Consider the following 72089-nt stretch of genomic DNA (forward strand, 5'->3'; position numbering starts at 1 on the left):
TGAATTTACAAGTATAAGTTTGTGTTTTGATTATATAAAAATGTATAAAAGTTTGTGTATGATTATAATTAGAATGTGTGTGTAGTTTGTTTTTGTATGTGTAGATGTTGTATTTCATTTATAAGTATATGATTGTGTTTAGTTTCCTAAAGATAAAATATAATCATGCTTAAATCTAATTAATTATTAAATTTGAAGGAATCAAACACCGAAATATTAAGATCATATCTTTCGGTATTTAAGGGTAAAACCGAAAGATATGGTCAATTCTTTCGGTATTGGCCCATTCGTAGCACTTTGAGAATTTCTAGGTAATTAAGACCAAAGCCGAAAGAAATGGGTACATCTTTGTCTTTACCTTTAAATACCAAAAGATATACTCCAAATTTTTCAATAATGGCCTTCTTCACTAATTTCTTCTTCCTTTTTTATATGGGGTTTTAGTTTCTAAGTATATGGATCTCGTTTAATTATTTAAGCATATCAATTATATGTCAATATTCCAAGTTTAGGGATTGTGATTGAATTTATAAGTATAAGTTTGTGTTTTGATTATATAAAAATGTATAAAGGTTTGTGTTTGATTATAATTAGAATGTGTGTGTATAGTTTGTTTTCGTATGTGTAGATGTTGTATTTCATTTCTAAGTATAGGATTGTGTTTAGTTTCTTAAGGATAAAATATAATCATTCTTAAATCTGATTAATTATTAAATTTGAAGGAATCATATACCAAAAGATTAAGATCATATATTTCAGTATTTACTAGTAAAGCTGAATGATATGGTTAAATCTTTCGGTATTGACCACTTCCTAGCACTTTTAAGAATTTCTGGGTAATTAAGACCAAAGCCGAAAGATATATGTAAAATTGTTGATCGTTAGTTAAGAGGTAATACCGAAAGATTTACTATATCATTCGATATTGACCCTTTAAATCACTATTTTGGCAGAAACCCTCCCCTGCACTCTCTCTCTCTCTTTCGTCTCTGTCGAAACTCCGCGACCACCATTCTTCAGTCGATCTTCTAGTCGTTCTTCCGCCGCCATTCTTTCGTCGCTGCCCAGCTGCAGATCTAAGTCGCCGTCGTCGTCGTCGTCACTCATTCGTTAAAGGAAGGAACTCCAGTTGAAAGATCTGTTAGATCTCTTCCTCCAGCTGCGAACGTCTCCTCCTGGTATTCTCCTTCTTCACTCTCTATTGATATGAAATTTAGGGTTACTTTATGGTTAATTGATATATTAATAAATTCATTACAAATATCGGGCTTAAGTATGAGAAGATAAATGCATGTAAAAGCAATTGTATGTTATTTTGGAAGAACGACAAAAATTTGGAGTCTTACAAAGTTTGTGGGCTTTCTAGATGTAAAGTCGATCAAACAAGTGGGGCAATTCGGAAGAAGAAAAATAGAAATTTATGTCCACTAAGGTGTTAAGATATTTTCCTTTAATACCAAGACTGTAGAGGCTATACATGTGCTCTAAGACCGCTCTAATGATGAGATGGAACAAGAAAATAAGAGTTAAAGGTGATATGTTAAGACATACGGCTGATTCATACACCTATAAAACGTTTGATGAGAGGTATAAGGACTTCACGCCGGACTCCCGTAGCGTGAGACTTGGTTTATCAAGCGATCATATAGTATTTAGTCAATTATTATAATTCCGTATAACGTGTCAACCACTCTTTACATGGATTCTAGCAATTTCATTCTATCTATGTTAATTCCAGGCCTAAAGAGTCCGGGAGATGCAATTGACATATTTCTTCCGCCATTGATTGAAGAGTTGTCTAAACTGTGGAATATTGATGTGAGAACATTCGATGCACACATCTCGCAATCCTTTAACATGCGAGCAACATTGTTATGGACCATTAACGACTTCCTAGTGTATTCGAACTAGTTCGGGTGGAGTACAAAAGGGAAAATCGCTTGTCTGTGTTGTAATCATGACACTATATCTCTTCGATTGGTTAATGGGCAGAAACAATATTACATGGGTCACAGACGCTTCTTTCCACCAAACCATAAATACATGAGGGATAAAGAGTTGTTTGATGGTCGAATAGATTATAGAGAGCCCTCGAAAATGTTAACGAGGAAAAAAATTAACGAGCAAGCACGAGACCTATAATTACCAAGATATAACCTGAAACATGGGGAGACAATTTGAACAAACTTAGAATTTTCTTCTATTTGCCTTATTGGATATCACTATTATTGAGACATAATTTGGATGTGATGCATATTGAGAAAAATATTTGTGATAACGTGTTAGGAACAGTGATGAATGTGAAAGAGAAGACAAAAGATAGTCCTAAAGCCTGGAAAAATTTACAACTCTTGAACATAAAATAGTAGTTACATCTTATAAATGTCGGAGGAGTAGTTCATTATCCAGAAGCGTCGTTCACTTTGTCCTCTGAGAATAAACAACGTCTTTGTAAATTCCTAAAAGATTTTAAGTTGCCTGATGACTTTTGCTCAAACATTGAAGGTTGTGTAAATTTGGAAGAGAAGAATATTAAGGGATTTAAGAGTCATAATTGTCACATTTTATTATAATACAATATTCCTTTAGCAACACATGAATTGATTACAGATATTGTGTATGATGTTATAGTGAATTTGTTCTGGTTCTTTCGTTTGTTGTGTTCCAAAGTGTTAACTATTATTCCGAAAGATTTCAATAAATCTTTTGGTATAGGCTTTTCCGAAAAATTTGTTGATATCTATCGATATTTTACCCTAAATAAAGATTAAATAGCATTTTTGTATTTTACATATCCAAACTGTTATCATCCAAATTAGAATAAATACGATCTATGGTAAAATGTCATTAAATAGTTTATGCCGATAGATCTAATCATATCTATCGGAAAAATATTTACTGAAAGATATGTATAAATCTTTCGATAAAGCCTATTGAAAGTTTTCAAATTTGTCAGCTAAGGCTCCAATACCTTTACCAACAAGAGTTTTACCGACAGATGCCGACAGTCTTAACACTTGTCGGTAAAGGGCCTTTACCGATAGATATGGAGCATTTACTAACATAATAAACTTTCGGTAAAAGCCTCATTTTTACTAGTAAATGCGGTGTCAGAAAAATCTCTACCAAAAATTATGAGCGATAGTGAAATTTTTCTTTACACGTGGGTTGGTAATCAACGCTGAAAAAATTTATGTCATGTGCACAAATTAAGGGAGGATATCTATAAGAGAGATTTCAAATGAAAGATTAGCTTCAAAAACTTTTTATTGATGAAAAGAGAGACAACTTTAGATCTAACAATTTAATTCTCTTTGCTACTAAGAATGAGATGTACACAGGCTCGAAAAAACATTTTAAAATAATTGGTGAATATGAGCAGCAAACAATTTACCAAAAACTGAAAGTATTATTCAGATTATAAAAATTCAAGAAGAAAAAGTCAATCCGACTAAATAAGATATTGGACCGAACAAAATATAACATCAACACAAATTAGAGTAGTGTAAAAAAAAGAGGCACCCTGCCCTATCGATGCTAAAATTAAGTATTGAACACTAAATAATTAGTGTTTTAGATAATGAATAAAAAGTATATGAATAAAAGAAAAAGTTCAAATTGTAGGTAAATAATCGAGTCGAGCTCGAGTTCAAATTTATAAACTCGTTCGAGCTCGAGTTCGAGTCGAGCTAATAAATACTTAATCGAGTCGAGCTCGAGCTCCAACAAGCTTGAGCTCGGCTTGGCTCATTTGCAGCCCTACCCTAGAGGTTAATGAGTTAGTATATAAATGTGTTTTAAAATAATTTTTCATCGGGATTTTAAGACATTATATAAATCAGAAATTAACATTATTGTAATTCCAAAATAAAAATAAAAAATCACATTATTGTCTCACAACTTTATTTTTTTTCTTCACTTTTTTAAATTGTCTTAAAAACATTCTTAGAATGCATGGGTTCATTTTCATCACTAATCTTGCTCACTTGATTAGTGATATCTCAATAACAAGTGTATCCCATTGTTTATTTATCCATTTCCTTTCACAAACAAGTCATGGCAAACTCAATTTCATTATCATTATCAAAATCAGAACCACAACTCCACCATTTTCTTATGGAGCAAAAGTTACCTCAATTTGTTTTTTTGAAACATTCTTTAATTTTCAACTCCACCATTTTCTTATGGAGCAAAAGTTACCTCTAGAATCACAACCAACAAAAACAAACGAATGAATTTGCTAACTTATCGAGTTACATACATAACTTATTCATTCACCGTAAATAATTTCAAACATCATAATACATAACACATGACTTATACATTAAAGGATATATGTTTAAATACACATGACAGGTACATGAAAATTAAAGTTTACAACACGAGACATTTGGACAAGGTGAGGAATATCCTTCAATATTCCAACATTACATTATTAATTATGGATATAACCGTGACCCCATGGACCATCTGAGTCTGGATGAGCCAATTCTTGTCCCTTAATTACTTCACCAGCACCATGATCATGATCATGAGGGACAGGAAACTTTCTTGCAGCCGTGGCTAGAGAAAGGAACAAGATAACCATCAAAACAGACTGCAGCAAGATCATCAAAGCCAAACTCTTCATCTTCATGATCTTGGGCATTTATTAATTAATTAATTGATTAATCAATTGTTGGAAGTGGAGAAATTAGCCAAGGAAATTGCTTCTTATTTATAGCCTGGTCACTCACCATCATGATATTATATATTGAGATAATTGTAGAAATATCGTATAGATGCCACTAGTGTCTAGCTAGCTAGTGTTGTCTCCATTAATACAGAATATTATAAATTAATATATAAACCCATTTCAATACAATAATACAACTCAGTATATTAGGTGCCAATATTAGTCAAACTTTTCAGCTGGCCATTTGTCATTTGTGCTAGCTTCTAGATAGTGTTGTGACTTCATTTTATTTTTATGGTGGAATAGCCATTCAAGAAATCATGTAGCAAAGTTAACAATTAGATGGACAGATAAAATAATTTGTTTAAATCAAATATTAAATTCATCTATAATTCATTTATGAACATAACAAAAAATATCTATATCCAATTAGAACAAAGTAAAACCATGATTTTAATTGTAAATTTTGTTCTAATAATGTTCTATTTTTTTTAAAAAGATAAATTACTTTTTATTAATTCATTTGAGAGTAAAAATATGCTTCAAAATGTGACAATTAATCCAATGTTCTCGTTAATAACTTAAAGTACACTTAAAAAAAATGGTTTTTAACGAGTGCAAAATCTCTTGGTGAAAATTTAATTGTCGTCGGTGATCGTTTTCACCGAGGGCGACAAAAACTCTCAGAAGGTGTCGGTAATTCGATTGTCGGTGAAGAAAAAATTAATATCATCGAAAACATTTGGAGCCGTCGGAGATAATATTATTACCGAAAGCACTAATCACTCTCGGTGATAATAAAATTCTTTTGTCGAGTACAGAATCCATGTTCTCGGTGATAATCTGAATCTACAATTTTTATATTAATATAAAATTAATATATTTGATAAGTTGGAACTAGTTTTTGAATAAATAAATAGGTAAGAGAACAAATCAGACATAAAAACAAACTACATTGACGTTGACGAACATGACATGAGTGGAGAAATAGCTAACAACGACAAAGACCAATTAGGAAAATGGGAATGGAAGAAAAATAGGGGAAAAGATGATTTATGATTTTTTAAATATTTTATTTATTATATATATATATATATATATATATATATATATATATATATATATATATATATATATATATTAAAAACTCTTTAAATTAATATTTGGTAAATTAATAAACTCTCTAAAATAATTAATTTGTCTGGTCCCGATTCAGGCTAATGTAAAAAATTAAAAAATTCGATAAAATAATAAGATAATATTTTTTCGAGAATCTCTTTATAATTTTCGGTCTGATTCTTTTAAAGTTCAAGTATATTTGGAGCTCATCTCTAACTTTTCTTATTGCATTTAATAGCTTCGGTGTTGTATTTTTGTATTGTATTATAAAGTTGAGAAGAGTGTTCGACGACATAAGTTATTCCTTTCGCGTAATAGGCTCCAATGACACCGTATCATCTTCGTCGTCATCCTCTATATTGTTCTCAATGATGATAGTTCTCACAATAGACTAATTTATTTATTTTTGTTTAGTTCTCAATATATAATTACTTATTTTATACGGATATATAAATTATACGATGAATCAGTTAAAAACTTTTTAAATAAATCGATAAATTAATAATTTTGTAAATAAATAAATTGTTCCCGACATTATTAATTTAAAGAGTTTCATATAATAATAATAATAATAATAATAATAATAATAATAATAATAATAATAATAATAATAATAATAATAATAATAATAATACATGGTCACCTTAATTATTTCAACTTTAGTTATTTTTACTTGTATTTTATTTATTTAATATTCAATCGGTTTGAACACTTTCAGTACTATATCGACAAAACTGAATTGTTGGATTCAGTTTAATAAAATAAAACTGTAATATTAATTTGCTTGGTTCAGTTTAAATAATTGGTTGGTTTTTAAATGACTTTATAATATACTAGCATTTAGCCCGTGCATTTGCACGATTAATAATATAAAAAACCGTGAAAAAAAATTACGAATAACATTTTTAATTTTATTTTTAATCGTTTTAAGTTTATGAGTGGGTCAATCTAAAATTCGACCCAAGTATCCATTTACTCAACATCATTATATATATATATATATATATATATATATATATATATATATATATATATATATATATATATATATATTAGTTAGTTAAAAAATTGAATTTATATTAATGTTAAAACGTCCCGCGTTCATCAAATTTGGTGTTGAATTTAAAATATAAAATCTTAGTAGTTTAGTTGGTAAAATGTTGTACTTGTTTTTGTTAGGTTGCAAGTTCGAAACATACCTCTAGCATTTTTAATTTTATTTTTAATCGTTTTAAATTTAAAGGCGGGTCAACCCACAATCCGACCCAAGTATCCAAATTAACCACAGCTCTCGACCCGGTAATCCGGACACTTTAAAAATTAAGCATCATTATATATATATATATATTAGTTAGTTAAAAAAATTGAATTTATATTAATGTTAAAACGTCCCGCGTTTATCAAATTTGATGTTGAATTTAAAATATAAAGTCTTAGTAGCTTAGTTGGTAAAATGTTGTACTTGTTTTTGTTAGGTTGCAAGTTCGAAACATACCTCTGACATTTTTTATTTTATTTTTAACCTTTTTTAAATTTAAAGGCGGGTCAACCCACAATCCGACCCAAGTATCCAAATTAACCACAGTTCTCGACTCGGCAATCCGGACACTTTAAAAATTAAGCATCATTATATATATATATATATATATATTAGTTAGTTAAAAAATTGAATTTATATTAATGTTAAAACGTCCCGCGTTCATCAAATTTGGTGTTGAAATTAAAATATAAAGTCTTAGTAGCCTAGTAGGTAAAATGTTGTACTTGTTTTTGTTAGGTTGTAAGTTCGAAACATACCTCTAGTATTTTTAATTTTATTTTTAACCGTTTTAAATTTAAAGGCGGGTCAACCCACAATCCGACCCAAGTATCCAAATTAACCACAGCTCTCGACCCGGCAATTCGGACACTTTAAAAATTAAGCATCATTATATATATATATATATATATATATATATATATATATATATATATATATATTAGTTAGTTAAAAAATTGAACTTATATTAATATTAAAACGTCCCGCGTTTATCAAATTTGGTGTTGAATTTAAAATATAAAGTCTTTGTAGCCTAGTTGGTTAAAGAGTTATACTTGTTTTGTTAGGTTGCAAATTCGAAACATACCTCTAGCATTTTTAATTTTATTTTTAACCGTTTTAAATTTAAAGGCGGGTCAACCCACAATCCGACCCAAGTATCCAAATTAACCACAGCTCTCGACCTGACAATCCGGACACTTTAAAAATTAAGCATCATTATATATATATAGATTAGTTAGTTAAAAAGTTGAACTTATATTAATATTAAAACGTCTCGCGTTTATCAAATTTGGTGTTGAATTTAAAATATAAATTCTTTGTAGCCTAGTTGGTTAAAGAGTTGTACTTGTTTTTGTTTTGTTAGGTTGCAAGTTCGAAACATACCTCTAGCATTTTTAATTTTATTTTTTACCGTTTTAAATTTAAAGGCGGGTCAACTCACAATCCGACCCAAGTATCCAAATTAACCACAGCTCTTGACCCGACAATCCGGACACTTTAAAAATTAAGCATCATTATATATATATATATATATATATATAGATTTGTCTGTTTCAACTTTCTTTTTTTTTCTAAATGATTTCTTTTCTAATTTCAATTTTTTATATTTTATTTTAAATTATTATTTTTAATAATAATTTATTTATTTATTTTACTATAAAACAAATTCAACAAATATTATAATATACCTTCTAAATCTTTTCTATTTTTTATTTATTTTTTAAAAAGGTCTATACATATTAAAAATAAAAACAAAATAAAATCATTAAGTGCAACGACAAATCATAATGTGAAAATAAAAATAAAATAATAATAATAATACTTAAAATGTTATCGAGTTCGTAAATTTTCGAAATAAACGATTAATTCCGCGACGAACTCTTCTTACTTTATAAACGAATCTCAGAAAATATTATAATAATAATATTATGAATAATACGCGTCTAAGGAATAATTTATTTTTTATAAAATCTTAATATGTAATCATTTGTAGAAAAAAAAAATAAATGGAATAAAATTATTTTTAAAAAAAGTTAAAGAAAAACTGAATTAAATAAAACTAAAAAATTAATTAAGAGAATTTTTTTTTATAAAATCTGAAATTAAAAATAATATATTAATAAATTAAAAAATATGATATATATTATAGTTGACAACTATTATTTTTAACATATCAGCAGCATATTATTAAACTGACGATATTTAATTTTAAAATTAATAATTAATATATTGTAAACATTATTTTATCTATAAAAAGTAAATTAATAAGACATTAGACAATTTAAGAATTAAATTAAAATAAAATAAAAGATTATTATTATCCCTATCCTTTTTACTTGATCTTGTATATATTTCAAGATCTTCTTTTCACCCGCACAACTTTATCAATGCAAAATTAACTTAAAAAACAATTTAATTATATAAAAACATGTAAATTTACATTTATTAATGTTTGTTGAATTTAAAGCAAAACATTTATTTCTTCACTGTTACTAATTTAACCTCACAAATACTTTTATTTTTATCATCTTACTTCTAAAATCAGTTAGTTTATGCATACTAGAAAGAGAATAGATAATTATAAAAGTGTAATATATTTGAACTAAAAAAAATCATTATTAATATGGTGTTAATATTTTTACATGCTCTTTACACTATTAATTGTAATCAACAGAGGTTATTAAATTTTCTCGAAGGAGGGAGCATTTACGAGTGATTGAGATATTTATTTTTTCTTCTTTAACACTATGTCAAACTTATAAACTCATTCTCAAACTCAAAATACAGAAATATAATATAATAATTCATTTTCAAACTCAAACAAATATGCTAAGAATATTTCATTTTACATAAACTTTTTAATTTTTCAATAGATACTTATATATTTATTAACTTTACAAATTAAACCCTAATATTTTTTCTAAACTCACACTCATTAAAGAAAATTATGATAAAATTAATTATAAATCAAAAATTTATACACATAAAAAGCCAAATTACACTGCACCGAAAAAATAATTACACTACACGAACAAAAAAAATTACATTAATACAAACATTATTAAAAAAATAAATTAAATATCATTAAATAAATGCAAATTACACTAAACGAGAACATTATTAAAAAAACAAACATTGTTAAAAAAGTACTTCGTACACACAAAATAGACCATGTATCAATTTTCAGAATTGGTATACTCCTCCCACAAATGATCAATTAATGCATTACAAAGTGCAATGTGAGCTTCTTTATTTCTTATTTTTTTGTTCTGATATATGAAATCTTTAGATCGAGTATTTTCATTTATCATCAACATCTAACAAAAGCACTTTTGTTTCAATTTCAATAGGTGCATTAAGGTCACGTTCATCCTCACTAATTATGTTATGCAAAATTATACATGTAGTCATTATATCACGCAACACTTTTTTCTCTAATATCGTACTGGTCCTACTACAATTGTAAAACATGATTGAATAACTCTAAATGCACGTTCAACTTCCTTTCTATATGCTTCCTATTTCATTATAAAATATATTTTTCTTCGGACCACATGGCTCATTAATTGTTTGCGAAATGATACACCATTTTGGAAATATGTTATTAGTTAAATAGCCCATATCATATTTTTTTCTTGGATTACATAATGAGCTGAAGGAAAAATACTTTGAGCTAGATTCGAGAACATATAAGATGACTCTAACACGTTTATATCGTTGTTGGTTCCTAGAAAATCGAAATACGCATTCCATATCCATATATTATAATTTGCTACAACTTCAAGAATGATCATAGACTTTCCACTACGGCATGTATATTTCCCGGTCCACGTGGTAGGACAATTTTTTCACATCCAATGCATGCAATCTAAACTGCCTAATATTTTAGGAAATCCATATTTCTTGTCAATATAGAGAAGTCTAGAAATATCATTTGTTGTTGGCCTTCTAAGATAACGTTCGCTAAATATTTCAACCACAACTCGACAAAATCTTTTCATGTTTTCAATTGCATTAGACTCTCCAATTTTAATATACTCGTTTGTGACATTTGTTGAAACATCATATGTCAACATACAAAAATCTAGAAAGAGAGAGAAAAGCTCTAGAAATTTTTAAGGAAGCGCGATCGGCACAGGCGGCATAACCAAGGGCGAATCCAGGAATTATTTTTTCTCTGAGTTGTAAAGATTATAGATATTACATTAATACGGATAATAAATGAATATATTAATCGAACCGTTCCACGAATACCCTTACTAAAATAAAATAAAGAAACGAAATTTAAAATGTGATGAGAATACTATATTTAAAAAACAAATTTATACATTTAAAATTATATAGTTGAAGAAAAATTAAGTTAAGAAAACGTGAAAAGTGAAATTAATTATGTTTAAAAAAAATGAAGACTAACTACATAAATAAAGAAAATATAAAGGTCTAATTTAGTGGATTTCAGCCTACTTGTGTGAAAATATAGGGAAAAACATTAAAATAAGAATAAAAACACAAATAGTAAAATCGTTAACTATATAAAAAAAATGAAATTAATTATGTTTTACAAAAATGAAATTAAACAATTTTAATAAAATAAATAATATATCAATTTTATTATTTAAATAGTCTTTTTTTTATTAGGATAAGGGTTGATCACATTATCTTCATTAAGACAAACATTTGTTTGTAATATATATATATATATATATATATATATATATATATATATATATATATATATATTTTAAAAGCTTACACTAGGCTACAACCCAGCCCGCTACGTAGCTCCGTCATTGGGCACAACACGGCATGACGGCACGATAGGCACATTTATAACAAGATCGGCATAGGCGACACGATATTGTCTTGAGTCGGAAGTCATAAAATCGGCGTCGAAATCAGCATTGATTAAAGGAAACGCGGCCGGTACAGGCGACACGACACGATCGGCACATGCGGCACAATAGGCAAGGGGGCACGGTCCGATCTGCACGGACGTCACGATATTGTCTAGCGCCTTGTCTTTGTCTGTTGTTTCTAGTTTCTTTTGGTTATTTTTTGGAAATCTATTGGTTACCGTCTGCTGTGCAGTTTTCTTCTTAATAAGGCTGGTCTGGGTTGGGTGGTTTTTGTTGGCTCCTTTATTGACATCTGTTGTTGTAGATTAATGTTGTTGATTTCTGCTACAGGTCTGAATTGTCTGAATTCCGGAAGAAAATTGAAATACCATGGATATTTATACCTTATTTTAAGATGAGTTAACTGTTTACTTTAAGGAAAAATACAAAGAGAATTCAAAACTATATATTATTTTAATCGCAAATTTATCAAAGGAATCTTTATGCCAATGATATATGGGAAGAGTCTAATCAGCATATCAAAATTTGAAAAAAATATTAACTCTTAAGGAAAGCGTAGACTTTGCGATAAATATAAAAATATTCTTTGAGGATAGATTTCCGGGTATAATCAAAGGCTAAGCCACGATGAGCCTACGCTCGACCAGCCTCCTCAACCGACCTAAAAGCACACAAGGAAAAATAAAGGGAGTGTGCTAAAATTGGCTGAAAGGGCTGCCACTTCTTCTAGTTGTCCGACCGGTCACAACATTGCTGATGCAAATGACACAACCTTCAATCCAACTGTAGCATCGACTAGTCACATGACTAGTCTATCAACCGGTTGTGCCCGTCTTCCGACTCATCTCCCAACCGACCATGACGCCCCTCCCTTGACCGGTCATGTAGCCTCCACCCCGACCGGCCTGGTTGTTATCAACCAAACCAGCAATGCTACTCCTTCAACGGGCCATGTGGCTTTCACTCTAACCGGTCACGATGTTGTTTTTCTAGTCGGGCTCACTTTAGCCACTACGGCATGTCATGACATCCCCACCTCAACCGTTCAAATCCCCGATAAGTTGTGGATCATGATACGAAATGAAATCGCAAATTTGGCGGGCATTCAGAACCAAATTCTCAAGTCCCTCACCCAGTTCCAAAGACATGAACCTGTCTTGACCAATGAAAGGAGCGAGCAAATCATTTGAAAATTCAAAATTCGATTCAAGCAAGATTGGAACTCATTCGACAAAGTCGAATACGAGGAAATCGTTTTGTGGTCAGTTAATGTCATGAGGGAGTTCTACAAGTGCCCCAAAACCTATGCCTACACTACACAAACAAATGCAAATTGAACATGGAAAACCAACAAGGTTTGGAGAAAAAATGGGAAAACTAATGGAGGCAAGATCAATGTGAATCCAAGCCTAAAAATTAAAATGCTCGAACACCCGCTTCAAATTGATCTCCCCTAGAAATTGAAGAGGGATACGTTAACGATTGGAAGCGAGTTATCGTCAGTCACTTCATGGGCACCCACAAGGCCCCATTCCGAGTAATCAAGGCCGTCCTTTTCTGATAATGGAGCGAAAAGGGACTCAAAAAAATCAAACTCAACGACTTTGGTTGTTTCTTCCTCACTTTTGGCACGGAGCACGAAACCCAAGTCATTGTCGGCTCAGATTTCACCTTCATGTTCAGCTTATGTTTCAAGCTTGCCAATTGGAATGAAGAAAGGGACATCAATAGAAAATCACCACAATCCGAACAAGTGTGGGTGAGACTGAGAAACATTCCACCACACCTTTGTAATGCCAAAGTACTTGCATACCTCACCGAACTCATTGAAAAGTCGATTAAGCTCGATCCCGACTTTGACTCGTTTAAACGGGTCACGTTTGCCCGCATTTGCATTGAGATTGACTCAACGAGTACAAAATTGGAAAAATTTGAGCTAAGATGCCGGAATGGAAACATGGTCACCATTGAGGTCATGTACGAGCAGCCAGAAAAAAGGACAGGGAAAAGAAAAAGAAGCTCGTGGCCACCCCTGAACAAGAGAATGTCAAGGTGGTCAAGAAATCATATATCAAAATCCTCAAAGCAAATGAAGTCACAACGAACACATGAATGAGAATCAAACTGATCCCAATCCCACCGAGCCTGAAACTGAGGCTCTTTTCCCACTAATTAGGTTCGAAAAGCCCAGCGTTGACATGGATGATAGCAAAAGACAAAGCATCTTGAAAACCATGAGCTCTGAAACCAAATAAAGTCGCAACGTTGTCAAAGAAACCACCTTAAGGGACACAACTCATACGCTCAAATCCAAACTCAAGCCCAAAAGGAAAAAAAGGATAAGAGAAGCTAGCGAAGACGAAGAAACTGGAACTTTATCCAGAAATATATCCTCAAAAGACCTAAGGGTGACAAGAAAGAAGGAAAAATAAAATAAGGGCAAAGACAAGAGAGACGAGTCCGGGGAAATCAACACATATCGTCTTGTTTTAGTTGATTGATTAATAGTTTCATTCCTTATTCACTTTTGTACTTAATTTTATTTCATGTATGTGTGTTTCATAGGCCAACTATGGATTCCTCATAGCCATCGTGTGTTGACTTTGAACAAATTGGTGTAAGCTCAATTTTAGCTCTTGTAATCCTGTTACCCTTTGCGGGTCTTTTTAATTAATGGCGTAAGCCATTTCTCAAAAAAAACATACAAAAATCTGATGTTGTTTTTTGTATTGGAGATAATCCAAGTTTACTTGTATTTTCTGATCGTTGTTGGAAGTACCGATCATGATCTTTGAATGTGTCAACAATTTGAAGGAACAACGAGCGAGACATTCGATATCTTCAACGAAACATGGTCACGTTGTATAATGAATTATCTAAAAAGTAATTATTATACAATCTACGATCAGCAATCTCTCGATCACGATTGATAACAATATGTCTAGGAATGGAACCACCATGTAATACTTGATGGTTTTGTTGTTGAAGAATTTATTGGATGATCACGTTGTTATTAATTGATAAACGTGATAAACTTTATAGCGTGTAGTCATTTCATGTCAGATTAGTTGATAATTGTCATAAATTTTGTAGTGTGTAGTTATTTCGTGCTAGATATATTGATAATTGTGATAAATTTTGTAGTGTGTAGTCATTTCGTATTAGATGTGTTGATAATTGTGATCAACTTTGTAGTGTGTAGTCATTTCATGTTAGATGTGTTGATAATTGTGACAAAAAAATTAATGTGTAGTCATTTTCGTATTAGATGTGTTGAGATTTTGATTATAAATAAACATATGTTGACAAAATATAATTCACCACATCCCACCATTTTAATTGTGACGAATACACATATACCTTCAACTTTTGTTAAATATGTTTATCCGATCAGCTTCCTACAACCACGATGAAGATATCCTCTTATGTCGGGTTTATATAGAACTTTCTAAAGATCCAATTATTGGAGTGTACTAATCAAGTAACAAATTAAGGTCTCGTATAGAATAAGTTTTCAACATTAAAGAGGAGAGGCAGACAACTAATGAGCACTAGTGGAAAATGCATCATTAGCTACGGCATAAATCATCGCTAAAAGTCATAATATCGTTGCTTATAAATATCAGAGACAGTGAATAAAATCGTCACCATTCGTCGTTGAAAATGTCGTCCCTAATAGACAATGAATTTTAGCGACAATTTAGTGTTGGCGCTGATAGTTAACAATATCAGCAACGGCGGATCATTCATTGTCGCTGATATTTAATTTAATTTTCAAAATTATTATTTAAACAAGTTGTAATTAATTATTTGAACTCGACATATTCTCAAAACTAAAGTGTTTATCACGAAAGATTTTAAATTCAAAGTAGGTTGAAAGTTCAATCACGTGTGGGACATTATTAAAAATTTCGAAAAACTTAAAGATTGTTCCACAAGTAGCAGAAGAAAACAATCTTGCAACTATCCCTATTTTGAGTTATAAAATTCAACTCCTAAGTATGTCGGGCTAGCATCCCCTAGTATCTCCTCATTTTCTATAAACTTAGACAATTCAGACATCGGTTCTCAATCAGAAAGACCTATTTTTTAGTTTTTAGTTTTTTATCAATATTATTTATTATTATAAATTTATGAATATGATATATAAAAAATATTAATAAAAATTTATAAGATAAAAACAAAAAATTAAACATATAAATAAATTATATACAAAACTAAATATAAAAATTCAGTTAAATTAAAAGGTCATTACTTATTCTACTCCATCGAAAAATGTTCTAGGTTACAAATAGGTCTTCAAGCTCAAACATAAAGTTGACGGACTCTCGATCGATACAAAGTTCGCTTTGTTGCCAAAGGCTATCATCCCGGGCCTTGACTTCGGGGAGACATTTAGCCCAGTTGTAAAACCTGTCACAATCTGCATCGTTCTTGCTCTTGCGGTTAAAGAATCAATATAAAATTTTGAAATAAATTATATAAAAAGTTAAATATTTAAATCAAAACATTTATAAACTTGAATGGTTTTTTTATAATTTTGTTAGATGTGGGGTTTAATGAACCTTAACAACGCAAATATTAGAGGGAAAAGATGATGATATTTGCATTTTGGATTTGGCTACGCAGAGTGTTGGAGTTGAAAAGGGTTATGGATTTAGGTTTGCAATAGAGTTGGAGATGGTCTAAGCGTGACCAAAGTTTTAGAATTAGATATTTAATTTCAAAACATTTGTGGGTAACTTTTTTAGTTAAAGTGTAAAGTATCTTATCTAATAAACTAAAAAATTTATGTTTAATTTCTGTTAATTATAAGTGTAGAAATGAAGACTGAAAATGGTTCCTGATAAACTTAAGATTACGTTTCCATCCTCACATTTAAATTTTATTTTATTTTACCTAATTTGATGTTATTTCATTCCCTATAATAAATAAGTGGATGCCTAATTTGATGTTTTAATTAACCACTCTTTAACTACCTTTTGACCATTAATCAGCTTGTTCTAGTTGTGCCTCCAAGTCCAAGTCTCATAATTCATATAATTCAAGTCCTAGATCTATGGTATATTCATTATTAAGTTGGTTTAGCCATTTGTGTAATAATTTAGCCATTTTCTTATCTTTATTCTTAAAGTAGTTTAGCCATTTGTGTAATAATTTGTATGGTGTGAATGGTTTTTCAATTTTTTTTTTGTATAAATTATAAGTTAGTTTTTAAGCTTTTATTAGTTTTATGTGTGTGAATGGTTTTAACTTTCATTTTTTTTAACAATAATTTATGGGTTTTATGTGATGGTAGACTATAATAGGTGAATGGTTTTTCAATTTTTTTTGGTATGAATTATAAGTTAGTTTTTAAGCTTTTATTAGTTTTATGTGCGTGAATGGTTTTAAAAAAAAATATGTGTGAATGGTTTTAACTTTTATTTTTTTAACAATAATTGATGGGTTTTATGTGATTGCAGACTATAATATTTGTTAATTTTTGTTATTGTAAATATTTTTTATCGTTCTACTTAAACAACGTATATTGTTTTTTAACACGTAAACAGATTATTTTATATATAAATCTGAAATTTATATTTAAAATATATATTATTTGAATATGATATTGCAAAGATTAAACATTCTAATTATTCTTTTAATAAACCATTTGGAATTTGGAACTCATTTAATTAAATGTGTCCCATGAGTTCTAATACATTGTATTCATCTATAATTAGGATATCATGCTATTCTCACATGTAACATTCAATATTTCATTGTTCTTCCTAATTAATTTCCTCAGCCTACTTTTGATTTTCATGTTGGCATTATATTCATTTAGAATTTTCCATTTATTTTTTGAATTTTAGCAAGTTAATAAGACTCATTCACCTTAAAACGTTTTTAATAGAAATTGAAAAGGTAAAAATTTTATTTGAGTTAGATTCATTCAATTCATTGACACTCACTTCCCATAAACATTGGGTCACCAAAAAATGTATGATTACCTGTGAGTAATGGAAGATTGATATTTATTATACAAAGATTCAAAGATTCTTAAATGAGATAATTATACTAGTACATAACACAAAAACACCTTAAATGTCTTATAGAACACCAAATCGTGCGTAGAACTATAATGTCTGCATTTTTAATAGATAGAATAGAGTATACTGAAATTAAGTGGACATTGCATACTTCAAAGTCCATTCCCTTGCAATCTGATCATATTTGCGTCTGTTGCGACGATAAAGGGTAGCAATTTTATTCACATCGTGTTCAGGGTCTGGTTGCAAAAGAAATGAACAAATGGACAGCATCAATTTCTCTATAGTTAGAGTTGGAGACCAGTTTTCACCCAATATGTCCACGTCTATCACTCCATTCTTGTCTATGTATGGATGGTAAACCTATTTCATCCACCACTAATTGTCATCAATTTAAGATTCAATATTAATTCTATAAAGAAAGAAAGAAATAATTACCTTTGTTCTGAACCTTACAGTTGGGGGTTCGAAAGGGTATTCAAGAGGCATCTTTAAGGAAAGATGGAAGATACCTCCTTCAAAAGGGGTGTTTATAGCTCCATATATTATGCCTTTCCAAAAGAAAAGATTATGATCATCATCTTCTTCTTCAGGATTTTGAAGGCTATAGCTGATCGGACTTGGGGGGTCCTCTGTATCATTCTTTCCCAGCTCTTGTTTAAGTCTCCGGGTAGCAGAAAGGTAACTTCGGATGTCCTTAGAAAGTACTGGTAATTGGGTTTTTGTTGGGTTTATCATGTCGGGTCCTGATGGTTGTATTCTTGAATTTGAACATGAGAAACAACCAAATAAGAAACGGGAAAATATCGGCATTGGAGAGTTCTAAATCAATCCTAGCTTATCATAGAGAGACAGTGATCAGAAGAATTAATTAATACATGTTTTGATTGAGGAAGAGGAGAAATAAGTTCGATTCAATATGGAGTTTGTGTCATGATCACAAACAAAGAAAGATAGATAAGGACAAATAATCTGACTCATGTGTTCTTCTTATTATTCTTATTATTATTTATTTGTTTCTAAAGTAGTGGTAAATTTGTTGAAAACAGCTATTGATTTTACTACATTTGTTTATATATACATTGTACAAATTTTTACACTTTTTTCTATCTTATCTTTAATGGCAAATTATATTGAGAGAAGTATGAGATCTATCTTCTTCTTTTAGCTATTTTTAAATATGGGCTTAAGAGAATACTTATTGCTCAAATTCTTAATTATTCTTATTTGGAAGGTCTTAAATATTCAATTCAAACTAAACACGGGTCACAAAATTAAAAAATGTTGACTTTGGTTGTCCCAAATATTGGATAACTTTGAATTAATTTTCAAACTCTTCACATAAAAGACTCCAATTCATTATAATATGAAGGTTCAAACTCATTGCAAACATTGGTCATTATAAATTTTATTTTTTTTAATAACTTTTTTTTATTGAGACTGAGTGTGAAACCAAAGAAAGAAACGTTCTTGAACAGTTTGTAAAAAAAAATAATGAAAAAAGAAAAAATCAAAAACCAAAAACCAAAAATATAATAAATTTAGATTCCAGAAAGCTAGAGATAGTCTCATTGGGTGATTGATGCGAAAGTTTAAAGAAGAAAATATTAAATCATATCGATTCCAAAACTCTTTCTTTGAAAATTTCTCGTATTTTGTTTTTTCCATAATATCTACCACATTCATTGTTAATAACATCTTTCCAGCATCTTAAAATATGTTGTTCTCAAAAGATCCATAATAACCTATGAATGATTGATTGCGTTCCGAAGAAGTGCATAAATGGAGGAACCCATAGGACAATAAAGGAGAATATGATGGACCGTTTCTTCAGTTTGAAGACAAAGACTACATCTTTTAGCAAGGGAATATTTTTTTTCTTTTAAGCTTGTTAAGAGTAAGAATACCTCTATGAACAGCCTCCCATATAAAAAAAAAAGTAAGAAATTTTGGTTTAGGTCTTCCAAGGATAATGCTCATCAACTTTCTTATAGTTATAAATGTAACTTACTGAAAATTATGAAATCATTTCAAGGCGAAACTGCCTATAGACTCTTAGAGATTGTGGCAATAATAAGGAGCGAAATAAGCATAGACAAATTTGCAGCCTCAAGAGTGGAGAGTATGTGGTTGAAAGTGAGTGACCAAACGATTTGTCCACTGATGAACCTTAACAATTGTGGCCCCCTTTTTGTTAGAATCTTCGTGTAGAGATCCGGGGAAAACAATAGAAAGGTGCCGCCAAAATGGTCAGTCCAGGAACGAATCTTTTTGCCATTTCCAACAAAGAAGTGAAGGAGGGTACACAGTTTTGCGATATGACCCCAAAATACTATAACGATTAACTCTTATCAAATGTTATCATCCAAGGAGTGAGTGATTAAAAGATCTAATGTCTATGGAAGACACATGAGCAGCTAGAATTCCTCCAAACGAAACTCATAATCGAAAGTTCTAAATCATTCTACCATTACTGAGCTACAGTCTCCAAATCATTCTATTACATTCTTCTTTAAAGATTTGTTAGAAAACAATGAAATGATGATCCATTTCAAGTTCCCAACACCCATATCTTCTTCACATTCCCCTTTTCCTCTAGAAATCCAATAAATTTAAATTCTAAACTCATGTATGTCTAAACAAAGGAAAACCCTAAACCTCAATTTAGTTACATATCTTCTCCTTCTCCAGTTATAGGTTCTTTTCCTTTCCCATCCATAGCCAAATCAAGAACTCTAGTAGAAGAACCTCGAAAACACTCTTCACCTTCCATTGGCACACCAGAAATCTGATTATAATCACTCATAGCATCCATATACGCTTCTTCTTCTTCATCATCATCTGAGTTGCTGCTTCCATCACCCGAAATATTCTCCATCTCTGGTTGAACATCTTCAACCATATTAACAGGTTGAATCTGAACAGGATTTCTAATCATACCCTGCCCAGAAATTAACCTCATTCTATACTCATCCATCTCCAATCTGTACCGTTCTTTATCCTCCATTGCCTTTTCTTGATACACCTGCAAATTCAACATAACATTAACAAAACCAAAAACCAAATGGGTACTTCAATTTCCAAACTTACAGTTTTCTCTGATTCATTCGTTGTCATCCATAGCTCCCCAATCATCCTACTGATATCTCTATCCATTCTAGGGTAAAGAGGTTTTAATCTAGCATGTTGCTCTTTGAAAAAGAAATTATACCCACTTCTATTTGGCTTTGGACGAGATGGGTCTCTCTTTCTTATCTCAGATTTCCTCCTCCTCCGCCTCCTTCTTCCCAAAACTCCGGCAGAAGGAGGATCATCGTTGTTTTGAATATGGGTTTCAACAGTTTGATATAATACTCCCTTTAACTTCTCCGATCCAATCGTAATAGTGACTAGATAACCATTTTCAAATTTCCCATCTATCACTCCTATTACAGAGGAACCCGCATATAATACTGCAAGAAGATGAAGAAATCAGTAAACAAAAAACAAAATCGAAACAGAATTGATTGATGAACTTGACCACCTTCTGAAGATGGCAATGAAGGTATTTCCATAGGAATTGGTGAAACATGATCTACATACATACATACAGAAAAGATGAAGTGAAACCAGTGTTTGAAATTGAATCAAAAGAGTAATAATGAAAGCAAACAAACCAGCAGAGGAGGATGGAGACCAAAACTTGGCGTTAAACAAGTAGATTTGTTCATAATGAAGAAGCAAAGATGCATAATACTTTCTCAAAACAAAAGATGCGTTTGTAGCTGTTGATGGGAAGTTGAATGTTGCTGTTATCTCCCTCCATCTTCTCTCCTTCACAATCTGAACCATTTTGTTGTTTATGAACAGCATTTATTTACTATTATAGAGAGAGAAGAAGATAGATTATTACCTTATGAAAACCTCCACGAGAGGTAACTTGGACAAAAAGACGATGTAAATCCAGGTCTCTCCCACCTATAACTGGGATCCTATAAGAAGAAAAAGCCAAAAAAAATCACAAATCACAATGAAATGAATGAGAATAGTATATTATGATTATGATTATTACATGAACTTGGTCCCTAAGGAAGCATGGAGCTTCTCCAATGTCTCCATGAATAGGCATGGATTGACTGTGATAACCTCAAATTTAGCTAGTGGAGGAGGGTATGGATGACATTTCACAATGGCAGCAACAGAAGAAGATGAAGAAGCCATTTCTGTTCTCTGCAACAAATGAAATTAAAATTCAATTTGAAATTGTATATATGAAAAGAAACCACATTTAACATTTGATGCTTTATTATACTATAATATAGAAATGACTGAACCAATAAGATGAATATAGTACAATATAGCCATGAATTCTCAGGCAGGCAGAGACTAGACAGCAGCAAGCAGAAGAAGAAGAACCAGTATAAGAGCTTGTTTGGAAATGGGCTAAAGACAAAATCAGGTTTTCAGAGAAATACACAGCATAACTCATTCAATTCCAAACAAGCCTGGTTTTCTTTTTGTACAGATGATGCTAGAGAGAGAGATCTCAAACAAACTGATCTTTTTTGTTTAAATTTTAAAATATTTTTAAAAATTTATATTGAATTATTATTAAAAAAAAACTGATAAAATACTAACTAGCTCGCTCTAGAGGGTATCTGCTTGCAGGTCTATTATATATATAGCTGCTGCCTAGAAGGCTAGAATAAAAGATAGTACATTTTTATTTTATTTTTTTCTGACATTCTAAAGATACCAACAATTAATTAATTAATTAATTAATTAATGATCTTTCAAAACTCATCAGGAACCGGACACTAACTGTCAATGGGGGCTCACACACACTGTTCTTTTTTTTTCATTTATTAGAAGGTTTCAAGATGGTACATTAATGAAATTTCTTATTTATTATGAATTCCAAACGAAGTCTGAAATAGAAGATCCAAAATGCCAGATCAAATCAATTCCCTTCCTTTTCCCTTCCCTTGAGACATCAAATCAATATAAATATATTTCCAATGGAATAATTAATTAAGATCCAAAAGGACGCACAACAGTAAATTAAGGAGAAGAAGTCGATATATAAACATAAAGATATTAAAGAATAATATTACAATGCAAGAAAGTAGGATATAAACAAATAAAAAAACATGTTCAATATGAAATCCCAGAATAAAAACATGCATATGTACGTACGTACGCAAATCGGAAAATGCATTCAGACACATGAGAGAGAAGAGAGAATTATATAAATATATATTATAGAATAATGAAGATTAAAATTTACTAACCCAAAGACGCATATTTGTATTGATAATAATATTGTTGAAATGAAGAAGATGATCAATAATATTCAGACCAACAAACCAACCTAGCTATAAACATATATATATATATAATGTAAACGTGATGCAGCGTGCGTGGCTAGGATGAACCTTTATCAAGATTCGTTGATTCTTACGAATACCGAAAGTCGATAGATATTGAGGAAACCTCGTTTTCTGATTAATAATCTTCTTTTTTCTTTTACAATGGAATACCTTCAGGGTATTTATAGGACTTACACGTATTAAATTAGGAATTACGTCTAATTACAATTTAATTACACTAATTTAGGATATTCCTTCCATAACAAGAATATCCCTACCTAATTTAGAATATCCCTTGTAATCTCTTCCTTAATTAGAATATATATTATAATCCTTTCCTTGATTAGAATATATCTTCCAATCCCTTCCTTAATTAGATTATCTTCCAATCTCTTTGACTCGCACCGCATCATTCCCCCCAGGGTAGAAAAGATTCGTCCTCGAATCTGGAACCGCATCATCCTCATCAGAAGAAGACTCACCCACAAAAGGAACAAGATGCTTCACATTGAACACATCAGAGGTACGCACATGGCTGGGAAGGCGTAAACGATACGCATTGGGGTTGATCTTCTCCACAATCTCAACAGGACCAATCTTCTTAGCAGCAAGCTTGCTATATTCATGAGCTGGAAAACGATCCTTAGTCAGAATAGCCCACACAAAGTCACCAACTTCAAAATCAACAGCACGCCTTCTCGAATCAGCCTTCTCCTTGTACTTGGCAGTAGCAGCAACCAAGCGGTCATGAGTGGTCTGATGAACCTGAGCCAACTGACCAACAAAATCCGCAGCAGTGGAATGAGGACGCACCTTGCTGGGCAGCGCTAACAAAACAAGAGGAGCACGCGGAGACAGCCCGTAAATCACATGGAAAGGACTGAAACCAGTGGAGTGATTAACATCATGATTGTGAGCAAACTCGGCCTGAGGCAGCTTCAGATCCCAAGCCTTAGGATGATCCCCAATTAAACTGCGCAGAAGGTTCCCCAAAGACCTATTAACAACTTCAGTTTGGCCATCAGTTTGCGGGTGATAGGCACTGCTAAAATTCAGCTGAGTATTAACCAAACGCCAAAGACTCCTCCAAAAGTGACTCACAAAGCGAGTGTCCCGATCAGAAACTATGGAGGCAGGAAGTCCATGAAGGCGATACACATCCCTGAAATAAAGCTGTGCAACAGCCACAGCATCAGAGGTTTTCTTGCAGGGAATGAAATGAACCATCTTCGAGAATCGGTCAACCACCACAAAAATCGAATCAGAACCACGCTGGGTACGTGGCAGCCCAAGGACAAAATCCATACTGACATCAGACCATGGTTGAGTGGGAATAGGCAGAGGCAAGTATAACCCGACATTAGTCGAAGCGCCCTTAGCCAACTGACAAACACGACAACGAGCAACAAAACGCCCCACCTCTTTGCGCATCGAAGGCCAGAAATAATAAGCTGCAAGAAGCTGGAAGGTACGATCACGCCCAACATGGCCTTCTTTGTGGAGTTCCTGAATCATCCTCAAACGCAGGCTGCAATCTGGAATACACAGCTGCACACCACGGAAAAGGAACCCATCCTTTTTTGGGGTAAGAAAGGCCGGGACAGCACAGGGACTAAGGCTTTCTCGAATGTGTCCCTTAGCCAGCAAGTCCTCTACCTGTCTACGCAACTCTTCATGTTCTTTGGGACTCATGCGGTAATGAGGACGGTTGGGTAGGGCAGCACCTGGAACCAAGTCAATGTGATGCTGGATATCACGCAAAGGAGGCAAGGCACAAGGCAGATTCTCAGGAAAAACATCTGCAAACTCCTGTAACAGCGGCTGCACTGGAATAGGCACCTCAGAACTAGCACCACAGGTAATCAGCGAACAAAATGGAGCAAACACCATGCCCGATTCGACCATGGCGGTCTGAAAAGGACCCCGAGACAACAAGGTGGTAGGGGGGGACGCATGATGAGTGGGGGCAGCACCCTTCTTGGGCTGATTTGGCATCAACACAATCTTGGTACCATGAAATAAGAACGTGTAGGTATTAGCACGCCCATCATGTATAACAGAATGATCAAACTGCCAAGGGCGACCAAGTAAAAGGTGACAAGCATCCATAGGAACCACATCACAATATACAGCCTCACGATAATGGGAACCAATGGAAAAATTAACAAGTACGCGCTTGGAAACTGTAACATCCGTACCTTGACTCAGCCAGGACAGACGATAAGGCTTGGGGTGAGGTTCAGTGGACAGACCCAGCTTCGAAACTGCAACCTCAGAAATCACATTCTCACAACTCCCAGCATCAATGATGAAGGTGCAAACTTTGCCACCGATGGTACAAGTGGAATGGAACAGATTATTGTGTAACCACTCGTTGTCAGGAGCACGAGGGGTTAAACATGATCGACGAATCACCAAAAGGGGGCCAACATCACCAGAAACATACTCCTCCGCTGCCTCATCATCATAAACATCATACACTGGGGCTGAATCTGAAGGAAGAGCAGAGTCAGGATCATCCACCTCAGTAAAAAGACCACGATTGGTGGACTTTGGGTTGCGACACTCTGCTTGGCGATGGCCAACTTCACCACAATCGAAACAACGCAAGCCACCGGGACGTCCCTGTGGGGGGGCTGTAGTGCCGCGAGGGGGGGCTGGGGTGGGATGGGCCGACTGGGAAGAAGAACCAATGCCACTAGTGGGGACAACCTGTTTTCCAAAGCTACCCGAACCGCGCCTAGCTAGCTGTTTCTCAGCCTGTGAAGCACGCTGATGTGCCTCAGAAACAGTCAAGGGATCAAACATATTCAAAATATCCTGCAACTGGAGGCGAAGGCCACCAATATAGCGAGAAACCAACTGGAGAGGGGACTCAGACAGGTCAACACGAGCCACAAAGGTGTAAAACTCAGTGGAATAGTCATCCACGGAACGAGAACCCTGACGAAGATTCTGGAACCGCTGGTACAGGTTACGTTCGTAATTATATGGTAGAAACGCAGCCCTAATATGCTTCCTGAATTTGTCCCAATTCGTGAGCTTTGCCTTACCATGACGAACACGTGTCTGTTTCAACTGCTGCCACCATGCTTGTGCACGACCATGTAAGCGGATCGTAACAAGGGGTACACGACGATCTGCAGGAACTTCCTTGAAATCCAGAATCTCTTCAACCTGAGAAAGCCAATCAATAAACTCTTCCGGTGATAGACTACCATCGAACTTAGGGATGTCCACCCTGAAAGCCTGCTCCCAGCGATGATTGGGGCGTTCAGGGGATCGATTCCGAAGACCACCGAAGGGGTTTTCATCTGTCATCGTAACATCATCTTCAGGGTGGTGCATGTGCATAGATGCATCCATCCGTTGCGTCAACCATTCAACCTGCCGCCTCAAATCGTCGTTATCACGGCGAAACTCAGCGTTTTCACGTCGCAACTCAGCAAGGTCACCATCATCAGCACCAGGGGTAGGGTTGCGCGGCTGTCTTCGGGGCGGCATACCTCAGGGTCGACTGGAAACTGATACCAACTGATGCAGCGTGCGTGGCTAGGATGAACCTTTATCAAGATTCGTTGATTCTTACGAATACCGAAAGTCGATAGATATTGAGGAAACCTCGTTTTCTGATTAATAATCTTCTTTTTTCTTTTACAATGGAATACCTTCAGGGTATTTATAGGACTTACACGTATTAAATTAGGAATTACGTCTAATTACAATTTAATTACACTAATTTAGGATATTCCTTCCATAACAAGAATATCCCTACCTAATTTAGAATATCCCTTGTAATCTCTTCCTTAATTAGAATATATATTATAATCCTTTCCTTGATTAGAATATATCTTCCAATCCCTTCCTTAATTAGATTATCTTCCAATCTCTTTGACTCGCACCGCATCAAAACGTAAACCCATTAATGATAAATATAAAGACTAAATTAATATATATGTATATTATTTGTTCCCATGAAGTACGCTAGTTTCAGATCTAGAGGATGATATTAATGAGAGATTGGTATTGTTAAATTCCAAAAAAAGATTTAACTTATCTACCTGGGTTTTTAACATAAAATTAAACCTTTCTTTTTCTTTTAACTTATTAATTTTTTTTAATTATATATATATATATAATTAAGTTATATTTTAGAGGATTATCACATTTAAATTAATATTAATAGGATAAGTAACAAAAAAAAAAATTATAATTATATTTTCAAACCCATAACTCAGATATCATAGTGTTTCCAAACTAATAAATTTTATAACTTTATGTGATTTTGTTTAAGAGCAGTGAGATGGTAATGAAGATGGAAAAAAAGAAATGTCAAGAATATGGTGTTATATCACTTGCGCAAGAGATAAATAAAAAAAAAAAAATCATACTAAAATAATAATAAAAATAACCATGATTAGGAAAATGCTTATGTTCGGGACAAAAATATTCCGAACATGGCCATTTTCAGGACAAAAATTTCTCAAATATGGCCATTTGCGGGACAAAAATTTCTCGAACATGACTATTTTTTTTAATTGTATTATTTTTTTTATTTCTCTCTCATACACATGTGGCAGATCACATCGGATTCGTGATCTTACTTTCGTTATATTTTCGTTGCCTAAATTATTTATCTTTGTTTAATTAATATTTTCTTAAAAAAACTATTTTTTTAAGGATATAAATCAAAGTTAAATGCATAATGCATTTACATCATTTATAAGGAGGGGTGGTATTAAACAAGTGTTCAACTTCTTAATATTACTCGTATTTCAATCCACATGAATGACATGGATAGTCTGTTCTTCATTATCATCTTCATCTTCTTCCTCGTGAAGATCAATTATCCCAACCCAATTGATCAACGAGAAGAGGAACTCTCTGAAACTGACATTCCCATCTCTATCAGCCCAATCCATTTCTTTGAATCTATTCGTGATGACATGCATTGATGACCTCTCCCAACGAAAATCCTCATTCAGTGACTTGATCACATCTTTCTTGTTCAGCTTTCCATCTCCATTCTTATCCAGAAACAAGAATGCTTCCACAATAATCTCGAAGGTGGATTCAAGCTCTGCAACTCCCAGTTTTGATTTAAGTACATAGATGAGACACAGGACAGCAATGAACTCTTTCAATTGAATCCCTTTAATTCCATTCATGTCACAAGAACTGAAAACATCATCAAGTTCCTCCTCTTCAAGATGAATTTGAAGGTGGTATTTGTTTAAACATCTTCTGAGTTCATTTATATCAATTACACCATTAGAATCCTCATCTGCAGAAAAGGAATATATATAGTAAAGACTGAATTTTGAAAATTAATATTATTGTTTTCTTTTTACCATATTCGATAAAGAGATGTCTAACTTGTTTCAATCCTTGTCTAATCTGAGGGAACTTCAAGATTAAGCTGTTCATTGATTTGAAACTGTTATTCCCATTTGATGCTAATTTCCTTTGATGTGCTTCAATCATCTTTTTCTCAAGCTTAGCATCTAATCTTCTGCATTTTCTTTGGGAAGAGGAGACATGAAAGCAGAAGAATATGTCCCTTAGTTTGTCTGACCATGACTTTCTAAACAAAGGGCATCGATGATGGTCATGATGTTTTCCTCGAGAATCAGAAGAAGAGGAAATTATTGATGAGAAATCAAAAAGAAAGCAAGGATAGGAAATTTGAAGAGTTGTTGAGCCTATTTACCTGATGGGTCCTTCATTATTGTTGGCTGAAGTTAGATTTAGGATCATTTGCTAAAAATGATGATGATGAAGAAGAGGCAAGTATATATTATGTATATATAATTGATGTTTGAAAAAGGAAAGAATAGAGAATTGGGTTCTTGGAAAGCAAATGGGGAAACTCTATCTTCTTCTTTGCCACCTTGCAGTCTGATTCAATGAGCATCTATTGCAATTGAATATCCTTAAGTTATTGCAGACACCAACAACATGAGCATTTTACTTTGTGGCATAAAAACTACGTGTCCCAGGAAATCGATCTAGCTCAAGATGTGCCCAGGAAATCGATCTAGCTCAAGATGTGCCCAAGAAATCGAGTTAGCTCAAGATGTGCCCCAGGAAATCGAGTTAGCTGGGGCTGGTTCCCTATCCCCGATCCAGACCCAAAAACTACACATCCTAAAGTTTACTCCAACCAAGAAATGCACTAGACATCTTGAGATAAAAAAAATAACAATAAAAAGTATTAATACTATATCACCTTTTGTGTTCTTCAACCTACCACCATCTCAACCCTAGATTACAGTATTTTTATTATAATTCTCCCTGCAATTGCTCCAGAAATTCATTAATTCACACCATTCTTAGCCTATTTTCACACCATTTCCATTGGAACTGGTTTTTAAAAGCCAAATATGTCTGCAAACTACAGAGCAACTGCATCTCATGTTTTGAAGAACTAAAATAATAGGAATGATAATGCCACAAAAATTGCATCAAGTCATATCAGCACAAGGGTTGTAAAAATGGGATGTTCCAACCAACCCCATTTCTACACACTATTAATTCAGTACTGGGTACTAGGTTGTTAAGCAAAGAAAATGGAATTAAAACGGGGGATTGCTAAAAATAAAATAAAAATATACGAGATCAAACAATTCATTCACTCATCATGGAGTGTATTCAAAAGGCTGAGGAGGTTGAGGCTCTTCGTCGATTGACATGGATGCTGGTCCTGTAGTAGTACCCTGTTGACTAGCAGATGATGACACACCGCCACTTGCAGAAGAGACATTAGTAGAAGATGGAGCATCAGTGAGGGACAACACTTCAGGTTCCGTTGGGCGGTTGTCTTTTAGGAGGACAAAACCTGAAGGTGCCAACTTAATTGGCACATATCTGCTGTCTTCAATAAATCTAATGAATTTCTCCTGCCCAGGAACAACCCTTGCCGGGTTGGTCAATATCTCAAAAGATGCTTCTGGTTCTGCCTTTTTATTATCCACTGCTGCTGCCGCTGGACTATCAACCTACATATTTAAGATAATAATCATAAGATATTTACAGCTGAAAACCAGGGTCTTGTTTGATGAAGGAATAATTGGGCCTTGTTCCATATTGATTATTCAGATAAACCAATATCTTATTTCAAAATAACTTTGTTTGTTTCATATAGGTTGTTAAAAAATGGGTGATGTGGGTAAATAGGCATATAAATGTATAATGACAGGAATCACAGGATAGTGAGTTATTTGAGATTAAATTCAGATAACCCAGATTAAAAAACCGCCTTGTTTGATCTTGGGTTTTTCAATAACCAAAAGTAGTTATTTGGGTAAAAAGACATTAAGGGTATAAATCCATGATAAAAATACGTAGAGGGTATTTTGGTTTAGTAAATTGTTGACTAATAGGTTATTTAGAATTGATCTCAAATAACCCAACATCAAACAAGGCCTAAATAACCCCTTGTCTTATTATCAATCAAATCATCAACTTAAAAATTAAAAATATTTTTTAGTTATTTTAAACCAAATAATATGCTTTTTCATCAGCTTGTTTAATGTGGGGTTATTTGAAGGTTATGAAATCAATCATGTTTGATGAAAAAGTATGTTTTTGGATTATTTGGGTTAAACTATTAAATGTCTTTGTATTTAAAAGTTTAAAAAAAAATAAAGGGTACCTTGATTGAAGAATTAAGTGATTTGATGGTTGATATGATAGGTGATGTGATAAAGGTTTTTTTTAAAATAACCCAAGATCAAACAAGATTATTTTCAAAAAAATAGATTATTTCTGGAAATTCCCACATCAAACAGCTCTAGATAAGTTGTCGTTTTAGCATGTGCTGAAGATTTACCTGCATGGAATCACCGTCCTTGGTGGTGGCCGAGGATTTCCCCTTTCCAGGAGAGGGATCTACAGCAGGTAACTTTTCAGCAGTAGCTTTATCTGCCTCTTTCTTAGTAGCTCTAGCCTTGGCCTTGGCAGAAGTTGAAAGAACAGCAGCTGGAAGTTTCACGGTTGAGGTGGTAGTTGCTACAGTAGTAGGACGAGGATACTCAAATAACGACGGTTTGGCTTGTGATAGGAACTCAAACTTTGGAACTTTGAGATCATAGTTCAGTCCAATAAGAGCAGTTGGAGAGAATGCCAAGCTGATGAAGTATATGAGTGGATACCAATACCAGAACTGGCTGAAAACAGCAAGCCCAACTACTGCAGTTATTTTATCATGTTTCGTCTTCGAAAGCAACTTAATTGTCACGTTTCTTCCTCCAGCGTCCAGTATTCCAGTAGCCAGAATAGCGCCCATCTTGCTCATGGTGTCTTCATGCTTATCCAAAATTATCTTCTCCAATTGCCGCCTTGTATAAGAATAAAAAGTAATAATAATAAGCTAAGGATGATGGGAAAGGTTGCAATTTTATGAGTAATAATTACCTAAATGTTCCAACACGGGAATCACTAGCTTCGCTAATCTGCACCATGACCATAGCCATTGCAATTAAAGCACCTTGACGGACAAAGTCAGTCACATCTGCTGTCAAAGGCTCCAACAAGGATATGGCCTCGCTCAGACCAGTGCCAGCACAGGAAATTCCAACAGCTAGTGCGGCACCATATCGTACATGCGGATTATAAGATTCCGACAACAGGGAGACTATGCGAGGAGTCTGCATTTAAGGGGGGCATTAAATCAGTCAGTTGGACAGATGAAAAAATATCCAAATAGCTTTTAATATCCAATAATCAGAGGATGATATAGAAAATACAAAAACTTAGACAAGGCAAAGACATCTAAATTGAATTGACAGCCTATAAAATTCTTTAGAACACTTGGGCCTTGTTTGATCTGGGGCTATTTCGTTTGATGTAAGTTATGGAAAATCAGGTTATTTGGGGCTATTTGAATAAAAAGATATTAGGGTAGAAATATGTATGAATAATTTTTTATTTAAATGAGTATTCTGGTTGATGATTTGGTTGATGACTAGGTGTTGATATGATAATGAGTTATTTCGAAATAATCACAAATAACCCACATCAAACAAGGCGTTTTATTATAATTAAAACCGAACAATAACATTCCAATCACACAGTTTAAAACACACCATGGGGAGCAGGCAGATATAAAAGCTACAGAAAAGAAACAGTTGATAAAAATGAGAATCAAGAACACAACCTGTTCAGGTTCGGAATAAAGGACGAACCCTAGCGCCATAACAGCTGTTCGCCTGACATCGTCACTAACATCCGATACAGCAAAATGTAACAGCTGGCGAATGGCTTTGTTGTTTGCTGTTCCACTATAAGCCATTGCCAAAGCATATATGCCACCATAACGAAGAATTGGATCTTGATCACCAGTCATCTGCTCAATTAGTGTATCGGCATCTTCTTCTCTTCCATAAACTGTAAGTGCTATGCCCAAAGCTAATCCCCTGCAATATTAAGTTAATTCAAATACATTAAGAAAAATACGATTCAACCTGGCAACAACAGTCTATTCAATTGTATCCAGTTTCACCTGATAATTTTCTCATGCTGTGTCTCATGAGCATATGCAAGCATTTCACCTGCCTTTTCATTTGTAGAACCTACCATCAGCAAGCCCATACTAATACCAGCTGCTTCTCCTGCAACTGCACTGTCAGTATAAAGCACATTCTTTAAGTCATCATAAATATCCTCATCAGCAGTCCCAAGAGCAGCCAGACCAAGACCCAAGCACGCCCCATGTTGAATAACCTGGAAGAGCAAGACCAAACAACTTGAAGGAACTTATCTAACACATCGACGTGGAAAGTAGAATCTAATAAAAGGGTAAGCACCTCAACATTAGTACTTTGTAAGCTGTCACGTAGAAACTGTTTGATCCCCTCTCCGTGATTTGCATGGATCAAGCCAAGTGCATAAAGAGCGCCACCTTCAGAATAAGGACTTCCACCACCACCAGTCGCACCCTGTGGTAAGTAAGGGGCCATCAAAGATCTTCCCTGTTGCAAATGTCCTCTATGGATGACACCTAGTCCAGCAGTAGCACTGAATTTGGCCCAATTAGTGGCTCTGCTCAGCCAATCCTGTCAAATTGTTAAATCTTAGTTAGATGAAGTCTGATACAATGTACCATAGCACAAAAGATATCAACAGAAAGTGTCAAAAGAGACCAATTACCAGATTTTCACGTAGAAACGTATCTACTGTTGTTCCAGCATGCATGATTGCATTAGCATAGATAGTTGCACTGTGACACACACTATTTCTCATCTCAACTGACTGTTTTATTGTCTTGAGTATAAGAAGATCCGACCTGTATGCAAAATTGAGAGGGGTCAGCAATATCTGGGTGTATGAATCATAAAAGCAAACATTCAAAAGAATAAGCCATGTCAAATAAAGATGTTAGATTACTTGTTGTGGCTGTATAAGAACTGAAGTGTCAATTGAATTGAAGTTTCGCCAGACAAAATTCCCTTGACTTTTACAAGCCTCTCGGCATAGGCTACTTCATGTGGATCTGCAGCTTCAACGACTAATGCAGGAGCTTCATCTGTCATTGGAACATCTTCAGAAGCATTTACATTTCCTTCTTGTCCAGACTCCTGCTGAGGAGCTACTTGCTGCACTTGAGGCTTTGTCTGGGAATTGGAAAGCAGATTTCTCACATTCAACAGAAAAGCTTGGTGTTCATTCTCAACTAGATCAAAAGCAATTTGAAATGCCAGCAACACATCATCCTTATTTTCAGAACGTAATAGCTTTTCCAAGATTCCTGCAACACCGTCTGCTTCATCCAGGAACATAAGGCACTGACAAATGCTCAAATAATCAGGAGAAGGCAACTTCTTGTAGACTTTAACAAGTAGTCTAAGAACCTGTAAACATTCATCTGACAATTAGCATACTGGATTATCAAGAGGCTCTGCAACAAGTCACCAGAGCTAGCAAAAAACTATGAATAATTACAAAAAATGAAATCAAAGATCAATATCTTAGTGGTAACTCCACCTCCATTGGATGGGAATAACTATTAGAACCTCAGCAACAATTCAACATTGTATTTCAGCAGACATATTTACAGTATTTACCCTTTCTCTTGAGGAAATATGAAACTAAAGAGAATTGCAAATATTGAATAAGAAAAACTTAATTATACCAGGCCAGAATTACAGAACAAGGTCAAGATGCATTTGATCATGCCTTTTCGAAGGGGGTTAAGAGTGTAACCTTCCATCCTAACCTTGGCTTCAGTTCAAGTAGGAAACTATAACTCAGAACATAAATTTCCCTATATTATGCCTTTTATGCACAAGACATAAATTCCCCCATAGACCTTCTCAGCATTCAATGCAACTGATATTGGTAATAATGAAAAATGAATGCTTAGGTAATCCTTTCACAAGACAATTAAGGAGCATCGCCATATAGCCATCTCCAAGACAGGCTCGTGGATAACCAAAGCTAATGCCCACGAGATTCCGTAGTAAGAACTAACCAAATATCTGATAACTACATGAATATGTCAGGACCATCTTTTTAGGAGGCAAAGATATCTTCACGTATGCATGTATATGAACACGGGTACTTTATGACTAAAACGAACAAAGAGAGGGTAGACAGCTCATTTAAAGCATATGATATGTTACAATTTGTTATGTAATTGATGTCTCTTTTTAGGAGGCAGACATAACCTCTCATCCCTTCACTTCAATACCAACAAGACAATCAAAAGATTGGTCCTCATATATTGGCACATATAACAAACACCAACCAACCATGAAACATAAATCACCTTTTTTTTTTAGACTCAAGAACATTAAAAATTTATTGTTTGTTTCTATAAAGAACATTTTGCATATTTATTTATTGTAAGAAAGTAATATTGAACTCCATATTCAAAAAAGGAAATAGTAGTTTTTTCAATAGAAACTTCCCTTCATAATTTTACAAACACCGCAAAAAACTTAACTTTAATATTGTACTTGCTGTTATAATAGCACATGTCTGAACTATCACAATGACGCTTGTCAAAACTCATTGAGACAATGTACAAAATACTTATTCCTTTTAAATAACTTCAAAGTCTGTGTACAGATTTTTTCCAATGGAAATAATTTCTTGATTTTATCCGTACCTCTCGACGATATTCTCCAAGATACACATAGGAATGAGAGACGTTAATGCAGTATGATAGTGTTTCATGAATATTGTCACTCCTTGTGATTGCTTCTTCAAGCTTGTCCAATCTTCGACATTCAATTGCAATTCCTATAGCTTGTTGATATTTTCCATCCGATATACACCTACAAAAGAGAAGGTAAAACAAATTGCACAAATAAAAGAAGAAACAACCAAAATACTTCAACGTACTTGTCCAGCATTCTCTCAACAATTGCCTCCAATCTAGTGTCCACATTTTGCGTGTCATCATTAGATTCAGCAGCTTTTGACCTGAGACTTGCATACTCATCTATAGCTTTAGCTGAAAAGCAAAAAAAATAGAGACCAGAAAAAATTATTGTATCAGATCAAGAGTTTCCTACCCCTGAGTATAATATATATCATTCAAAAACAATAGGTAAGAACATTAAATATTTATTTCAGTTTTAATGTACTTCATAAGCAGCTTGAAGAAATATGCAGGCTTCTTAGAGTGTCCAAGTAAGCATTGACAGTAAGGATCAAAGGAACAGCCTACCAAGAAGTGTATGAAGATAATCTGAATCCTCTGAGATGTCAAACAAGGGACCGGCACCAAGGGCATATGATAATGAATCATTAAGTTCACCCAGATAGTAGAAAACCTGTAATCAAAAGCATGAAGTTTATTGCTATAGCATGCATGTCTTTTTGCAGAAGGAAGATGTAAATATAAAAAAGTGCTAACCTTTGAAACGAGCAATGCTGCAAGTTGTCTTTGGTCAAACTCTTCATCCTCGTACAAGCTCTCTCTGTGACAACATAATAATGTGAATGAAACTACTTTACATGTCAATTTGTTTGTACTCGTTTCCAGTTTCATCATTGATCAGGCAATACCAAAGGGAGTGCTTATATATGTAAAAGCTAACACTAACAAGGAAACTCTTCATTACAACTAAAATAAATAAAGGGGTAGTAAACACATTACAAAATAGGAACAGATAATGGAACTAAAATTGTCAAAAGCGATATAATTCTGGACATTGATAAAATGAAAATAAAAGAGATAGAGAAGTGAATTATTACATGGTGGGAACGCTTGTAGAGATCTCCGGCCAGAAATCGTCAACAAAGGCGTTGAGGTTGGAGAGAGCATGAAGCTTGAGTAAGGGATCGCGCTCACTCAACATCGCCAAGAGACCTCCAGCAGAGCTCACCATCGTAGCTGCCATGGTTGCGTGTTTTGGACCAGAAATTGATGAAATCAGCAGCGAGTACACCTGAGAGTATAATCTTTACCTTCTAGGGTTAGGGTTTTGAAAAGAAGAAAACCCCAAGAAATCGAAAGGAACGGAGAAGAAGTGAAATTACTTAATCGAATCTGTCGATGCTCTTTTCTTGTGGATCCGGCAAAGTTTCAAGCTTCAACCTAAATATTTTCCCAATTTACAATTATACCCTCATATTTATACATTTTTACAAGGTTTTATTTATTTTTTTAAAATATTGCTTAGGTTAAATGATCTAAAAAATATTAATATTATAAAAAATAAAATAAAATAAAATAAAAAATTTTAATAATTTAATTTATAAATATTTTGTGGAAAATTATTTATGCAAATATTTTTATAAGAATATTTATTATCACAGTTACACAAATATTTTTTATATATTTTTTTAATTTAATAAACCGGCACCACGATTCACCCTCAATTCAATTTTAGATAAATTATTGATATTTGTTCTCTTAGGCACGATTTTTTTTCTCAATTCATATTACAAAACTATATTGTAATTATAAAATTGGAGTCTACTTAACTTTTTAAAAAAATTAAAAAAAAAACATTAAAAATAAAAACAAATTATTCTTGTGATATATTTAAAAAAAAAAAAATATTTGAATTATTTTCAAATATATTGAGTATTTTCAATATAAAAACATACCATGCAAAAATTATTTCATTCAAAACTTTCTTTCACTAAGTTTAATAAAGGATTTTCTTTTATAATTTATTAAATTAGCACGAGTCCATAATTATTTATCTTATAACTTATTAAATTAGCATGAGTCCATAATTATTTATCTCCAATTCATCTTTAAATATGTTTATAAATTTGTATATGACTAAGCAAATGATCAATTCTATTAGATTCAAATGCATTGGATATAAAATTCTTAGCTAGTTTGAAAATTGTGTCATATTTGATGACTCAAAACATGATTATTAGATTATCATACTTTAGTGTTAGAACACATACACTAATTACATGGATAAGGTAACAATTTGTTCCCATATTCAAAATAAATTGGTGATTTAATAATAAATTTAACTGAAATTTTAAAGAAACAACTCATCAAGTCCAAATCTCTAAAATAAAATTTTGATATTTCTTTGATATCTTAAATACAATTTATTTTTTTAGCCTACTTCAAGCCCAAACAGACTGATTCCATGTTGGATTTGAATCTAGGCCTACATAAGACAGTGTGGTTGAAATGGTTAAATACATTTCTCTCTTTTCTTTATTTGTAATGTAGCATTATTTTTGTACCCTAGTCATGTCATTTATAACATGTAAATAAAGGAGAAACAAATAAATGAATTTAAAGTCCTCTTTTGTCAAATTGATTTATAATATAATTGGTATTCAAATTTCAAACTATAACCTCACATAATAAACAAAATAACATTATTAATTACAATATTAATTTTGATTAATACACTTATTCTTAGCAAAATTAGCTATATGAGCTAATTTAATGAGTTTGTTCTCAACCATAAATCATGTCTATTAGCAATGAAGGGACATAATTTCCTTTACATATAATATGCTTTAATGTCAGAATCAGGCTCGATAGACCAATAATAGCGAGACACTTTCAAACAAGTACAAAAATTATTGTTACGACTAGAATTAGATTCAAATAAAATGTTCTTCCTACTAATATTTCAAGTCATGATGATTGCTTCTCTAGTCACCAAAATCTAAGCCTACAATGTCAACAACGCATATTTTGAATGGTGATCCATAAACATAATGTCGTTAAGGTTGCATGCCACGCAAACTGCAAATGTTTAATTGGATTGATAGTCTCATCGCAGTTAAACTTAATCCAAATAGATGGAGACCAAAAATTTTGACGTTCACATTAGTCACATAATTTATGTTAAGAAGATATGAAGGAGGTGACATCCCAACTAAAATAAATGTCAATTTATGTGCCATATTTACTCACATCGCACTTGTTTGCTTTTCATCTTCAAAGTTCACTAAGTAATTCATTTCCGGATGTTCAAATACAAATTAAATATTGATGTTATTATCATTTTTCGAAGTTTGATCTCAACTTGAAACGAACCTTAAACAAAGACGAAAATAATCTAAAATATTATGATTAGAAGAATAAATAAACTTACAACCTTATTTAATTGAATGAATTCAGTCTGGACAAAAGGTCAATACAATATAATCCTCCCCTTCATCATCTTCAATATTATTGAGTATGACGCCCTTGTTGAAAATCTCTTTTCATTCAAAATCTTGGAAATTTTACTCACTGTATTTGTTTTTTAAGGAATTGTCATTGAAATAAAATAAAGTCCAAAACTAATATTGATATGAGAAGAATAAAAAAAACTAAAGGATATATCTCACAATTGTAATGTGTCTGACTCTATATTAGAATGTCGACTTCACATAGTACAACAATCTATCAAGTTGGCGCAATAAGATTCAAAATATATGAATCTTAATGGTAGGAACATTGTTTATGACCTAATCCATTAAACGAAATATATTTTTCATTCTAACTAGAAAAATCTAACAAAAATAAAATTGAAATTGAATTCTCATATCTAGTTTTCTTAGTTACATAATTTAATGCTCTATTTTTTTTTTGGAGAGTTTGACTTATAAAAATTGATTCAATTGTCTTCGAATAAATTATTATTTTTTTTATATTTTTTATCCTTCCCAAAACATAAATTGTTTACCTTTAGTACAACAAATCACACGTTTGCACAATTAATTCAAAATACAAGAATCTCCATTATTTGAACCTAGCCCACTGAATGAATATAATAAACAAAATGAGCAGACCATTTAATAAGGATTAGACCATATATGTTGTCGTCCTTAGGAAAAGAAATCACGATCGACATTAACATCGTGTTACCCTTTCGTAAATCAAATATTTGATTCATATTTTTTAACCACTTTAATTTGTTAACTATCTATTATTTTTCGGAAAAACCAAACCCAATCACACTTAGTTAAAATATTGTATTTATTTTTACAAGTTCGAAACATAAATATATTTTAATTTTATTTTTAACCGTTTCAAAATTATGGACGGGTCAATCCACGATCCAACTTAAGTATCAATTACTCTCACATATATATTCAAATTAATCACGGTTCTCAACTCGATAAATCCAACAAATTTAAATTAAACATTATTATTATATATAGATTAATAATTAATTAAAAAGTTTAACTTATATGGTTAGAAATGTCGTACATTCATCAAATATTGAATTTAAAACATAAAGTCTTATTAACTTAATTGGTTAAAAGAAAGTTTTGCACTTATTTTTGTTAGGTTGCAATTTCGAAATATACATATAACATTTTTTATTTTATTTTTAACCGTTTCAAGTTTATGGGCGTGTCAACTTACGATCCGACCTAAATATTCATTTACTCTCACATATATATTCAAATTAACCACAATTTTCGACCCGACAAATTAAGGAAATTCAAATTAATCATTATTGTATATATGGTAAAATTTGTGTTAATTTTGATAAATCCCGAAGGAAGATTTCGAAAATCTTAATTAAAAAAATTTGTAAATCTTTTTATTATTAATTAATACATGATTTTATATCCGAAAAAAAAGAACAGGCCCAAAATGAAACAAATGTCCACACCAAAAACTGAAAAAAAAAATACAAATTTATTCAAATTTTAGCCGTTGCAAATCAAAAGCCATAACGGCTATATCCCAAAGGGACCCATTAAAGAAGAGGCCTTTTCATAGCACCTTTCTCTCGATCTCTCTTACTATATCAATCAGCTCTTCTATTTAGCAAAATCTCATCCACCTGAAAGCTAATACCACTTCTTTCCCTTACCATTTTCTAGCAAAGATCAAAATGAACGATCTGATGACCAAATCCTTCACAAGCTACGTAGACTTGAAGAAGGAAGCCATGAGAGATTTAGAAGCTGGTCAAGATCCCAATTTGGAAATGTCTAACCAAATGGATCGTAACCTCAACACATTCCTCGAAGAAGCTGAAACGATCAAACAAGAAATGAACTCCATCAAGGAAATCCTCGATCGTCTCGATAAATTGAACGAAGAGAGTAAATCCCTTCACAAACCAGAGGCCCTAAAGCTGTTGCGCCACCGTATCAATGCCGATGTAGTATCAGTTCAGAAAAAGGCGCAGAAAATCCGGTCCAAATTGGAGGACATGGATCGGGCTAATGCTGCCAGTAGAAGGCTCTCCGGTTGCAAGGAAGGAACCCCAATTGATCGGACCCGTTCTGCTGTTACAAATGGGCTTAGGAAGAAACTGAAGGAGCTTATGATGGATTTTCAAGGTTTGAGACAGAGGATGATGTCAGAGTATAAAGATACAATTGGTCGGAGATATTTCACAGTTACCGGCGAATACCCAGATGAGGAAGTGATCGAGAAGATCATATCAAACGGGAATGGAGCTGGGGGTGAGGACTTTCTTCAAAGAGCCATTCAGGTAAGAAGACATTTTAATCTTCTGCAGCAATTATCATAAGGTATGTTATTTAATTATGTAAATAAATAATTTCAGGAGCATGGAAGAGGGAAGGTTTTGGAAACGGTTGTGGAGATAAGGGACAGACATGATGCAGCGAAGGAGATAGAGAAGAGTTTGCTTGAACTGCATCAGGTGTTCTTGGACATGGCTGTGATGGTTGAAGTACAGGGAGAGAAATTTGATGAGATAGAGCATTATGTGACGAATGCGGCACAGTATGTTGGTGATGCCAGTAAAGAACTTAAGACTGCTAAGAAATACCAGAAGAGTGGCCGTAAGTGGATGTGTATTGGGATCATTCTGCTCTTGATCATTATCCTACTTATCATAATCCCCGTATTCACCAGTTTAAGCCATTCTTGAAGTAATTCAAAGCCAATGTCCCTTTCTTGGGACTAATTAGTTCTGTTTTTGTTTTGTTTTACTGTAATTGGGTTCAATTTGCTGTTTGTTGATGAAGATGATGACGATGATGCATGTTCATTGATTCATTTCTGTAACTGAAATATGCAAATATATTTTCTTCTAGTAAGTAGTAATGTGTTCCTATTTTAAACAACCCTAAACAGAGAAGTGGTAAAAAAACTGATATTTCAACTTTAGATATAACTTATAAGTGCACTAATCAATTAGATTATATATATATCTAATTTAAATTAAATTATAATTAATTTATATATATTTAAGAAATTAAATATTTAATATTAGGAATTTTATAGAGAAGACTATATCTGTCATAAATATGAAAATCATGAATATAAGTGGTTAGCTTTGAAATAATTCTGTAATTTCTTATTTTTGAAAACTCAAAATTCAAATATTTTTGAGATAGCATGAAAAGTATTTTTAAATAAACGGTCATGCAAATGCTTTATGTTTGTTTGTTTTCCAATTAGAACACACCAGATCCCTCTGGCACATCATTTGTAATGACTTTCATTTTTAAATAAATATATGTTTGAAATTTCAAAATTTGAATATCTAGTGATGATCATGTAAAAAGTATTTTTAATAATGAAAATAACCGTATACAACAAATATCTATCATTCGTGTTTACTTAAAAGTTTAAAAAGAATTCAATTGTCTTGATGATTAAATTGTTTTGTAACATAAATATTCATTTATATTGTTATATGACTCCTAATAAATGTGTTTATGTGTGAGAATTTATTTATTTATTTATAATAAATATAAAAAATTAAACATTATTATATATATAATTTTTCTTTGTTATATAGATAAATAAATAATTTGATTAATATAATTCTTAATATATTAATTAGTATTTTTTTATCATGGATTTAATTTAATATAAACAATATATATTTAAATAAAAACATTTCTAATATATATGCAGTGTTTTTATAAATGTATTTTTATCAAATATATTAAAAAAAAATACATTAATTAGTAATTTTTATCAAAATACTAAATAAATAGTCGACTTATTTAAATGTACTTTTATTTAATTTTGGTCAAATAAGATCAACTAACATATTTATAGAAAAAACTAATGAATAAGATCATATTTTTATTTATATAAAATTGCCATGAATTAAGAAAAAAATTGTCCTCCAACAAACACAATTACATTAAATCAATGATATTTATATATATATATATATATATATATATATATATATATATATATATATATATATATATATATATATATATATTTTAGGTAAAGGTTGGCATTTGAATCATTTTGTTGTCTTGATTTCAAATGGTAAATGAGAATGGAGTGTGAATCAAATACTGCCTAGGCACAACGTCTTAAATTAAGAAAATGCATTATTTGTACGTGGAAAAAATTATTTATTTTGCGTCTACGAAAAATACATTTTAAAACTTTGAACTTTCTAAATTTGAAGGCTTTGATTTTAGTTAGCTGTGAGGGCTTCACAACTGATGATCTTGCTGCCATTGATTTCAATTACAGGTATATGGTTCTATAAATTTGATTTGTTTTTTTTTTTGTTTTGGAAAACAACTTAATATCATTTAATTAAAAAATCAAATGAGAGAAAAAAATACAAAAGTTTAAGATCAGATCTAGACAATTTATAGATTTGACAATGAAATAATAATTGAATTACAAACAACAACAACAATTAATTAGCGCTTATAGCATTTTTACTTTGATTTTACTTGTGACTTTTTCAAACGCAATATCTCATATCTAGTAGAGTTTTCTATTTTCTTCATTCTTTTCGATTCCTCTCTAAGATTGAATGAGTGCATTTCCATTTGAAGTTATATCTCCCCAAATATCTTCAACGGTTCTACTTATTCCACTGTGAGTTCTTGAACTTCTTTCTTTCCAGATATTGTAGATTAGTGCTCTAAAGTAGCATTTCAACATATTTACATAGAAGGATTTTCCTTTTGCTTTATTCTTCATCCACTCTTGGATTTTTCTTCCTATGTTCCTAGAAAATTGATGATGTTAATGTTTGCAGCATACCTCCTCCATATTTGTATTACAAAAGAGTATTCCCTAGATAAATGGTTTATACTTTCCTCAACTCCCGAATATAGGACATAGTTGATATCAACAATGTTTATGTATTTTCGAATTTTGTCTTTTGTTGTCAATCTTTTCATGTATACAAGGCAGAGAATAAATTAGTGACGATGAATAATCTTTGGAGACCATACCACATTATGCCAATCTATCTCATGTCCTCTTGTTCTAACCATTTCCATGTCTTTCCTGTAATGAACTTCTCATTACTTTCTGTTTTCAACATATTTCATCATTTCTTTCATTGAGTTATTTCTACCTCATTAAGTTTAGGATTCTATCACATTCTGAAATACGCGCTCAGAAGTGAGTTGATTTGTTTCTCTTTTTGTTGTTTTTGTACAAATTTGGATGTAATTTTTGTTTCAAATTTCTGAGAGAGTTAGAGAAGATATTGATTTGTTTCTCTTTTTGATGTTTTAGCCAATTCATTTAACTTTTTTAACATTCTTTCAATTGGCTAATTTTGCAGAGGAAGCAAAAAGAAGTGCTAGGAAATCGGTTATTCTCCTTTGCTTAGGACTTTGAGATGAAATCCACTTTTCTGATAAGTTAAAGCGGTCACTCTTTTGGATCTTTTTTTCTGATTGTGTTGTGTTTAGACAATTTATATATGTTTTGATTAAAGATTTTGTCATACCTAGTTACTAAAGAAACACAATTTTACTCATTTTGGGTTGTTATAACTTAAATGATTATGATTACTTTTTTCGTCATGAGAGTTTTATTTCTAGCACAATTGTACAACCAAATGGATTGATGTGCTTTGAACAATTATTGATTAAGATATAATTATACAGCCAACCCTAAACCATTTAATAAACCATCAAATGTCTATTTATTAGGATAATTTGATTTGAAATGGTGTTGTTTTCAAATTAACTTATGTAATGGTTCATGTAAAAATTACTTAATCAAATGAACCAATCAGATTTAAAACAAACATATTTTCCGAACTGAAACAAGGATTATATTAAAATGGAACCATGAGACCATCTCTATTTCCAAGCTAAATCTATTCACATTTCACATACAAAGGTACAATTTTTCTCCTACAAACATTAAATAACCACAAACTTAAACAATAAAAAAACACTAGTTATCGTGGGCTAAGCAGGTTGAAACACATTCATCAATCAGAACCGTCCAAACAAAATTAGGGGCATAAGTCCTAAGTCAACCAGTTGTGGAGCTTGCATCAAAATCTTCTCAAGACCGTCAATAGACACCGAATGATTTAATCTTCTCAAGTTGTGGAGCTTGCATCAAAATTTTCTTTAACTCTCTCAGAAATCTGAAACAATAGTCTAGTTTGTAAATAATGGGATAAGTCTAGTTAGTCTGATTCAAAGTTTTAAATTGCATTTTTCGCAGGAAAAAAATGCATCATCACAAACGAATAATGCATCTTCGCAGACAAAAATGTATATTCGCAGACGCAAATGCATCTTCGCACGCGAAAATGTATATTCGTAGACGCAAATGCATATTCGTAAACGAAAAATGCATATTCCACCCTAAAACCTTTTCAAACCATTCAACATTTACAAAACCCTAAACCTAAACTCTAAAACGCTAAAACTCTAAACCATTTCTTCCATTCAGTATGCATGCAAGAGGAAAACGACGGGAAAACAGAAAAAACTTACATGAAATGATGAATGTGTTTCGGCGTTGTCTCGGGGAGTTGATCGATCGACTTCGTTGCTTCGTTGGTTCTCTTGGTTCGTCGGGGGAGAAGAAGAGAGAAAGGGATACCAACGGTCAGGGGGAGAAAGAAGATAAAAGGGAAAATGAAGGGGGGAAGGTGGTTCGTCCGTATGAATTTCGCCCTCATTTGTCTATTATTATTTACTATGGACTGTTTGGTATAGACAAACAATATTTCTCTTCTCACCCTTGATACTTCTATCCTCTAATCCCAAATTCTCTATTAAAAACATTCTGCTGTCCTTTGATTATAGAATTTCCACCGATCCTAGAGATCAAGAACTTGATTCTTGAGATCAAAAACCCATAAACACACCTTACGAAACAAGTCGTAACATTCTTGGTATCAGAGCAAGACGATCCTCAAATGAAAGAAACCCGGTAACAAATAAAAATGGATGATCTTAAGACCCTAACATTGGCCGTAGAGAATGAAGGAAGAGAGGGGAGAATGAAGGAAGAGAAAGGGGAAAGAAGAGAAGAGGTAATTATTTTTGAAGGAGGTATAATGGTCTTTTGCCATGAACAAAATGTTAGTTTTGCAAATATTACTCCCCTTGTTATTATTGGAAATAACCATGTTATCATGGTTACTTCGTCAAATTTCCCTTTTTTATTATGACTTTTTAACATTTTTTACACAATAACCACAAATTTTATATTTCACGCTGGATAAAAAAAAACAAGTATTTAGGATTATGTAAAAATGAAGAAGTTACAAAGAAGTGTCGAAGGTAAAAAAAAGTGAGATCACATTATAAACCATTTTTACATAAGATGGAAACGGTGGACGTTTTACTGCTGCATGTTTTGAAGTATAAGGGCTTGTTCTCTTTGAGTTTTAAAAAAAAGAGAAGTGATAGGGGATGAAATGATGTGTCACTACATGAAAAAAAAAAGTGAGGAGAGAGAAAAGAGAAAAATTTTATTATTTTTTTGGTTAATCAAATTGTGCCACATAATTCCCTTCCTCAAATTCTCTCTCTCAATCATTTCTCTTTAAAAAATCCAACTAAAATCAATTTTCGAATAAATCACTTCTCAATTATCCCATCACTCATTTCATTAACCAAAATACTAAAATATCATTTATTTTAAATTATTATTTTTATTTTATTTATATATATTAATACCATTTAAATCTTATTTTTTTCAAAAATAATCATCACCAATTCATACTTTTTCTCTCTATAGGTCTTGAGTAATGATAGGGGAGCAAAAGTTTTGCAGGAATGTGTAGCGAACTTATGTGGAAGGATGACTAAGCCAGATGACTAAGCATAATTTTAAATTTTTATTTATTTCTCTCCTATTCATTAATAACTTCTCTCCCTTCCTTTTATTAATAATTTATTTTTTATCTCTTCAATCTTATATATGTTTATATATTTTATTATTTACCTTTATTATTTATAAAAAATTAGAATAAAAATAAGAATAATAATAAATCAAATAAATAAATATATATTTTCAAATATATATTTAAGAGAATAATAAAATAAATATAAAAATTCTTAATTTTTTTAATTAATTATTTCTCTTCTATATTAATATATATATATATATATGCGTTAATAATTTATTTATTTATTTATTTTTAAAATAAGTTATAATAAAAAAATAAAAATTTGTTATTTTTAAAATAAATTATAATAAAAAAAATAAGAATTTGTTACCTCAACTGAAATCTTATGTACTAATATTTAAAATAAATATAACTCAAATTATCCACTATTACTATTTAACCTAAATAAAAAACACTTTATAATAAGAGTTAACCAAATATTATAATATAAAAGGAGATAATATATAACCTTTGAGTTAATTGATTAAATTTAAAATATATATTATAAAAAATAAAAAATAAATAGAGAGAGTGTGAAAAATAATTAATTAAAAAAATATAAAAAATTTATATTTAATTTTTAATTCTCTTAAATATATATATTTATCAAATATAATATATATTTGAAAATATATAATTTTGTTATTTGATTTATTATTGTTCATATTAATATTTAAAATAAATTATTAATAAAGATTAAAGATATAAAATATAAATTATTAAGTAAGAGAAGAGAAATAAATTATTAATAAGCATGAGAGAGATAAATAAACATTTAAAGTTATAATTAGTCATATGTCTAGTCACTATTCCACATCAGTTCGTTACACATTTGTAAAATTTTCGCTCCCCTATCCTTACTTATATGTTTTCTTTTAAAATCCAAATAAGTCCTAAATTTTCTTTCAGCTCGGCACAATTTAGTCTATTGGGCAGACAATGATTGAGAAAGTGTTTTTAAAAAAATCCTTGTTTGATTAGAAGTAAGAAAAAATGTTTTTTATTTATTTTGATAATTATTCATAATTTCTTGATTTTTATTTAATAATTAATTTATATTAAAAAAAAGTAATAATTTTGATATTTTAAGAGATAAATAGATTGATTAGATTGATAATGTGATTGTTGAGTTTTAGGATAAAAACTGAATTTTATCTCATTAACTTATCAATTAAACAAGCAGAAATTAGATGTATTTCTATATTTTTGTAAATATATATGTTTATCATTCTGTTATTTTTTTATAGTAGTTATTGAAATAGGTGATTTGATAATTAAAATGATAATAAAGAGATAATTTATAAAAAACTGGATAAAATTTTCAAAATTATCTCAAAAACCTACCTAAACGAGCTTAGCTAAACTTGTTTAGCATATACCTATAACTTAATAATAATAATAAGAGGAGTGATAAAGTGAGGAAATTTAGTGAGTGAATTTGTTGAGGAGTGACATGGCATCAACTTCATTGGTTTGAAAAATGTAAAAGTGAGATTTCATTGGTTTGAAAAATGTAAAAGTGAGAGGAAAGAGAGAAAATAGAGAAATTATTTGATTTTTCCAGCAAATAAAAATATGGCACCTCATTCCTCACCAAATTCCCTCACCGAATTCCCTCACTTAATCATTTCTCTAATAATAATTAAGTCATTTCGGTTGAATTTTTTTAAATAATCTCAAACTTATTTGACTTACCTTCTCATTTATTATATTAATCAATTAAATCATTAATTAAAATATTATATATTTAAAATATATATTTATTTTATCATTATATATTAATTTCTTTAATATTTAATTTTTCAAAATCACTTTCAATCATAATTTTTAAGGCTAAAACATAGAATAATAAAATCAATCTTAGTTTATTACTGTTTAACAAATAAGTTTGAACTATTGAGACAATTTCATTTATCTATTTAATTACTGATTTTATTACAAATTTAATAATTTTTAGTTTCAAATAAGATTTTATAAAGTTTATTTACCTTTTTAATATATATAATTACTTTAAGAGCTAGTTTATATTTTATAATAGGATTATGAGTCTATATAACAAACACATAGTAGTTCACTATTAAAGTCGACTTAAAATTACAGTTTAATTTTATCTGAAAACGTTTTGAATGAAAGTGAAAACCATGACGGTGAAATGTCATGCTAGTTATATTTTATTAAAAAAAGCACTTTTTACTATCAATAAAATAAAATAACCAACCGTTTTCTTTTCTTACATTCTTGTTTCTATTTATTGATTATAGTTTGACAACAAATTATTTCTAATTTTCTAAAGTTAATCATTAGTAGTTAAATATATATTTTACTTTATTAATTTAAATATTCTTTTAAAGTTTTGTTTTTATCTTTTTAATAAAATTGTGTATTTAATAATATTTTTTCAAAAATAATATAACCGTCTTTTATAATGAAATAATAATATTATAAATATAATTATTTAAAACATATCAAAGTACCATCAATTATTTTTTAAATTTACCTTATAAATTATAATGAAATAATAATATTATAAATATAATTATTTAAAACATATCAAAATACCATCAATTATTTTTTAAATTTACCTTATATTATATTAAGTTCTTTTCAAAATTAGGTGGTAAATAATATTGATGCAACAGAAGTGGATGGAATTCCATAGCTATTCTTCCTAAACCAAACTTCAAACCATATTCTATCAAGTCAAAGTGTTCTTCATTTCTTATATTTATATTTTTAAATTTTTAAAGAACGATTAAACTTCAAAGTATATGTTATTTCACTTCAATCAAGTCCAAGGAGAATTTAATGTAATATTTTGTGTTTTAGAAACTTCAATTCAATTTTAAACATTGAATTACACATTTTTTTTATTTGTATTTGGTATATTTTTTTTTATTTCTTCTTTCATTTTTTTTTCTTATTTTACTATTTATATGTCATATTCATAACACTGGTTTGAATTCACAATAACACATGAACACAAATCTAAACATAAAAGAATAAAAAAAATGAAAGGAGATATAAATAATCTTTAGTTACATATATAGCTGATTGATAAAGTGTTTTCATGATACTATTGTTTTTTCATTTCACTAATAATGTATATGTGTGACAATAAATCATACTAAGTTAAAGATTTGTTTAATTTTTAGTAATAAAACAAAATATTCATCAGCATGATAAAAAATGAAACTATCTTTCAAAATGTAGAATTCATTAGAAGACAAGCATTCACACAATGCCAAATTGGGCTTAAGCCTACCAAGGCAATAGTGATTACGTTAGCGAGGAAATATTTCAAGTATAGATTTTGATTTATGTATGTTATTATTATATTATTTTATCAAATAGTGAAAATAAAAATAGGAAGGTAATTTTGCTGAATATAAAAAGTATTTTGAAATTAAATAAAGTTTTTTTAAGTAAAAAGTGAATAAAAAAAATATTATAAAAAATGTTAGTAATTGAAAGTCAAAATAAATTGTTAAGATGTTTGAATATGAAAAGTTCAATTAAATTAAAAAAAAATTATTAGGTAAAAAGTGACTGCTAAAAAAAAGATTTTATTTTTATTTTTACCATTTGAATCATTAAATTTATTTTAGTCAAATAAGTATATATATAATGCTTAATTTTTAAAGTGTTCGAATTGTCGGGTCAAGAACTGTGATTAATTTAAATATATATATGTGAGAGTAAGGGCATGCTTGGTACGTGGTTTTTGTACTCAGGAATAGGAAAGAGAATGAAATGAGATGTTTGGTTGGTGGTTTTGATTCCAGGATATTGATTTGATTCCTGGATACTCAGGAATCATCCAATCCTCTCTATATTGGGAGGAATGAATCCCATTCCGGAGCGATACACTCACTTTCTCTCCCATTATCTCCACTCTCCTATTTTCTCTCTCATAATTATAATTATAATTTTAATATCATATATATATATTTTATAATTATATTATACGGTTATTTTATAATTAACATAATAATAAATTTTTATTTATTTATGAATAATTAATTTCAATTATTTAAATAATATTAAAGAATTATTTAAAATAAAATTTTAGTGATAATTACAATAACTGATAATAATATAATTAATTTTAAATAATTAATTTTAAATATTATATATTAATAATAAAATTAAAATAAATTAATTAAAATATAAAAATATAAAACTAAAAATAAAATAACAATTTATATAAAAAATATTAAAAAATTAAATATGAAATATTTTAATAAAAAATATTATTAAAAAAATTATAGCATGTTATAATATATTATTAAATAAAATATTATATTTAATTTAAAATATATAATATTTGAAAGACTTTTTCTTATATTATTTATATTTAATAGATAATTATTTATTTATAATTAATAAAAAATTAAAATATTCAACATTTTTTTTATAAGTATTTTTATTTTTATTTTGAAAAAATACAATTAATATGAAAAAATATTAGATGTTTATATTTTATTAAATTATGTCACTTAAATATTTTATATATTTTAAACGTTACAAAAATAATAATATTTTATTTTTTAATTTAATAAAATAAAATTAAAATAAATCATAATTTTAATAACAAAATTATATTTATAACTTTTCTCTTATAAATCCAAACGTTATCAATAGGAATGAGAATGATTAAAACTTTTAACCAAACACTACACTTCTATCAATCATACCCATTCCCATTCCACACATCTATCAATCCCAATTTTATTCCCATTCCTTTATTTGAACCAAGCACCCCCTAAATGAATATTTGGATCGGATCATGAGTTGACTCGTTCATGAACTTAAAACGGTTAAAAATAAAAATAAAAATGTTATTGGTATATTTCAAACTTGCAACCTAACAAAAATAAGTACAACCATCTAATCAACTAGACTAATAAGACTTTATATTTTAAATTTAACACCAAATTTGATGAACACAAGACGTTTTAACCATATAAGTTCAACTTTTCACTAACTAATCTATATATATAATGATGCTTAATTTTTAAAGTGTCCAGGTTAAAAGATCGAGAGCTATGGTTAATTTGAATTTATATGTGAGAGTAAATTAAAAATGTTATCACATTTTAACCGTAGTTTTTTTTCTCGATTTTATATCGTTACACCCATACATGCTAGTTACATATAAATGTAGTAACACACAGGGCCGGCCCTGGGGTAAGCTCGACAAACCCTCGGACTAGGGCAGCCCACTCCCCAGGGCAGCCCATTTGTTAAAAACATTAAAGTATTTACTAAAATCTATTATAATTTTAAATGTAAAATTGTATAGCTTAATGGTTCAACCTACAAACTTAAATATTATATGGTTATGGGTTCAAACCTCACCTCTTTGGACCCGATCTGGTAACACTTTAGTAATCATTCAATTAAAAATATAGAAGAATAAAAAAATCACATTCTAAAAATAAGAAAATACAAATTCCCTATCATAAGCCCGACCATCTGGTGAGGCTGGTACATGGACCCACCCTAAATGCCTAATTTAACAATTTTAATTATTAATTAATTAATAAATAAAATAAATATATATATATTATGAATTAATTAATTTTTTTTCTTATTAATTATACTATTATTTTTAATATATATTAAGAAACTTGTATATAATATATTATAATAATATATATTATTTTATATATATAATATTTTATTAAAATTTATAATCAGTATAATATTTTTATTTTTATGGGAAAAATTAATAATATTAATAAATTAATCAAAATTTAATAAATTTAAGAAAAAATATTGTTGCCCTAATGGTAGGGGTTTGTAAAAGATTGGTCCGGATCTGCCGAGTATTTAAAAGTAAATAAACCGAGGGGCATTTAAGTAAATAGACATCAAACTAGACATGTGTTTATATTGGATCGAGGAGAGAGAAGTGGGACATTTGCAGCCCTAAGTTGGTTTATGGGATTAAGTATGGAGAGTTGAAGTGGGCCTTGTTGTCGCTCTGTACTCGGACTGGTTTAAGGGACTAGGGAGATGTACGAGAATTTAAATTCAAGAACATGACATGGCAAGAGGCCGTATAGATCCTTCTAGTGGTTGAATCGAGACACACGTATGTATGTTGATCGACCGAGTGACCTATAAAAACACACATAGTAGACTTTTGTGCAAGTTTATGATTACCATATGGTTTAATCTAGACAAAACACAAACAACCAAAACACTTTAACTTATGATAATCCGAGAAATTTTGAATAATTTGAAATAGGGTGATTGGTACCCAATAATTAATGTTGGGAGCGGATTAATGAGATATGCAGTTGTTGTCATGGCGTGAGGCCAATATGTGAGGTGCAAATCTAAGTGATGGAGAAGAGATAGACTAGTTTCGGCAATGTGTCAATTCCGACGTTTAGAAATTCCATTGTGTTCAAGTGTTTGAGGTGGAAGGGGGGTAATGGCTTATGCCATTAATACTTAAAAAAGGACGAAGACCAATATATTAATTTTGATGTTGTGATGAAAGAAATTTTTAACAAGCAATTTAAATTTGGGAAACATAGTTTGCACATCAGATTTGCAATCTATTAGATATAGCTAAATATAGCGAGTGAAATGATCAACAAACATGCAATAGTAGCGAAAATTGTTAAAACAGGGGAGTTCCATACATCAGAGAAAATTATTTCTAGAGAATAAGATGATTTAAGAGTGAATTCATGACAATGAAATTTATGACTTTTGCTTATTTGACAAGAGTTACAATCTGATTGTTGAAATTTATTTAAACTCAAAGAAAAATGATACTGAAAAAAAGTGAAGATGGAAGAGGAGGGATGCTCAAGTCTATGGTGTCATGAAGGAGAGAAGTATGTGCGGACAAACGAGGAATTGGCTAGCCAAAGATAGAGTACATCCACGCACGGGACTTTATGGGTTGTTTGGCCCGTCTACAAATTCTTTACATGAAAAGAGGTTGGCAAAAAGACAACAACAAAATTAATTTGTTTGGTAAGCTGGGAAACAAAAAGGATTTTTTTTGTTGAATAGAAGGAACACACCAAGTATTTGAGAGGGATAAGTCATTAAATAAAAGTGTTCCATAATGAGAGATGTTTAAACCTGAACCGTTACCCATAAATAGTGAGTCTGGACCCGTGTACGGATGATGAAGCGCTAGATTGACAAGATTATTGGAGACGTGATGCCTCGCACCATTGTCAACCAGAAAATTATTTTGAGATGTGCCAACGGTTGTAACATGGACCTGAACTTGTCCAAGGTTAGTAAAAGAGTCACGAGGAGGCGGTGAGACCCAGGATGTTGCTTCTTGAAGGTATGACACTGAGACAGAACATGACCTTTGGCATTGCACGACTAAAAAAAACAACAAAAAAAAAAAAAAAAAAAAAAAAAAAAAAAAAAAGTTTGGATTGCTAATGTGTGAATTTGATGATGCAGAAAATTGTCCAGGCTGAATTTTGTGAGAATGGTTGGGTCCAGGCCTGTGCATTCAGGTTGTCATGGGATCATAACCTTGAAATGCTTAAATTATAAATTAAAATAATAAATATTTATAAATTATATAAAACATATCAAAATACCATCATTTTTTTTAAAAAAATCTACCTTATATTATATTAAGTTCTTTTCAAAATTAGGTAGTAAATAATATTTGATGCAACAAAGAATTCCATAACTGTTCCTAAACCAAACTTTGACCCATTATTCTATAAGTCCCAAAGTGCTTGTAATTTCATATATTTTTAATTTTTTAAAGAACCATTAAACTCAAAAGTATATGTTATTTCCCTTCAATTAAGTCTAATGAGAATTTAATTATAATATTTTGTGTTTTAGGCACTTCAATTCATTTTTAAACTTTTTTATCTGTATTTTAGTATATTTTTAATTCTTCTTTCATTCATTTTCTTAATCATTTCTATTTATATGACATATTCATAACACATGTCTTAATTCACGATAATATATGAAAAAAGTTAAATATAAAATAAAATAAAAACGAAAGGATATATAAATAATCTTTAGCCATATATATAAATAGATTGATAAAGTGTTTTCATGATTTAAAGACTTGTTTAATGTTTAGTAATATAACAAAATGTTCTTCACATGATAAAAAAAAAACTATCTTTCAAATTGTAGAATTCGCAAACATTCAAGCAATGCCAAAATTGGGCTTAAACCTACAAAGACAATAGTGATTGATCATAAGACATTAGAGAGGAAATATTTCAAGACTCAAGTATATATTTTGATTTAGATAGGTTTTTTTATTTATCAAATAGTCAAAAATAAAAAAATATGAACAATAACTTTTGATGAATATAAAAAGTATTTTGAAATTAAATAAAGTTTTATTAGGTAAAAAGTGAATAAAAAAATATTATAAAAAATTGTTAGTAATTGAAAGTGAAAATAAATTGTTAAGATGTTTGAATATGAAAATTGCAATTAAATTAAATATTTTTTTATTAGGTAAAAAGTGACTGCTTAAAAAAAAGAAGATTTTTTTTTTACAAATTGAATCATTAAATTTATTTTGGTCAAATTACATTTAACACATTAACACTTTAGTAATCATTCAACAACAAAAAAAAAAAATGAATGTTTTATGCATAAACTAAAAATATAGAATAATAAAAAAATCACATTCCAAAAATAAAAAAATATAAATTCCCTATCATAAACCTACACATAGGCCCGCCCACCCGGTGAGGCTTGTACATGGACCCATCATAAATGTCTAATTTGGCAATTTTAATTATTATTATATATATATTATGAATTAATTAATATTTTTTCTTATTATTTTAATATATATTAAGAATTTTGTATATAATATATTATAATAATATATTTTATTTTATTAAAATTTTTAATTAGTATAATCTTTTTATTTTTATGGGAAAAATTAATAATAACAATATTAATAAATTAATCAAAATTTAAGAAAAATTATTGTTGCCCTAATGGTAGCGGTTTGTAAAAGATTGGGCCGGATCTGCCGGGTATTTAAAAGTAAATAAACCGAGGGGCATTTAAGTAAATAGACATCAAACCGAGGAGAGAGAAAAGGGTATGGTTCAGAAGAAGAAGAGATAATTGAAAACGCAGAGAATTGAAATGAGGCAACCCTTCACTATTTGCTAAGCTCTACCATGAAAATATCTTTTCTTTTTTTCTAATAATATAATTATTTTCTGTAATAAAACCGTATTTCTCCACAACGCGGCGTTTTCCCGCCATGGTAGCTGATGCTGAGGCTGTGGTATCGGAGGCGACGACGCAGACGCAGCTGTTAGGATCTTCTCTCGGCGGCGAAGTCGATCCCTCCCGTACTGATTGCTTGGACAAGACGAAGACATTGATATGCGCTCTCAACATCCTCTCTCGCAATCTCCCTTTACCTAGAGATGTCCTTGATGCCGTCTGTTCTATCTATCAAGCTGATAACGGTCAAGAAGAGGATGTTAGCATCGGCGGATCTGGTGATAATGTATCGGAGATGAAGCCTTTGGTGAGTCAGACGATATAACTGTTTGTTGTTTTGGTTGATTTTGTTTATTAGGGCTTGATTACTGTCACTAGTGTTTACTTTCTAGGAGTCTTCTTTGTGTTGAAAGATTGGTATAGGAATTAGTGTCTTACTAACATTTTATGATGTAGGATGATCTAGGGTTTACCACAGGGAACATATTAAGGAACCTCGATAATTCCTTGATGAAGCAAAGGCTAAATTGCATGTCGGTTGCCAGATTAGATGAAACCAGGGACAAACGTTTCCAGAGTCAAATCCATAATAGATTGGCTGAACTTGAAGGTTTTTTCTTCTCTCATCACATCCTTTTCTTGTTTCTAATGTATTAGTTAGTGCTTTTGTTTGTTTGTTCGTTCGTTTGGCTTGTTTTCCGCTTTTCTTGTGTTCCTTTCCCTTTCCTTTTGTTGTTGCTTTTGTCGTTTTCGCTTATACGGTCGGGAATGGTTGTGTGCGTTTCCTTATAGAAAGTTTTAGGTCTCTTCATGATTTTTCTTGCAAAGTTGTTGATTATGCAGTAATTTTGAATCAGGATTACCTACAAACAGAGGAGAGGAGCTTCAGTCAAAGTGCTTGCTTGAACTCTATGGGCTAAAGGTACATATGGTTCTTTACCATCTTATGTATCCATCGATGTTGCTTCTTCCATATAATCTTCATACTGGCAATTTAGTCGATGTACAAAGTGCTGTGCAATATGTTTGCACATGATCCATATGTTTCTGTTGAGTAGACATTTTGAAATTCATTTTATTCCTTAGAATTTCTTTTCGTGGTTTACAGTGCTAGTTATAGCGAATAGCGTAGCGTAATGACCATATGTAGCTATAAGGGGTTATAGGCTACGCACTTTCAAATAACCCTGCTTTTGTCGCTATAAAGCGACATTTTAAAAAAATATTAGTTATTTGACTTTTCATCTCAATAAATTTTTCTCACTTATTTAATTTTTTTTTTACTCTTCCTCTTCTATGCACGCTTCTTTTTCCTTTTATTCTCTTATTACTTTTCTCTCTAGCATTTTCCTATCCCTCTTCCTATTCTTTTCTCTTCTTTCCTCTAATCCTCTTTCCACATTTCTGGAATTGATGAAGCTCCTTATACATTGAGGCAATCAAATACAACTTCATCTACACCTTTAAGAAACTCATAGGCAATCACATCTAAGTCTAGGCGGAAAAGATTAATAGGAACATCTAACACATTTGATCTTTTAGATGAATTTGGTTTCGATGAAAAAAGTGAAGAAGAGAATGATGCCGAGCATTATGCAATTTCAAATGAAGAAGATGATCTCGATCTTGATGAAGAAAATGATGACAATGAATTTTAGATTATGTTTTGAATTTTTTCTAGTTTAAGAGTTGATAGTTTTATGTTTTGAACTTTTACGCTTTATTTTCAAATAGCCCTCGCTACGCTATTCGCTTTACGCTATAGCCATGAGCAGCTTTGGCGCTATTTTAGCGCTATACGCGATTGACAACAATGAGTTTGTCTTTCAAAGGCACGTCATAATTGCATTTAATGTGTATTTCTAGTTTATCAAATGCCATCTGTAAATGTTTTTTTTTTTAAAGAGGTAAATTTATTAGAAGACGACAAATATTGCAACTTCCATAAGAGGAAGGAGAGACAAAAGTTAAGATAAGATTCCAAGATTCTGATCCTTGCGACTCTAGTCTTAGTTTGAAACCCACAGCTTTGAACATTGTTTACTTATGCTCCAAAATAGCCTTGTTTCTCTCATTTCTCATATTCTATAGAAAGCATGAGAATAGAGAAGTCGGTAAGTTCTTCATATTCTTTGCAGTACCTTATGGTTACCCAGACTGGAAACAAAGTTTTCAGTTCCTTTGGTAGAATCCAAGAGATCATGGATTTCAGCTTGCAACAGTAAACTCTTCATCTTATTCGAAAAGACAGCAATGCCTTGCCATCTTCCAACATTTTCTTTTGTGAATTTCTAGCTACATGACAATGGAAATCTTTGGAGGAGTTGAGTTTCACATCATGAAAAGCTGTCACTAATTTAAAGAAAACTTTCTATGGTAGAATGATTTTATAAGATCTCTTTACTTTCCATACTCAGAATTTCCACATTGGCTGAAATTCTCTAAATCTTTCAGCTCCACATTCTTCTTCATTTAGCCTTCTTGAAAAGGAAACGTAATGGAAAAAAGCTGATCAAATATCCACAACTTGACCATCTTAATTCGTGTGTATGTCGAATAGGTTGGAAGAACACTCTTGAACTTTTAATTGTCAATCAATTTACCATGTCTGTCTTATTATCACTTTTTCCTAAGGAAAAGAAAGCCAAGTTATGAAACTCCTTCACTTGAATTAGATAATTTTTCAACAATTGAACGGATCCATGAGAAAGGGAACATCGTTTTCGGTCCAACCATGCTTGTCAATTCCATATTTGGTAATGATAACCCTCTTCTACTACTTCTCACAAGTGAATTTCCATAACCACTTTGATAATATTGATCATGTATAATATTCAAGTCTCCATTCTTAAGTTTTATGTTGTCTCAACTCATGATATTTCCAAAAGACCTTGGTGCTTTGGTATCCAAGAAAACCTTCTTTGGATCCCTTCAATATCTCCATACATTAGGGCATCTGAAAGCGAGTCAAAAATAAGTCTTCCAACTCTTGATAAGTATTGTGTTTTCCAAGTATATAGTCTTCTTTATATTCTCAGTGATTGGATTCCATATTGTGATGCTTTTGTATATTTTTCCCTAGCCCCAAATTCCTGAGCCATCCTCTTTGTGTTTATCATGATTTTGGAAATTTATCTTAAGCCTTCAAAAAGGACCACCTTTCTTGATGAGTTCAAGGGACAAGCCTCTTGAAGCTTTGTTGCCATCCATTCAAACAAAGCTTCTAATGATTTGTCCTTCATGATTTTTTTTTCAGGATACTGGGTATCTGAAATGACTGAAAAAGAATCATAGACTTGAACTGCCTATTTTATTTATTTATTTTTATTATTATTTTTGCTTGAATTTCTTATTGATCATCTCTTTCAACTGACAAAAAATATGACACCTGTTCATTTATGTTATCAGTCTACAAAGAACATATATTGATACTCCTCCGTCACAACATTGTAAAATCTTGTATTGCGATTGTCATGCTTGAGCCATAAGACATTTTGACACCCAATTGCTCCTTAATAGCTTTCCTCCCTTTGGTTTCAGAAATGATGAATCGGTGTCACGTTCCTTCACATCCAGATTTCACATATGTTCTTCTCCCTTCTTGATTTTTTTTCTGTTTCATGTCTCCGCCAACTTCTTTATTTCATTTCTCATTTCCATCGCCAGTCTTTTTAAATTTGATGGCCAACTATTTTGTTTAATGTTCCTCCACTGGATTGTAGACAATTAGCACTCCCACCCAAAATGAAATGATCCTCCCAATTTTCAAGTACAACATGTATCATTGCTTATATGCTTCCAACCTGTATATGCTTTGGCTGCAAGCTAGAGATTGTAGTATGTAATGTGCCAAATAAGATTGACTTTGGTGGTCACATGCTCAAGTATTTTCTTTGACTAGCCTTTGGATGAAGTGGATATCCACCCTCATCTATTGTACATGATTCTTCTGATTTTTTTTTTGCTACGAATGACGTCTGCATCATGTTGCATCTTATTTCTCATTTTTTGATTCTTCTCTCATTTCTTGTCAGCTGGGAGAGTTGCAGCATAAGGTTCGTACTGATGTGAGTTTAGAGCACTGTCTGCAACTAAATTGTGCTTATCCTGATCAACAACTGTTTGATTGGGGCATGATGCGATTACGACGTCCTATGTATGGGGTGGGAGATGCTCTTGCCTTGGATGCTGATGATAACCTGAAAAAGAAACGGGATACAGAGGTGAGTTTTTAGCATTTGAAGTAATTAGCTCCTTCAAGAATGTGAAATGTGACCTTTTTATAAGCGTTATCCTCAAAAAAAAAAAAATTGGGCTAGAATGATGAATGGTATAAAACTTAACTGCTTTGTTTTCAGTTCATTGAGTGTTTTTCCTCATAAGAAAGCAAAAGGTTTAGGCACTTACAAGGATATGGTTTTAAATATAAAAAAAAATTAGTTTGTTCTTTTTCTGTTGAGCTGTGTTAGTTTAGGGAAAAGCTAAATATTCTGAAGTGTTATCCTCTTATATTGTTTAGTTCTCTCAGTAATGGGCAGCATAATTTGGCCTATATCTATTGGAAGCCAAATCCCACATGCTTTCTGCTGTTAAATACTAGCAGTATGCATGCAAACTAATGAATACAAAAATGCTAACTGTTATCCAAATATTTGAATTATATCATAAACAAAGAAGTCTTGGGACATATATAGAGTTCTCCATCACAGTAATACGAGTTACCCTGTAATGATGGAAACAATATAATTAATATGTTATCAGAATATTACCGAAAGCTATGTTCGAGTAATAATTTCTATTAACTGCCTCAATATCTTGAAGGTCTTTGAGCCAATTTAAGGTCATAGAAGCGGTGGAATTCAATATCCATTATACTGGTCATGAAATGTTAATTTTACCATTGTGAATTGAATATTTTTCAGAGGCGATCAAAGCAAGAGGAAGAGGAAAAGAATTTTATAGAAACCAAGAAAAGGAAATTCTTTGCTGAATTACTTAATGCAGCTCGTGAACTCCAGTTTCAAATACAAGCTATACAAAAACGCAGGAAACAAAGGAATGATGGTGTTCAGGTATGATATTGTTTCTTTGTTTTCCTTTGACCCGAGGCTTTTCCTGATAGAAACTACTGGAAATAAATCTGGCTCTCTGTTTGTGACAGAAACTGATTTACTCCTCCTCTCTCATATGTACATGTTAGCATCTCTTAGTCATCTAGTAACAAATGTTTTATTCAGTCTCTCACTCATGTGCATGTTGACATTTCTTAGTGTGTCGGTAAATATTAAACCATTTTAAACAGTTATTTATTGTTGACAGGCATGGCATGGAAGACAAAGACAGCGCGCCACACGGGCAGAAAAACTAAGATTTCAGGCTCTAAAAGCCGATGACCAGGAAGCATACATGAGAATGGTGGAGGAGAGCAAGAATGAGCGACTGACAATGCTTCTGGGGAAGACAAATGAACTCCTACAAAATCTAGGGGCTGCTGTTCAACGTCAAAAAGATGCTGAACATGATAAGATTAATCCTTCTAAAGACACTGAATTGCCTGAGTTTTCTGGTTCAAAGAGTGAGATCCTTGTAGATTTACTTCCTGATGAACATGCTGACCTTATTGATGCTGAACCCATTGGGTGTCCCAAGCCTGGGGATCTGCTTGAGGGACAACGTCAGTACAATTCGGTTGTTCATTCGATTGAAGAGAAGGTAGAAAACGAAGTCTTATGTCTTAATCATCCATTATTGAGTTGGCTACTGATGTCTATGACCTTTCTCTGTTGGTAATTGGTATATAGTAAATAGACCATGGAATTCACTTTGAACTTCATAATTTCTCTTGTTTGGTGGATCATTATGCTGATCAAGAACACATTTTTTACATTGAACATCAAACTTATTATTTCTACTTGGGTCCAAAGCTCGGTTCTAAGACTAAAACCTACCCAGGTATTCAAATAAGATACTATTTGTGATGTAAGCAAGATATAACTCTTCACCATCCCAAGATTAGAAATTACTGAAGTATTCAAATAGCATACTTAAGTTGTGATGTAAGCAATGATATAAATCTTCACCATGCTGAATCATGTTATAGGATTTATCCATCTAACTTCAAATATCCATCTTCACAGGTAACAGAGCAGCCAGCCTTACTTCAAGGTGGGGAACTAAGAAGCTATCAAATAGAAGGGCTTCAATGGATGTTGTCTTTGTTCAATAATAATTTAAACGGAATTTTGGCTGATGAGATGGGACTTGGAAAGACTATCCAAACCATATCCTTGATTGCATATCTCATAGAGAATAAGGGAGTGGCTGGGCCTCACTTGATTATTGCCCCAAAAGCTGTTCTACCAAATTGGATCAATGAATTTTCAACATGGGCTCCTAGGTAGGCATTCATCTTAGCATGTTCATCCTCACTACTACCTTCGATATTTCAGTCAATGGACCACCAAGAAGTTCTCAATCTCTAAAGGATTTAACATATACACATCTTTCTTGTTCCAGTATTGTGGCTGTTCTTTATGATGGGCGCTTAGAGGAAAGAAAGGTGATACGAGAAGAGTATTCAGGAGAAGGGAAGTTCAATGTACTGATTACCCACTATGACCTAATCATGAGGGACAAATCATTTTTGAAGAAAATCCATTGGCACTACATGGTTGTTGACGAGGGACACAGATTAAAAAACCACGAGAGTGCTCTGGCAAAGACTCTTCTTTCTGGGTATGCTATTCTGTTCATTTGCTCTCTATTATCAGGCCAATTGACTGTTTCTGATGATTTCCTACCATTTCCTCTATGATTTGTTTATCTATTGTATGACCATCTTTCGAGTTATGAATGGAAATCTGTGTAGTTCTAATTATGAATGGAAATTTATTTGATTTAGTGATGTTAAAATATTAAATAAAAAAGAAGGCTCGTTTAGCTCGGTGGTAGATTGCAAGGGGTCATGATCACAAGGTCATGGGTTTGAGCCTTCACGAACATTTTTAAAATATTAAATAAAAAAGAAAATGGTGAAATTAATTCAATAATAAATTAGAAATGTCATACTAGTTAGTGTGTTAGTGGTCTAGTAGTGGTAACTTCCTATCTAGGAGTGAGAAAATAGTCGAACTAGTAGTTAGTGTGATTCTATATGTAATAGTGGTAACTACCAACATATATTTGGCCTTTTGTGACAAACTCATTCCCTTCAGAGTGACAAACTTATTCCCTTCAGAAGTTATTGGTTGCATGATGATCATCACTTCTTTCCAGGCTTAGGTTTATGACTTCAGTACTTGATATGTGACACCTTGGGAAATTTGATGAAAGAATAATTTACCCGTGTATACAGTTTATTCACTACATAATATTTTTCCAAATAGCATCACTATTATAACTTCTTGTGCATCTGAAGCTGCCTTTTTTTTCACATACAAATCCAAACAAGTAACCACTTGATATATTGGTTATGTTTTTTAACAGAATTATGCATTGTCTTTGTTTTGTGTGTGTAGATACCGAATTCGTCGCAGACTTCTCTTAACTGGCACACCTATACAGAATAATTTACAGGAACTTTGGGCCCTTCTTAATTTCCTCCTCCCATCAATTTTTAACTCAGTAGAAAATTTTGAGGAGTGGTTTAATGCCCCGTTTGCAGACAGATGTGAAGTTACACTGAACGATGAAGAAGAATTGTTGATCATCCGCAGATTGCACCATGTAAGTAATCTATCAGCCCCTCTCACTTGCCTTTTTCTTTGACTGTCATTTTCATGCATTATTTTTTTTATTATCAGGTTATAAGGCCATTCATATTGAGGAGGAAGAAAGATGAGGTGGAAAAATTTCTTCCTGGAAAAACACAGGTTATACTGAAATGTGACATGTCAGCATGGCAAAAAGTATATTATCAACAAGTCACAGAGGAAGGGAGGGTCGGGATGCAAGTTGGTAAGAGTGTTATTCTAATTATTTCTATCATTAAGTTATAAAAGTTGTACCATAGTCAAGTTGCTTTACTCTTGAGATATTCATTTGTGTTCTTGAAAAGGTAATAAATTTTTCGTTGCTGCTTGAAACTATCTGCTATTGGTTCATTTGTTAATCACCTGGAGAGGTTTGTACATAAAAGGTCTTATTATTCTTGTGTCCCTTATAGCATTTATGATTCCCCATTATAAGGAAACACTTATTGTTTCTGTTTCTCAATACATTTCTAGATATTACTAAATCTGACTAAATTTAGTTTCCAAATGTTTTTGTATCTGGAAATGGATCCAGAAACAGAAACAAATTTCTGAATGTCTCTAACTAAATTTGGCATAAAGCCATAAAGTATTACCTTTCAGTACATTTAGTAATGTCTTGTCTATTTTTGGATGCCTTCAGTTTTACTCTGTTTCTGGTGCATATTCTATTTATTTCAATGCTGAAGAACAAAAAAGTACCAATCATTTGCTAATAAGCATAAACTGCAGGATCTGGGAAGTCCAAGAGTTTGCAGAACCTATCAATGCAGCTAAGGAAATGTTGCAACCATCCTTACCTATTTGTCGGGGAGTATAATATGTGGCGCAAAGAGGAAATTGTTAGAGCATCAGGGAAATTTGAGTTACTTGATCGATTACTACCCAAGCTTAGGAGAGCTGGGCATAGAGTCCTTCTCTTCTCACAAATGACACGTCTAATGGATTGTCTTGAGATTTATTTACAGCTACACGACTTCAAGTATCTGAGACTTGATGGCTCAACGAAAACAGAGGAAAGAGGAACTCTGCTGAAGCAATTCAATGCTCCTGATTCGCCTGTCTTCATGTTTCTTTTGAGTACTCGAGCTGGTGGACTCGGTTTGAACTTGCAAACAGCAGATACTGTGATTATATTTGACAGTGATTGGAACCCCCAAATGGACCAACAAGCCGAAGATCGAGCTCACCGTATTGGACAAAAGAAGGAGGTTAGGGTTTTTGTGCTGGTCAGTGTTGGATCGATCGAAGAAGTCATCTTGGAGCGTGCAAAGCAAAAAATGGGCATTGATGCCAAAGTCATCCAAGCAGGGTTGTTCAATACTACTTCCACAGGTTTGTTGTCCTAAACAAAACAACAAATTTCCTTAAATGTTCTTGAAGTGATATAATAATTTTGAAACAATTTTGTGTGTGTGTGAATGCAATGCAGCTCAAGACAGGAGAGAAATGTTGCAGGAGATAATGCGTAAAGGCAGTAGTTCACTAGGAACAGACGTGCCGAGTGAAAGAGAGATAAACCGGCTGGCAGCACGATCAGAAGAAGAATATTGGATGTTTGAGAAAATGGACGAAGAGAGGAGGCAGAAGGAGAATTACAGAGCAAGGCTAATGGAAGATCACGAGGTACCGGATTGGGCATATGTTCCGAAGGACAAAGACAGCAAATCGAAAAGGCTGGATAATGATGCAAGCATAACAGGTAAAAGGAAGAGAAAGGAAGTGGTTTATGCAGACACGCTGAGCGAACAACAATGGATAAGGGCTGTAGAAAATGCGGAAGATCTGTCGAGACAATCTAGCCGTGGAAAACGTAGAGAACAAAAGTCTACTACTACTACTGCCGGTGAATACACAAACAACAACAGCAGTAATAATAATAACGCAGAGGTTGAGGAGGAGGAGGACGAGGAGGATGAGCAGCAGACAGAAACAGCTTCTTCTCCGGTTAACGAGGGGACAAGCTTGAGAGGGAAAAAGGTGGAATTTCAAGATGGAGAGAATAGTAGTGTCGATCCGCTTGGGTGGAAACCTCATAAGAGAAAGAGGTCAAGCTTTAACATACATAACAATAATTCTAGATCATGAAGGGACCAAACCAATTCTCTTTTGTCATTTTGGTTGTATGATTTTTTAACCATATGCATGGGAGTGCTGTTGTGATGTTATTTAAATAACTTAAAAAAGGAAAAAATTAGACATCTTTTTGTACTCTATTAAACTAATTCATTGCAGAGTGGATGGAGCACATATGTTAACATATTGGAGATTTCAATTTTATTTATCAATAGTGGATATGGATGTTGGAATTTGTAAGTTTTTTTTTTTCTTTTCTATTTTATATAAGAATAGTATTAATTGTGTTTAGGCATGACAACTGAGTTGCTCATCCGGTTGGGTACCCGAGGGATCCGGTAGATCAGAAACCACAAGTTTTGGGTAGTTTTAGTTTTGTAAGATAAAATCTACCGACTTAAAAAAAAATGACATTCTTTTTAATATCATCTAATTTTTTGTAAAAAGAAAACAGAGATGGGGTGGGATAAATTAGTGAGCCCAAGGTTAATTTATAAAACAAATCGATCCTGTTAAAAAATGTTAATATATAAAACAAACTTGTTTATAAAAATTTAGATCAAATTTATATATAAAAAAATTGAAAAATAAACGGGTATTTAAAAAATTAGTTCCTTGTAATTAATCGGATCTGGATTGGATGCCCACCCGAAACTGTCCAATGATACTAATTCAAGAAATTATGTGTTAAATCGCCCTTACTTGGATGGTCCTAAGTGTTCGCTTAGTTCGTCTTATTCTAAAACTCATTAAGTTTTAACAAATCTGATATAAGAGATTACAACTCACAAGTCTTCTAATCAAAATTTCTTAATAGAAAATACAAATTCAAACATTTATTTTTTGTTTTTATCATATTTATCTGCTTAAATGTTGTATAAGTGAAATTGTTAATACCTTTAAAAATTTAGACAATTTCTAATAATTCACAAATTTACATTCATCATTCATATTTAATAAAATATTCTCAATTTTTTAAAATTATATTATCTTTTATGAAAATAATTTACTATTTATTCAAAGAAGCTAACATTACCTTAATCAACTTCGACCAAGAATTCAATTACTAGAAGCTTAAATGGTCTCTTTACAACCCATCGACTAGGTCAAGTAATCTAAGAACATCAAGAACAATCCAACCAAGTTCAAATGATCATCTTTTAGCATTCTTCTCAATAAAATATTATTCTAATAACAATATCATCAAAGACAGATTGTGGGTAAATTATCATTTATCAATCATGATCATCATCATTGATCTAGATATTGCAGAGTGAAACCACTACTCACTCATATTATACCAAAACATAAAGAATCAAAGAAAAGAAAGAACTATTTGTGCCTCCTAATTCCTCCTCCTCCTTGAGGCTGCTTCTGAGGAAACAATGAAGGCAGAGTATTTGATTTCCCATGAGTACTAATTGGAACATTAACCATAGGCCTAATTCTCAAAGTACCTGACCTATTCCTTTCTAACCCTTTCGTTGTCTTCTCCGACGAAGACGACGGCGACGGCGACAGGTACGTCGGAGCCCGTTGCTTCTTCAATCTCAACAATTCTTTCCACAAAACAGTACATTTTGGTGGCCGAGGAGATGGGTCATCGTCAACAAACCAATTCATTCTACTCTCTTCCACCTTCTTAACAACAACAACATCTTCTTCTTCTTCTTTCTCCACTCCAACATTCTTTTCTTCCATACCCATCTTCCCCTGTTTCTCAATTTGTCGATTATCCCAAAAGGGTAGTAGTTTTCCCTCGAAGAAAAGCTCATCCGCCGTACTTATAGTCAGATGACTCGTTAAATCCCCAGAAAGGAATTCGAAATCCGGGTTTCTTGACCTCTGTTTGATCTCTTTTTCTGCTAGACAAGATTCAGGGTTGATTGTTATGAAATTGTTGCAGTCGTTGAGGAAATCAGCTGAGAAGGAAATCCGAGGACTGACTGTGGTTCCCGGCGGCGCCTCCACCACCTCTAGGATGACCATGTTTGTATGTGTGGTTGAATACTTGAATTGAAAACATTTTGTGTTTTTATAATAGAAGAAAGGTGGCTATTCATTTAGTATTATTATATTTGATAATGATATGTTTTGGACTTAATTTGGAACATGAGATTATTAGTAAAACCAAACCGGTCTGATGATTGAACCGAAGAAGATCACATGGATCATGTCTGCCTTTGGAACTATAAAGACAAAATAGTCCTAAAAATCAAGAAATTATTGTAGGTGTTTTGTGTATGTTTTATTGTTTATTTTAGGGCTCCATTACAGTTTATACAGTGGTACTATTAGCTCATTGAAGAGTCAGAATCAATCAAGATAGACAAAGGACCATAATTTAAGGCATTTGTGGGATTTTTAATCCGGGGCTTTGTCATGCTTTTAGCGTTCCACTAATTAAGGGTGGGTTCGACATTATTAATTAATTAACTACAAATCATTTTCAATTTTATATCTAACCTAAAACTACCCATGTTTTTTTAGTTCCGCTTCTCCTTTGTAGTGCGACTAATTCCCGCGGGTTAAACAAATAACCCACAAATACACGTAACCAATTAACCAGCGAGCGGAACTTGTCATCAACCGGCTCAAAATGAAGACCTAGGAAGACCGGGATATCTACCTCCAATAGGCTAGAAAAGGGAATAACTATCTAGATATTTTTGATTTAATGAGATATGTGTTAAGCTTGATGAATAAGTTAATGTTAAAAATGAATAGTGTTTAAATCAAGGGTTTAATACTTAATATACCGAAAACAAATTATAAGTTAAAAATAAAAAAAGATAATTAAGAAGAGATTAAAGAGAGTGTTAAGCATGTGGGCACATGAGACTAATTTCATTCCATGTGAAGTGATGGCTGATCGGTTCCCTACCCATTTAACATTTATTCATAATATAGTGAAAAAACAAAAACACCATGTGGATAATGGAATATATATATATATATATGTTGATTTTGAGCATAAAACTGTTGTATTGCTCGGACTTTGTTTAAATATATGGGCAATATATATCAGTTTTAGCCCGGTTGATATTGAGCAATGTCAACTGAATGCACTATACACGATTTTTTTTATAGGTTATATATATTGATGGGTAAATAAAAACCGTTTTTAATCTGATTTGTATTTGTGATTGGTATGAGCTTTTTTTAGTAATGTCTTTCTACTTAGGATTGGAGCAAGGCTTATTAGTTAATTCCAACTCATTCATACATTAAATGCACTAAATGGGTAGATTAATTTCAATATCTTTCATTTTGTGATTTTTTTTTGTTTTATCTGGGTTTTGAATAAAAATATTGTCTGACTTAATTTAAAAAAAAAAAATAGATTTTTATAATTTAATGGCCATTCTACCGTGTAAATAGAGCTTCTTCATGATCATATACAGGCTTCATAAAGATTTGAATAACTTTTGTTTATAAGTTATAATAAGAGACAATCTAATAATTACTGAACTTCGTGTGTAACTGATCATATGACCCGACTAATTGTACTATTAGGGTTTGGATTTCTTCCATTTTTAGCACTAAATGTGAAACATCAAAAAGAAAACCTAATATCATTTGAGATTGAATAATGAAGTGTACTTAATGTACGTGATAAATAATAACGGGTGTGGGGAAACTAAAAACCAAATAAAGAAGTGATAGAATTCAGAATGATCAGTGATTCAGTTCGTTTTTATTACTCTAGGGGACCAGATAGCTATATATATAGTACTTCTTCTTCTTCTCTAATAAATATATATATATATATAGTTGAATTAATATCATCAGTAAGATTAGGATGGATCATCAACAAGTTGCAGTAAAGCATCATAAATGGATGGTTTGATCACAACCAGTTATAAGTTAGCTACGATCCTGAATCATCATCATATATTGATGATTTGGACGTTCCATATATATGTATGAATTATTATTATTGTGCTACTAACATGCAGCAGGGCTAGCTAGATATATGAATTATTGAAAACATAATTTAAAGTATAAATTTCGAGTTAAATCCAACTTTTCCATATACGTTGAAACACCATTGTGGTGCCCGTGATCATGCTTGGTGAGGTTGAGAGTGTGGTTTCTCGGTTTGTTGTTAATGATAGTTCGTTCGTGAGTTATATTTTTTTGGTGATGTTTCACTCATGATAGGGTTTTATATACTTGAGGTATGCTGGTGAGTTTGTTGTGCTATTGTTTGAATTTTTCTACTTTTTTGTTCGATGATTTGGTATGACACATTTTGTTATTGTTAAGTATGTATATAAGAATATAATATTTTTAGTTCATAAATAAATTTCACATTTCAGTGCCAACTATCTAGATAAACATAATTAATATAGTACCACACACTGAATTAAAAGTTGGGCCACATTTCACAAATTGGACTAGTCATGATCCATATTATGAGAAAGTATTGCTCGAAATTTGCTGCATGCAGTTTAGGGGCCCCTGCATGGGTTGCCAAGTGGTGTAAGTGTATCTAAAATAAATAATCGACCAACTCAGTTATGATAAATAAAAAAAGTTATTGACAGCTGTGGGATTTGAACCCACGCCCTTTCGGACCAGAGCCTAAATCTGGCGCCTTAGACCGCTCGGACAAACTGTCACATACTTAAAATTAATATTGTTTTACTTAAGTCTTGTAATATATTAAATAATAATTGGTTATTCAAGTATTACCACTCAATTTACATACCACTCATTAATATTCATACATTGGTAGTCAATATTATCTCATGTACTTAAAAAAAGTTAAAATTTTATTCCAATTTACAAATTTAGACCCCTCTATATCACACTATGGACTTGTTCTAATAGAACATTTTAGTAGGAGTTGTCATCCTTTATTTGCTATGACTGTCCAATTTCTTTATCTAAATTTATTTGACTCTCCAAAACTAAGTAAAAATATATTTATTAATTTTAAAATAAAACTTATAATTGTGAAACATATCATAAAATATGTTAGATTTATGCCAATTAAATCTAGAAAAGTTATCAATTTCATAGAACAAGCCTGTTTAATTGTAATCACCACAACCTAACCATGGTCCATTATATATGTAGTCACATTAGAGACTACATTCCAAAGAACATTATCATATTTTTCAATGGGGCAACCAAAAGCAAATAAATATTTAAATTATTTATTCAATGAACATCCAAGTCAACCAATTTTTTTTGAACTACATATTAACACTTTATTAATACAAGTTGACAAAAAAAAAATTCCTCAGCTATAGTGGAGAGGATCCAAACCGTGTTGGTTGTGGGAGATGGTTGTGTATTTCAAAGCGGCACAAGTCATAACATACTAATTAAACCTCAAACGAAAAAAATAAATTTGACAGCTGTGGGATTTGAACCCACGCCCTTTCGGACCAGAGCCTAAATCTGGCGCCTTAGACCGCTCGGCCAAACTGTCACATACTTAAAATTAATATTGTTTTAGTTAAGTCTTGTAATTTATTAAAAACCAATTGAATATTTAAGTATTTTACCACTCAATTCACGTACTACTCATTAATATTCATACTTGTGATCAATATTATCTCATGTACTTAAAAAAATAAAGGTTAAAAATTAATTCCAATTCACAAAGTTAGACCTATATATATATATATATATATATATATATATATATATAATAGAACATTTTAGTAGGAGTTGTCATCTTTCATTTCCTTCAAATTTGTCCAATCTTCTTTATATAAGTTTATTGGGCTGTTTCCAAAACTAAGTAAAATTACATCTCTTAATCTTCAATAAAAAAACTTAAGATTGTCAATTAATCATAAAATTGGTTAGATTTACACTAATTAAATCTATAAAAGTTATCAATTTCAGAAGATAACATATACAATTGAATCATCGCAGCATAGCCATGGTTCATTAAGTCATATATGTAGACACATTGGAGTCTAGATTCCAAAGAATATGTTCATCATTTTCAATCGGGCAAGTAAATGAAGATTTAAATTTAAATGGTTTAGACCATGAACATCCAAGTCAACTAGATTTTGTTGAACTATATTAACAAATAAGAACATCAATTTAGTTTAAAAGATAAGAATATTGTGATGATTAAATATCACAGGCTTAATTTTTTTTTTATTAAAAACTTCAATTAGTGTAGATTAAAGATTGGTCATATTTGAAATGTGTAGTAAAGGACGTGTAGAGGCAATCAATGAACTAATTAATCTTTTTTAAGATTTTAGAACTCCTTAACACTAATTTTTTTCATGTTATTTGTTGATGAGTATTTTGTTTAATATTTTCTTTGTTATTTCTAAATGGTTGTATCATTATACTTTTCACCCATGTTTAGTGAAACATTATTTTTTGTATTATTTTTATCGTTAAACTTAAATGACTTTAATTATATTTTATCGTACTGATTTAAAAAGATAGAATATAATTGATAAATAATTTTTGAATGA

The 72089-nt window shown here is 31.6% G+C and overlaps 7 protein-coding genes and 2 non-coding genes across 9 annotated transcripts; 2 read left to right on the plus strand and 7 right to left on the minus strand.

The window, feature by feature from the left end:
- Positions 1-17856: 17856 nt before the first annotated feature.
- Positions 17857-18462, minus strand: LOC124926043 (ubiquitin-conjugating enzyme E2 11-like). Its single transcript, XM_047466206.1, has 2 exons — positions 18163-18462; positions 17857-18087 (listed from the first exon to the last, which is right to left on the minus strand). Exons 1-2 carry the CDS (start codon positions 18460-18462, stop codon positions 17857-17859), a joined length of 531 nt encoding a protein of 176 aa, XP_047322162.1.
- Positions 18463-20208: 1746 nt separating this feature from the next.
- On the minus strand, positions 20209-22229 carry LOC124921902 (high mobility group B protein 15-like). Its single transcript, XM_047462602.1, has 7 exons — positions 22058-22229; positions 21776-21933; positions 21617-21695; positions 21381-21546; positions 21248-21298; positions 20815-21176; positions 20209-20749 (listed from the first exon to the last, which is right to left on the minus strand). The coding sequence occupies exons 1-7, from the start codon at positions 22190-22192 to the stop codon at positions 20393-20395; spliced, it is 1308 nt and encodes a 435-aa protein (XP_047318558.1). The 5' UTR covers positions 22193-22229; the 3' UTR covers positions 20209-20392.
- A 5458-nt stretch (positions 22230-27687) lies between these two features.
- LOC124922028 (probable calcium-binding protein CML22) lies at positions 27688-28846 on the minus strand. The gene is made up of 3 exons (XM_047462751.1): positions 28783-28846; positions 28424-28693; positions 27688-28356 (listed from the first exon to the last, which is right to left on the minus strand). The coding sequence occupies exons 1-3, from the start codon at positions 28796-28798 to the stop codon at positions 27848-27850; spliced, it is 795 nt and encodes a 264-aa protein (XP_047318707.1). The 5' UTR covers positions 28799-28846; the 3' UTR covers positions 27688-27847.
- A 638-nt stretch (positions 28847-29484) lies between these two features.
- LOC124922644 (26S proteasome non-ATPase regulatory subunit 1 homolog A-like) lies at positions 29485-36587 on the minus strand. The gene is made up of 13 exons (XM_047463363.1): positions 36276-36587; positions 35935-35998; positions 35746-35851; positions 35418-35529; positions 35182-35350; positions 33459-33922; positions 33222-33357; positions 32879-33127; positions 32575-32795; positions 32230-32488; positions 31488-31720; positions 30904-31411; positions 29485-30070 (listed from the first exon to the last, which is right to left on the minus strand). The coding sequence occupies exons 1-13, from the start codon at positions 36419-36421 to the stop codon at positions 29711-29713; spliced, it is 3027 nt and encodes a 1008-aa protein (XP_047319319.1). The 5' UTR covers positions 36422-36587; the 3' UTR covers positions 29485-29710.
- A 3670-nt stretch (positions 36588-40257) lies between these two features.
- Positions 40258-41525, plus strand: LOC124920870 (syntaxin-related protein KNOLLE-like). The gene is made up of 2 exons (XM_047461441.1): positions 40258-40957; positions 41033-41525. The coding sequence occupies exons 1-2, from the start codon at positions 40349-40351 to the stop codon at positions 41360-41362; spliced, it is 939 nt and encodes a 312-aa protein (XP_047317397.1). The 5' UTR covers positions 40258-40348; the 3' UTR covers positions 41363-41525.
- Positions 41526-55720: 14195 nt separating this feature from the next.
- On the plus strand, positions 55721-65814 carry LOC124922645 (probable ATP-dependent DNA helicase CHR12). Its single transcript, XM_047463364.1, has 12 exons — positions 55721-56108; positions 56258-56411; positions 56659-56723; positions 59836-60024; positions 60724-60873; positions 61121-61513; positions 61939-62198; positions 62318-62536; positions 63319-63526; positions 63604-63757; positions 64285-64887; positions 64985-65814. Exons 1-12 carry the CDS (start codon positions 55836-55838, stop codon positions 65638-65640), a joined length of 3324 nt encoding a protein of 1107 aa, XP_047319320.1. The 5' UTR covers positions 55721-55835; the 3' UTR covers positions 65641-65814.
- Positions 65815-66628: 814 nt separating this feature from the next.
- On the minus strand, positions 66629-67617 carry LOC124926053. Its single transcript, XM_047466218.1, has one exon. The coding sequence runs from the start codon at positions 67615-67617 to the stop codon at positions 66961-66963; it is 657 nt and encodes a 218-aa protein (XP_047322174.1). The 3' UTR covers positions 66629-66960.
- A 2555-nt stretch (positions 67618-70172) lies between these two features.
- On the minus strand, positions 70173-70252 carry TRNAL-UAG. The gene has a single exon. It is a non-coding gene; the product is annotated as a tRNA-Leu (tRNA).
- A 739-nt stretch (positions 70253-70991) lies between these two features.
- TRNAL-UAG lies at positions 70992-71071 on the minus strand. Its single transcript has one exon. It is a non-coding gene; the product is annotated as a tRNA-Leu (tRNA).
- Between the last annotated feature and the right edge of the window lie 1018 nt (positions 71072-72089).

This window comes from Impatiens glandulifera, chromosome 1 (genome assembly GCF_907164915.1).
Source record: "Impatiens glandulifera chromosome 1, dImpGla2.1, whole genome shotgun sequence".
NCBI lineage: Eukaryota > Viridiplantae > Streptophyta > Magnoliopsida > Ericales > Balsaminaceae > Impatiens > Impatiens glandulifera.

What these genes read in the sequence shown, in the direction of transcription:
- LOC124926043 (XM_047466206.1), bottom strand. Translation starts at nt 18,462, where the DNA reads ATGATAAACCCAACAAAAACCCAATTACCAGTACTTTCTAAGGACATC. An exon ending in CTGTAAGGTTCAGAACAAAG is followed by an intron (nt 18,088 to 18,162) that starts GTAATTATTTCT and finishes TGGATGAAATAG; the next exon opens with GTTTACCATCCATACATAGA.
- LOC124921902 (XM_047462602.1), bottom strand. Translation starts at nt 22,192, where the DNA reads ATGAGTTATGCTGTGTATTTCTCTGAAAACCTGATTTTGTCTTTAGCC. An exon ending in TTCATTGCCATCTTCAGAAG is followed by an intron (nt 21,177 to 21,247) that starts GTGGTCAAGTTC and finishes ATCTTCTTGCAG; the next exon opens with TATTATATGCGGGTTCCTCT. An exon ending in CGAATGAATCAGAGAAAACT is followed by an intron (nt 20,750 to 20,814) that starts GTAAGTTTGGAA and finishes TTGAATTTGCAG; the next exon opens with GTGTATCAAGAAAAGGCAAT.
- LOC124922028 (XM_047462751.1), bottom strand. An exon ending in ACATCTCTTTATCGAATATG is followed by an intron (nt 28,357 to 28,423) that starts GTAAAAAGAAAA and finishes CCTTTTCTGCAG; the next exon opens with ATGAGGATTCTAATGGTGTA.
- LOC124922644 (XM_047463363.1), bottom strand. Translation starts at nt 36,421, where the DNA reads ATGGCAGCTACGATGGTGAGCTCTGCTGGAGGTCTCTTGGCGATGTTG. An exon ending in CGTTTCTACGTGAAAATCTG is followed by an intron (nt 33,128 to 33,221) that starts GTAATTGGTCTC and finishes ACAATTTGACAG; the next exon opens with GATTGGCTGAGCAGAGCCAC. An exon ending in TTTATTCCGAACCTGAACAG is followed by an intron (nt 31,721 to 32,229) that starts GTTGTGTTCTTG and finishes CCTTAAATGCAG; the next exon opens with ACTCCTCGCATAGTCTCCCT.
- LOC124920870 (XM_047461441.1), top strand. Translation starts at nt 40,349, where the DNA reads ATGAACGATCTGATGACCAAATCCTTCACAAGCTACGTAGACTTGAAG. An exon ending in TTCTTCAAAGAGCCATTCAG is followed by an intron (nt 40,958 to 41,032) that starts GTAAGAAGACAT and finishes AAATAATTTCAG; the next exon opens with GAGCATGGAAGAGGGAAGGT.
- LOC124922645 (XM_047463364.1), top strand. Translation starts at nt 55,836, where the DNA reads ATGGTAGCTGATGCTGAGGCTGTGGTATCGGAGGCGACGACGCAGACG. An exon ending in TATCGGAGATGAAGCCTTTG is followed by an intron (nt 56,109 to 56,257) that starts GTGAGTCAGACG and finishes TTTATGATGTAG; the next exon opens with GATGATCTAGGGTTTACCAC. An exon ending in AAAAGAAACGGGATACAGAG is followed by an intron (nt 60,025 to 60,723) that starts GTGAGTTTTTAG and finishes AATATTTTTCAG; the next exon opens with AGGCGATCAAAGCAAGAGGA.
- LOC124926053 (XM_047466218.1), bottom strand. Translation starts at nt 67,617, where the DNA reads ATGGTCATCCTAGAGGTGGTGGAGGCGCCGCCGGGAACCACAGTCAGT.